Genomic DNA, 72,089 nt, shown 5'->3' with positions numbered 1-72,089 from the left:
AAGTTAGTAAGTTTCATTACAGTCCTGATTGTTAAAAAATTTGTTAAAAAATTTGTTGTGAATGGATGTTGAATTTTACTTAATATTTTTCCTTCATCAACTGAAAAGATTGTATGTTTTTCTTAGATTTGTTGTTAACACAATAAATTACATTAATTTACCTACTATTAAACCAACATGTGTCTTCAGTATAAATCCAATATGCTAACATTTCTAATACACTGTTTGGTTTGATTCGCTAATATTTTGTTTAGAATGAAAGTGTTAGTCACTAAGTTGGGTCCGACTCTGCAACCCCATGGACTTAGCGCCCCCAGGCTCCTCTGTCCATGGAATTCTCCAGGCAAGAACACTGGAGTGGATAGCCATGCCTTTCTCTAGGGGATCTTCCTGACCCAGGAATCGAACCTGGGTCTCCCACATTGCAGGCAGATTCTTTACCATCTGAGCCACCAGGGAAGCCCTTGTTTAGAATATTCACCTTATTTTATGAGTGCTAGTAGCCAGCAGTTTTCTTTTCTTGCTTTGTCCCTTTCTGATTTTAGTTATCAAGGACATGTTAGTCTGATTACCCATTTTACCGGTAGAAGAGAAATAGATACATCTGTAGATACAAATATTATTCCCCTGTAAATGGAGATTTATAAATTATGTCAAACATGAACCAGTTAAAGAATGCAGATAAGACATATCTATTCAAAGTAAATGCTTTTATTGATACTATCATTTCTTTTCATTTAATCTTCTTGCACTCCTACATAGAATATTTCTCTGGCTTTGTAGTATATAGAGCAGTGTAGCAAAAGGAACACAGTACTCCACCGATACCCAGCAGACTTAATTCTCATTCCAGCTCTGCCACATTCTAAGTTGCCTCAAATATAGATTGATGATAATAACATTTATTATTATCACTGTCAAGATCACATGAAATAACATATATGAAAGCCAATTTTATAGAAACATACTATGCAAGCTACAAAGAATCATTATTCTTTGCTAATTCTGGTATTCTTGACAACTCGATGTATGAGCATTTCATTTAAATTCTTTTCCAATTGAGTATATTTTTGGATAAAAATATACCTATTTTTGAAAATCTAAAGTTGCTAAATTTAGTTGCAGAGTTAATATGAAAAAAATTTCTGAAATAGAAATTATGAAGTTGAAAGATTGTTTCGCTCTCTTAAGACAGTAAGTGGAAATGATACGAATTTATAGTACTCATAACTTATATATGAAACTAAATAATTCTATGCACTAACAGTTAAAACAATATGAGAAAGAAGAAGAAAGCAACAGAGATCTGCTTCTGAAGTGATAGCCTATTTCTGGAGATACATATATAATATGTACATGAACTTGATGTTAAAAAAATGTTCTCAACACTTTATCTAGAGACTAAGGAAGATTTCATTCAAGACAAACTACTGCAATGAGGGTTCTTCATTTGAGGAGAGAGAGTGGGCTCAACTCTGAATACAATAAAGACAAGCAGAGATTTACAGTCAAGGAGCAAGATAGAGGTCAGTGGATAGAACATATTAGGGATAAAGGAGATTCCTGCTGAAGGCTGGCCCTAAAATATCAAGAATGCAGGATGAGGAATTTGATATGATACAAGGTGATCAGATACCAAAGGTGGAAGACTCATTAAACCAATTCAGCAGGATTCTTTGGAAAACTAGACTAAGTGGCCAAGGACTGAGCCCAAAGTCGATTTAGGCTTGGTCAAAGAGAGAGAGTCTTTGGCAGCAACTGGAATGTCTGTCTCTCGACTGGATGGTTGAAATATCAGCTTTCACTAGCCTCACATTGAGAAAATCTAAGGTTGCTTCATGTCAACTCACCTTGTTAACCTGAACCAGCAACAATTAAAACTACAGTGTTCAAATTACAGTTTTGAAGCCTAAGACCCAATGTTTGCACTTAATCTTTCAGCAATAATTTTAGTATCTGACAACCACTTCTGACTAGCCCAGGACATGAAAGTGTAATAAGAACAACTTTGGAAACAATGGAATGACTAAGTTCCAGATAAATTTCATAATACTGGAGTCTTTATCCTTTTATTAGATATGGGTGTGTTAGAATGAATGACAATGCCTAGGTCTTGCAATAAAACGCAAACAGGTTTGGGCTTGACATCCAAAGAATACTAACACTTATGTTTCTCAACAGAAATCTAAGTATAAAGTAATGCCTCAAGTAATGCCTTGAGAAAGCTGACCTTTATCTGAAGATTAAACAATTCCCTCACCCTTCTTCCCCAGAGGACTTAGATAAGATGCCTGCCTGGTTTGTCAATGACAGAGCCACACAGAAATATCCAATCGTTGCCTCACAAATGAAGAGCTGAACTGTTTTGTCCCCATTGATCAACAGGAAAAAATATTAACCACATTTTGGTTAAGTTTCTTTCCTTCCTCCAGCATCCTGTACCTGGGCCACCCTGAGTCCTGAAGCAGCACACAGCCCCTCCCGAAGGGCAGTTCCCTGAGAAGAGGTGGCCTTCGGGTGAAACACCCTTGACTTACTCTCCCATCACAGGAGGAACCTCTGGTGGCTCAGACAACAGTCAACAGTCGGCCTGAAGATCCCTGGGAGAAGGAAATGGTAACCCACTTCAGTATTCTTGCCTCTTGCCTGGAAAATGCCATAGATGGAGGAGCCTAGCAGGCTACAGTCCATGGGGCTGCAGTCAGACTGAATGACTATCACAACAGCCCATCACACCACCCTCGCATCCCACATCCCTTACCTGGTCCTTTCTATCTTTGTTCTCTCGTCTCTACAAAAGAAAACCCTTTTTTGCCCAACTCCTGACCAAGTCAAATTTTATTTGATTTCTCACGTGGCTAGCAAATTAATCTCTGCCAAGATCATGACTCCAGCCTCAGCATCTTTGCTCTCTTTTTGCTCTTTTTCTGTCTCTCTGCTGTCTGAGAATAAAGTCCAAATTCCTTAGTGTAGCTTTTAAGTCTTTCCAAGAGGTCTAACATCTCTTGTTTCTCTCACTGAACGCTTTCAGCAGTTTCTAAAACCTGCCTTGCTTTTTCTAGTCTCGTTGTGTTTAACCATTTTATTTCCTGTGCTTTGAATGTTTTCCTTCCAAAATTACCCCATTTTAATTTCTATGCAACACACATACTATTCCTTCCCTGTTTGGGAATTAATCTCTTCCACTATTATTTCCCTGACACTGTCTGTATCTCCATTAAAGTATTTAACACAATTGTCTTTTACTACAGTAGCTTGTCTACAGTTTATCTCTCCCTTCTAGAATATAAACTTCTTGAGGGCACAAATGTGCCCATTCCTCTGTGTATTTCCTCTGGCCTATAGCCTAATGCATTTTATTTGGTAAACATTCAATATTTGATCTTGTGATTAAAATGAATGCAGATAAAATGTGAGAATTCAGGACTTAGAAGTCAACTGAATATTATTTACAATAGGGCAGAAGACAGAATTTCCTAACTAATAATGGTCATAAGAGAATAGCAAAGATTGAGCTGGTTATTTTACGACCTCTTGGGAGGCAATGGAGGAGATGGTTGGATGGCATTATCGACTCAATGGACATGAGTTTGAGCGTGCTCTGGGAGTTGGTGATGGACAGGAAAGCCTGGCGTGCTGCAGTCCATGGGGTCACAAAGAGTCAGACATGAATGAGAGACTTAACTGAACTGAACTGGGAGGCAATATTACATAACGTGTTAAGACTGTGCACTCTGGGTATCAGGGGTCTGAAAGCAGGCTCTGCTGCTTCGCAACTCGGTGACCTTGAGCATTTTCTTTAATCTTTCTATACCTCAATTTTTCATATGTATAATGAAGATAGAAAAATGATTTACCTTACAGGGTTATTGTGAAGATTAAATTAGTTACTATCAGTAAAGCCTATCAAATAGTACACATCATGTAACAAGACTCAATAAACATTACTTTTATTATCAAAATTGGGTATCTAAAAAGGAAAAGCTTCACTTTCTTGTTGCCTCTTAGTGATTGTTTAATTAAATGATTCCAAGGAATTTGTTACCAAATAGCTACTGGTCACACTGGTTGGGCTTTCCTTGTGGCTCAGCTGGTAAAGAATGAGCTTGCAAAGCAGGAGACCTGAGTTCGATCCCTGGGCTGGAAAGATCCCCTGGAGAAGGGAAAGGCTGCCCACTCCAGTAGTCTGGCCTAGAGAATTCCATGGATTGTATAATCCATGGGGTCGCGAAGAGTCAGACACGACTAAGCGACTTTCACTTCACTCACACTGGTTGGAACAGACCTGAGGCATCGCTAAGGATTATTAGGTCTCTCAAAGATTTGTATAAGAAACAACTACAGGTATGCTGGGAATGAGCCAAAGCCAAATAATCAAGTTTATATACATTTTAACAATCTGTTTAGGCTTCAGAGTCTTTCTAGGGGAGTTCTGCAGGAATGGATTTGTAAAGCTCATTCACTCACATATTGTTGTTTAGTCGGACTCTTGGCAGAGTCCCCAGGGACTGTAGCCCACTAGGCTCCTCTGTCCATAGGATTTTCCATGCAGGAATACTGGAGTAGGTTGCCACTGCTCCAGGGGATCTTCCTGACTCAGGAATCAAACCTGCATCTCTTGCATTGGCAGGAGGTTTCTTTACTGCTAAGACACTAGGGAAGCCCATATATATATTGACTGACAACATTTAGGTGCTAGGTATACAGAAAGATATAGGTAATAATCAAGGATATTACTCCTGTCTTCAATTAATTTATGTTCTAGTGTAGGAGACCATCCTGCAGAACTCAGCCAGGTGAGAGACAGAAGGAAGTGAGTTCAAGACAGAAATAATACAAGCTGACACAGAGAATGGACACAGAGCATCGACACAGAGGCACAAGGGAGCATGAAATATTCAGAGCAATTCATTTCAGAATAACTAAATATAGAGTGAGGGTAAGAGGATAAGCGAGGCAGTAGTAAAGTAAGAGGGAGAGACAGGAACAGCATGATGATGACCTTGTCAACAAGGCCTGAACACCACCTGGCTTCTTTCACTGTGCCTGTTAAAGTTCCCCTAGTTTGCATACCTCATGGGAGGAGGGGAGAAGATAACAACAAGTCAGGTAGGAGCCAAATAGCCTATGTAAAAACCAAAGTGCTGAATTGACTAGACCTCAATCACCTGGTTTCTCCTCTTATATCCCGAGAGATCTACATTTAGTTCTTCAGGAATGACAAAGTAAAATTTGAATTTTTTATTCTGAAGGCAATGGGGAGACACTGAAGAGCTTTAAGCAGGATAGAAGTGTGATCCAGTTTGCCTTTAAAAAGCAGTTTTTAAAGCAAGGGAGAGTATTTGAGGGGGTGGTGAATAGGGGCAGAGGTATGAAGAAGACAATGCGTTGTATCTAAATACGTGGAGTTTGAGGTGATGATGGATATTTGTACGGTGATGTTAAAATGATAATATACCAAATTCAGACAGGGCTTTAAATAAAATTTCCAATGTATATCCTGCAGTTAACCCACTTTAGAGCTAAAAAATTTCTTACCTATATGATGTCATTTTTAGCCTTTCCATAATCCTACAAGGCTCTTGTTCCTTCCATTGTGCTGTGAAGATTTGTACCTTTGAGACTGTAAGTGATTTGCCGAGGATCTTACAGGAAGTCAGTGGCAGATCCATGCCCCAAATCTAGGTCTTCTGAATCAAGATAATGTTCTTTCCATAACTGTATACGTTTATAGTAACTCATCAACTCCGTATTCAGTGTCAGTTTTGCTCCCAGCATCTATTTAGTAGAAATAAAAACGAATTAGAAGCAAAGCACAGTCATTGCCTCTGGGGGCCAGCAACAGGTTTTGCAGCAACAAACACTGTTCATCACCAAAGCTGTAGGTGAGCAATCAGATCTGAATTCTAGTTCTAACTCTGCCTCTAACCACCTGTGTGATTTTATTTGGAAATTGCAAAACCTACCTCAAAACAAACCTTAAAGAAAAAAGGAGTTTATTGGCTTATGAAATCCAAGGAAGAACTGAACACAAGCATCAAGAAAGGCGGGGCAGGAACCTCCCTGGTGGTACAGGGGTTAGGAATCTGCTTGCCAATTCAGGGGTCTCGGGTTCAATCTCTGGTCCAGGAAGATTCGACATGCAGCGGAGCAGCTAAGCTCGTGTGCCAGAACTACTGAGCCCACGTGCCACAATTACTGAAGCCCGTGTGCCTAGAGCCTGTGCTCTGCAACGGGAGAAGCCACCACAATGAGAAACGTGTGCACCGCAATGAAGAGTGGCCCCCACTCCCTGCAACTAAAGAAAGCCTGCTTGCAGCAACAAAGCCCTAGCACAGCCAAAATAAATACATAAATTAAAAAGAGCACTACAGAGTTGGGATAAAATAAAACGGTATAACTGGTCTGTATGGTAAGGGAAAAAAATTCCATGGTGATCTCAGCCTATGTGGGCCAGAAGTAAAAGTGAGTGAGAGACCATTTATTTTGTTGACTGAGATACTCTCAGACTGTTTTTGTTCCTTAGAATATTCCTTTGGGAGAAAGTGACAGGCTAGGGCAGAGAAAATGTAGAAGATAAAAAAATTCAACTCTTACTTTTAAAATTTTATCATACATCTTCTTTACATTTGTGCTATGATAGGCATCTTATTGAGAAGTCAGAGAAAATCCTATTTTTGAGGAGTATAAAACTAATCAGAGATGCAGGATAAAATCACTAGGTTATATGTAAATATTTAATAAACATGGATTAATCATTCAAAAATATTCATAATGATGACTTATTAATGCCCTAAGTGCTATGTAATGACATCTACATTTCAGAAATATTTTAGTAATAGTAATAATTTATGGTGACTAGTTTACAACATATAAATTTTGCAGTTTAACAAATAAGAAATCAATTTGAAACAGAAGTAGGCTCACAGACATAGAATAAACTTATGGTTGCCAAAGGGGAATGGTAGGAGCTTGGGATTAACACATACACAATACTGTATATGAAGCAGATAAACAGCAAGGACCTATTGTATGGCACAAGGAACTAGACTCACTATCCTGTAATAATCTATAATGGAATAGAATCTGAAAAAGAATATATATGTATATAGACACACAAATACATGTATCTATGTATACCTAATCACTTTGTTGTACACTTAAAACTAACACAATATTATACATCAACTATACTTCAATAAAAAATTTAAAAATTCTAAACAAACAAAAAAATAAATTTAGTTGGATTCCAGGTAGGCAAAAGAAAATAGATTGATTATAATGAATATTCAGTTTAAAATGAATATTATCATTTTCTTATTAAGTAATATAGTTTCTCCATCCCCTGGAGGGGTTTAAGGAGATATACTTCACATTGAACATTGTATTAGTTTAAGGTGTATAACATAATGATTTAATATATTACTGTAATTTTAGTTAACATCCATCACCTCACATAGATAATTCTTTTTTTCTTGTGATGAGAACTTTTAAAATCTACAAAATATACAATACAGTATAACATAGTTTTGAACCTAAATTACTTAGACGGTGCATTTCTATGATAAAGTTCTTTGAACTCATTGCAAAAGTAGCTGAATCAATGATTTGCATGTGTGCTTAGTCGCTCAGTCATATGCAAATCTTTGTGATCCCATGGACTGTAGCTGGCCAGGCTCCTCGATTTATGCGATTCTCCAGGCAAGAATACCGGAGTGGGTGGCCATTTCCTTCTCCAGGGGATCTTCCTGACCCGGGGATTGAACCTGGGTCTCCTGCATTGCGGGCAGATTCTTTACCATCTGAACAACCAGAGAAGCCCAAATCAATGATTTACCACAATTCACTATGATAAATTACCTGTTGAAGGTAGAATGACCAAGGCCAAGACTGTGTATTATATTTCCCTTCTACTTTAAGGAAAGTTCCATTAGAAATGACAGCAACACTTTGCCTTTTATAGAACATGAGTCTTCAAAATGTTTTAATATTACATGAAGTGCAAAGAAGTATATCACAAAATTTAACATATCAATTGTAGGACATGGATTAAGACATTTGTTACAATGTAAGTAGCATGGAAACTTACATTACCATATGTAAACTAGACAGCCAATGGGAATTTGCTGTATGACTCAGGGAACTCAAAGCAGGGCTCTGTAGCAACATAGAGGAGTGGGATGGGGAGGGAGGTGGAGGAAGATTCGAGGGGGAAGGGACATAAGTGTATCTATGGCTGATTCATGTTGATGTTTGGCAGAAGCCAACAGTTCTGTAAAGAAATTGTCCTTCAATTAAAAAATAAATTAATTGAAAAAAAAGACATTTGACTTTGCAGGCAAGACACTGAATCACACCCAGAGAGTCATATCTTTACTTGGCAGAAATATTTTTTCTTTTAAAAAATGTTTATGCTTTATTTTAAAAATACTTGCCGCAGAATATTTAAATTTGAATTTTTATACAATTAAATTTCCATTAAGTCCTAAGATGTTCTGTTATGAAAAGATTGGAGTGAATGTGAATAGAATCCACCAAAACTACTATTTTTTTCACTGTGGTGCTTTGGTTTACAGCTAAGACCTTTTCCTTATCATTAACAGAATTATTGCACTAGTAGGAGAGTGCTAGCCCCTTCAAGTTTGGTCAACTTGCATTCTTTTTCCTCCTCAGTGCAGTCATAGGCCAAATTCCCATTCCCCCATCATCTCTGTTTCTATTACCTTTAAAGGGAATATTGCATTCTGACAAAATCTATCAGTGCTGAAGGAGTCATAACTTAGCCACAGGATATACAGACATTCCCTCGTTTGTGATGGTTCGATTGAAGATTGTTTGACTATGTGATGGTGCAAAGGTATTACACATTTAGTAGACACCATACCTCAAATTCTGAATTTAGACAGTTTCCAGAGCTAAGGATAAGCAGTACAAAAGGCTGGGCAGGGCAGGGGAGAGCAGGGAGCTGCAGCTCTCAGTCAGCTACTAGATGACAAGAGTAAATAACTGAGACACTTATAACCATTCTGTATCCACACGGCTATTCTTTTTTTCACTTTCACTGCCAGTATATAATAAATTACATGAGATGCTCAACACTTAATTAAAAAACAGGCTTTGTGTTAGGTGATTTTGCCAACTGTTGGCTAACGTAAGTGTTCTGAGCATGTTTAAGGTAGGCTAAGCTAAGCTATATTGATAGGTAGTTTAGGTGTATTAAATGCATTTTTGACTTAGGATGTTTTCAGTTTATGATGGGTTTATCAGGACCACCATTGTAAATTGAAGATCTGTAAAGATCACCTTCTACTTTGTTTTCTATATTTTCTTTTTTCCCTGCTATCTTTAGACTAATCCCCAGAATCAAAAATTTCTTGCATGTATCTGAATAATTCCCCTCTGAACAAATTATTTCATAGAAAAGCATGTGTAAACTGCCTCACAGACATTTCTCTCTACAAAGTTGCTCCTTGACTTTAAACACCAGCTAATCATCTGTTTGACAGAAGCAGTCAGAGCTATCCCAATGCCACCTTCCTGCCTCTCACTCCACATAGTGATTGCTTGTATCTCACTTCCTAGAACTGTTTATTATGCTTGGCTTTACATCTTTGAATATATTTGCATGTTTTCTCTTGTTATGTCTTCCTCATTAAATTAGAAATGTCTCAATATTAGACGCAATATTTTCCAATCAGGGATGGACTATTATTTGCCTGCAGAGTTATGAATTTAAATGTAGTGAGTAGCTAAAGTTGCTCAGTCCTGTCTGACTCTTTGCGACACCATGGACTATATAGCCCACCAGGCTCCTCTGTCCATGGAATTCTCTAGGCAAGAATACTGGAGTGGGTTGCAATACCCTTCTCCAGGGGATCTTCCCAACCCAGGGATCGAACCTGGGTCTCCTACATTGCAGGCAGATCCTTTCAAATCCCTTTCTTCCAATTCTCAGAATCTGATTCTAGTTGAGGCACTCATTCTCTCACTTGGTTACTGTAAACATCTTCTAATGATTTAACTGGCCTCTGGTCTCTGACCTGTGGCAATTCACCATTGATTTCCTTCCTAGTCCTCTTTCTAAGCACAGCTCTAATGGTGTTAGTGCCAAGCTTAAAGGCCTTTGATGGTCCCGCACTGCTTACAAGGGCTTCCCAGGTGGTGCTAGTGGTAAAGAACTCGCCTTCCAATGCAGGAGATGTAAGAGACACAGATTCCCTTCCTGGGTCAGGAAGATCCCCTGGAGGAGGGCATGGCAACCCACTCCAGTACTCTTACCAGGAGAATCCCATGGACAGAAGAGTCTGGTGGGCTTAAGCCCATAAGAGTCACAGAGTCAGACATGACTGAAGCAACTTAGCATGTATGCACTTCTTGCAAAATAAAATCCCCAGCCTTTACAATCTGGTCCTAGCTTCCCTTTCTAACCCCATTCCAGTCATTTACCCTTCCTACTCTGTATTTTATGAGCTATTAACTGTTTACCAAATATGTCTTTGCACATTTCCGTCCATCTTTATTCATTTTCTCTTTTCCAAAGATGGGATTCTCCAACTATTCATATCTCACTTTTCAATTATGATCTAGCTTAATAAGATCACCTCAACAACTTCTCTGCTGTTCCTAATCAACTTGTTTCTTCTCCTTTCCAGAGCATGTTGTTTATGATTCAGTTTTAGCACCTACCATCTGCTCTATACTCCAGAGGGGATCTATCTCTGTCTCCTATTTATCTTGTGAGCAACTTGAGGGCATGGATGATGGTTTATTCATCTTTCTAAGGTCACAGCCTGGCAAGTGGAGTTGGAGGAGAAGAATCATTCTCCCTGGGAAAGAAGAAAATACAATATTTCTAATTACATAAAGGAGGGGAATTTTCCAGCCTGTTTCTTGGAAGAAGTTCAAAATTTTAAATTTAGACATTCACTGTACCTGAAATAACTTCCTGGAACTAGAGTTCAGAACCCTTCTTATAAAAACCAGTCTTTCTAGAAGTCAAATTTGTAACTTGTGGGACATGAAAGTTAAGTTTCTAACCAGCCTTATCAAACTCAGAAATCTAACCCCTGAGTTCAGTTGCCAATTACGTATCTTCCGTGCAAACCTGCTAGCTCTTAGAATTTATCAAACGGAAATTCTACAGGTAGGTTAAGAATAACTGTGATCTGGTAACTTCGACAAAAATATTTGTTAAATTCAAAACCCAACGGAGACCAGTCTTAATCCCTTGGGCAGACGAAACCAATTTAGTCATTTCTTGCTTACGCCTTTGTAAATAATAAGCAAAATTTGAACTGCTTCTCAAGGCTAAAATGAGGTAACCGCTGAAAATTCTATTATAACCAATCACTATGAAGAAGAAAAAAATCACTACCTTATCACCATATAAGCTGCTTTATAACAACAATATACCCCGATGCCTCACTCCGTATCTTGGTTTGAGTGATCCTAGTTGACAAACTGTCTCTTTGGTGTGTGCACAATATCCATTTACCAATTACTACTTCAGCGATTTATTGGTTTTACTTCGTCTATTTCTGAGCTTTTGACAATCAATGACACACTACTGTCCTGGGATCTATATCTACTCTCGTCACCACCAGTCAACTGGCACGTGGCTTTAAAGACAGCTCCGTAATTACTTGTAATTCTTGGAGTGCGTGGCAGTTACTTCGCTTTCGTTCACCATTTGATTCTGTGCCAGCAGGCTGTCCGGGTGCTTGGCCGCTGGCACCGCCGAACCTGGCGCTAGGATCGTGGCCTTTCCCAGTCAACGCCGGACCGAGAGAAGTCGGCAACCCCAGCCAGCAGGGAGCTAGGGCTGAGGTTGAAGAGGGGCGCGCAAAGTCCGGCCCTCCGGGCGCCGCGACGCCTGGTGGGTATTAACAAGGAGAACCTCCAGGCCGCCGCCCTGCAGAGCCTCAGCGCCCTCACGCCGCCCGGGTGCGCTCGAGGCTGACCCGCGCCGCCGGGCCCCCTTCTAGAGCGGCCGCGGGGGCGGGGCCCGGCGGGGCGCGCGCCGGCGCGTGGAGGCCGGGGCGGGGGCGGAGCGCGCGCGGCGAGGGAGGGGCGAGCGGGGCGGGGGCGCGCGGCGGCCGCTGCGGCCTGTGGCGCCGTCACCCGGCAGAACCCAGCTGGTGGCGGGAGGCGCCGCTCGCCTTGCAGTTGCCGCTGCTGTAGGCGCGCGGAGACGGATCGGGGCTGCGCCAGGGACCGGCCCACCCTCGCCCCGCCGTCCTTCGGCCCGCGGGCCGCGCCGTTCCGTTATCATGTCGTTGGGGCAGTGGCTGGCCCAGCTGGTAAGCAGTTTGCAGGACCCGCAGAAAGTGGCCCGTTTCCAGCAGCTGTGCGGGGTGGAAGCGCCGGTGAGCTGCACAGCCGCGGCCGCCGCCGACCCGAGGGAGGATGAGAAGGCGGAGGCGCACCTCGCCGGAGAATCCCGGCGCAGAGAGCGGCAACCGGGGGCGGCCGGAGGCCCTCCGCCGCCCGGGAGCGACCGCAATCAGTGCCCGGCCAAGCTGGGCGGCGGCGGCGCCCCCAACGGCGTGCGGAACGGGCGGGCGACCGAGGTGGGCCCGGCCTCGCCGCGGCGCGCGGGGCTTCTGCGCCGCAACTCGCTGACGGGCGAGGAGGGCCAATTGGCCCACGTGAGTAACTGGCCTCTCCACTACCTGTTCTGCTTCGGCACGGAGCTGGGCAACGAACTCTTTTACATTCTGTTCTTCCCCTTCTGGATCTGGAACCTGGACGCCCTGGTGGGCCGGAGGCTCGTGGTCATCTGGGTGCTGGTCATGTACCTGGGCCAGTGCACCAAGGACATCATCCGCTGGCCGCGGCCCGCCTCGCCCCCCGTGGTCAAGTTGGAGGTTTTCTACAACTCTGAGTACAGCATGCCCTCCACCCATGCGATGTCCGGCACCGCCATCCCCGTCGCCATGATCCTCCTCACCTATGGCCGCTGGCAGGTAAGGGTCCCGGTCCTCGCCCCGCACAGCCTCCGAGCCCTCGTTGCCCTCCGCAGTCGTTTGATTTTGGCCATTCTCTTCCCAGACTTCTCTTCCCGCAGGTTTTCACAGTACCCCCCCCCCCCAAAAAAAACAGGCCCTTTCTAGCTTTAACAATAATAATAATGAAACGGTGGGGAAAACCTAAGACTTAGACATCAAACTCTATTTTACTAGTAATGCTTTTCTTGGAACCTGAAGAAATACCGTTCGTGGAGTAATACATTATCATCGGGCTTTAGTTGAGTTGATAAACGGTTTTTAATTCTTGTGATGCACAGACTGTCATTATGATTAAGTATATCGTGCTTATAATTAATCCTTGGGTGACTAAGATTCACCCGTTTTATACGGTGCCTTTCCCCAGACTGATTTCTGTTTCAGGCGTAGGTAAAAGTCATTGACTTTTGCTGGAGACAGTGTTTGTAAAATAAACGTGGTCATTCAGGCAATGAAGTAATGAATTTTAAACGAAAGCCACCCTGTGGAAGTTAATGGAGCACCGCCTGAATGCTCTTTTTAAGGGGTGTGGTTGCTAATTTGCTGATAGACACAATTTAATTAGCTTTTGGATCACTGATCTGTACTGTCAGTTGTTGAGCTACAGTATGTTGAATTAACTTTGCAAATACTTGGTTTTAGTTGGTCTTAAAAGTAGGGATCTTGGTCAGACCAGCGGGTTTGTAAAAATGGTAAATATGACAGCCTGACAGCCAGGGATGAGTGAGTTTTTAAACAGTAAACTTTTATATTTTGCGTACTGCTTCTGGCCTCCCACTTTTCAGTTTTTCGTGGTCTGTATATGCAGATTTTAAAGCTAGTTCTTTTTTATATAGAAGCAAAATTTATTTTTAGACTGATGTCTGTTTTATCTGTCACTTTAAAATTCTTATTGAAGTTCAGTTGGTTTACAATGTTGTGTTAGTTATCTGTCTTTTAAATTGTAAGGAGGTTTGTTCATTCTGCAGACCAGTCCCTTAATTTAAGAATAGAGTTAATAAGTATGAAGAATCTAAGGAATCAGACTTCTTGATTTTTTTTTTCCCCCATCACAGCACAAAATTATCTTCTACTGAGAAATACACATCCTGTGTAAACTGTTATGGTAAAGTTACCTATCTCAGACTTAATTTCAATATAGATAAACCCTTGTCCTTATAGACACTTCTGGTCAGTCCATCTCTTACGTACCGTGGAAAATGTGTAATGTGTATAATAAGAATGGCAGAATTATGAGGGAAGAGTACCATGAACTTTTTTCTTTTTCCCTATGCAACCTAAGGAGTTATACAATAATGTTCAGATTGTAAAGTAATGCTGCTTGTTTGCATAATAGGTAAATATCTCAAATGCACTTAATCTAAATACTTCAGAGTTTACTATTGTCATTGAGTTATGATCTTTACTGGTTAGCTCATGATGTTTCTCTTATTTTTGTGAGATTTTCAGGATTCCATAATGCTAGAGCCTTTTATAACTCCTCATTGAGTAGCTATGTTGCAAGCAATTAATTTTTAGCAGTCCAGGTAAGAGAAAGTAGTTTTGTTCCTCTTCATTCATCGAGAGCACATGCTAACAGGAAGTCTGAAAACAGTACCACCGGATTGTTTATGGGATGCATCTATCAGTATTTTAACACTTCAGGGTTATTTGAATTACCAGAATATACTTACAATATAGTTTTTCAACAACCTAGTATTTTTAATTCAAAGTTTGAGGGCTTTATATATCATGCAGTTTTAGAATTTGAGCTAGTCAGGACTTCAGACGTCTCCTGGTCTCAAAATGTCATTTTACAGATGTCGAAATTGACCAGTTACAGTAGAATTAATCTTATAAAATTTGTTTATTCTTTTACATGTCCATTACAGGTTTGAATAAACTTCCAAAATTTGAGTAATTATTTGTCTTTGATTAGTTGTTTTGAAAAAAAAGACTCCCCTCCATGAAAGTTCTGTATTTATAAATGGCTATAATAATTCAGTACAAGGGGAGTTCAGGATGGGAAACACATGTAAATCCATGGCTGATTCATGTCAATGTATGGCAGAAACCACTACAATATTGGAAAGTAATTAGCCTCCAACTAATGAAAATAAATGGGAAAAAAAAACTAAACAACCTTTTAAATTTTTTACTTTTTTTTTTAAATCTTGTTATGAATTGAAAACAAAAGTACCTTGCTTTGCTGTAAGGTTTTTAGGTCCCCTTCTCTGCCAGTTAGTATTGTAAGTACTTAGGAGGCTTGTATTTCCAGAGTGAGCAATGAAAAAATGTATGTATTGCGAAGTGGGATAGGAATTAAACCATGAAAGCCTAGTGTTTTTCTGAGTAACAGCAGTTTTGACTGACAGTCATTGCTGTCTGCTTGTGCTCCGGCTGCTTGTTCAGGACAGGTGTGTGTGTCTCTTATGTGCGTAGGACGCTGAAACTTCTTTGGAAACTTGAGTTATCTCCCTTTGGTGGGACATCTGCTTCACTCCTCCCTTCATGCAGCTTCATGTTCCTGCTTGAAATCTGGTCATGGTTCACTTACATGAAACCTTTTAAATGAAACCTTTGTGTTCCATATTCATGTGTTCTTAAAATAACAGTAAGCCAGAAAAATTATTAGGGGCTTGCATCAAGAACAGTTCCTATACTTTACTCCCAGAGATTCTGATCCATTAGATAAGTAAGGGGTATTGCATTTTATTGAAATTCCCTAAATATTTTTGAGGAAAAAAAGAATGTATGTTCTTAAGTCCCATCCAGTAAAATTAGTATATTTGATCCTTAGGCTGTATTTTATATTTCTCCAACATTGCTGTCACTGTTCTTTTGCAGTTCTTTTAAAGGTATGTTAATAATACAAAAAGAGAAATTGAAACAGTATGGCTCCAAACAATTATTGATATTCTGGAAGAATTTTTTCCAGTAATGCAGGATAGAAAGTGTTATGGTATTTGTCCAGGTATTAAATAGCTTGATCATATTATTTGTTGGAATTTTTTGTAGTTGAATTGAGAAAAAGTGAGAAATAAGGAACAATAGATATTAAAAACATAGTCTTTTGAAGAATAATATAAACAAGTAAAGCACTCCTTTTATATTTATTCCTGCATGTTCTTTCCAGAAATAAAAAGTCTTAATTTTTAAATAATATGGCATATAATGAGTTCAAATTTTATACTTAATAACATTAAACAATTTTTAGATGAGTTTCATTTTTTAAAAATTAGTGACATCGTATGCTTTATGGCCTACCCATTCCCAACTAGTCCATATGCTTTCACTACTTTAAAAATTATTATTAAAATAATAGTTATATTATTATCTTTATTAATATTTATTAAGGCCTTGCTATGGGTCAGACATTGTTTGAAATGTTTATTACCTCATTTAGTCTTCTCTTAATACATGCCAATGTTTGGCCCTACTTGTTAATACAAGTTTACAAATTATGAAACTGAGATAGGAGAAGAATAACTTACTCAAAGTTACATAACTAGTGAGGCACAGGCTGACTGTAAACTTATAGACAGACTCCAGAGCTTACAGAGAAAACTCTCTTCGCATCATGCTTTGTGAATTTTAAATTGACTTTGCAGTAATAAAATTTTGAAATAGATATGTGTCCTTAAAATACAAAAACAGCTTTGGTATGCCTTGAGATACAATACATGTACAATAGTCACAAATATTTCTTTTAAACATAAGTTGTTGACTGAAACTAAATGCTGATTTAATTACCCTTCCTTTCTTCTATTTTCCTAATATGAATTAAAAAAATTAAGCATAATGAAGGCTTTGGGAAAAAAATAAGGTATTTATCATGATATAGTTTATTGTAGATAATAAAGGAGACTATTTGTGAGATTATGAAATGATAAAAGGCAAAGAAGTAAGAGTTAGAAGTGTTAGAAAAGTAGGTCACAGATGACAAAGACCAGAAAAGGCTTTAGGAGCCACGGGGTAGTGACCATTATAGTAATTCTGGGAAGAAATACAGTTTATTAAAAAATGAAATTGGCTTGCTACTTTATTTCTTTTTAACTAGCTGATACTTGTGTTTGAAATGCACATTTTTCTGATTTTGTACATGCTTATTAATAAATCTCAATTTTAAATTAATTTATTTGAATGGATAATAGATTGTTGAAAATCCAATGTTTACATAAAAAATGTGAAGAGGAGAGTGGGACAAGCCCCGTGGCTCAGCAGTAAAGAATTCATCTGCAATGCAAGAGATGCAGAAGACTTGGGTTCGATCTCTGTGTCGGAAGATCCCCTGGAGACGGGCCTGGCAACCCAGTTCACTATTCTTGCCTGGAGCATTCCATGGACCGGGGAGCCTGATGGACTTATACAGTCCATGGGGTCGCAGGAAGTTGGACACGACTTTAAGCTACTGACCACATGAAGAGGAGAGTACAGTTTTCCTTTTTGTTGTCACAGCTAGGAGGCTCTCTTTTCCAGAAGGATTCATCATTAGAAATTTCTTATTTAATCTTCTGGAGATAGTCTACTTTGGTAGCGGTATATTTGTATAGTTTGTTCTTCCTACAGATGGCAACATACTATACTGTTCTGGACCTTGTTTTTTTCACTTAGAAATATATTGTGAAGGTTTTCCTCTTCTTTTACCCAACAGTTAATGAATACTAATTGTTTTAAATGCCTTGCATGACTTTCAATCCCCAGAAAATCCCATGAGTATTGTCACTTGTTTGCAGAAGAAACTGAGGCAGAGGAAGTTAAGTAACTTGCCCAGAATGACTCTGCAGGTACCTAACAGAGCCTCGATTTCAGATTCAGGCAGTCTGGCTCTGAAGTGACCCCACACTGCTGTGTTATACTGTGTCTCTGTATTAGCATTTTCCGTTGAGAGAGCTATCTGATTTTTGCACATGTGCGTGATGTTCCAGTACATTAACAGTATGATTTACTCAGAATTTGATTATTCCATTACTGCCAATTCAAAGACATTCTCTATTCTTTTCCTACCAGATTGTTGGTATTTTACTAATTTTTAAAAACTATATGTCTTTGGTTTTCTCTTTGGTTTTTTTTTCCAAGTCCTTGCTCTACCTTCAAATAATGTTATACCAGTTCAGGTACAGCTTTATTTTCCCCTTTTCCCTCCTTTGTATTATTGTTGTCATACATTTTACACCTATGTTATAATACTCAGAGTACATTGTTATATTTTTTGTATAGTGTTCCAGGATTATTTCTAGAAATATTTTTTTCTCCCCTCTTGCCTAACTTCCTCCCCTTCCGGAACTTGTCTCACATATGTTAGATTTGTTAAACACTGGTCATTTGTAGATCACTAGTGCTTTGATGATGACAATGATGATGACTGCAGTGCTTTTGCTCTCTGTGCTTCATTTTGGATAGTTTCTATTGCTGTGACTTCAAATTCACTGGTCTTCTGCAGTGTCTAATTTTCTGGTAAACATCATATAGAATGGGATATGATTTTAGATACTATAGACTTTTATATCTGGAAGTTCCTATTGGATCTTTGATCTAGTGTACAATTAAATTACTTGTCAATTTCCTTTTTTTAGGCTCACTGGAGTGAATCTGGAATAACCATAGTCTAGAGCTAAGTTAGCCTGACTGACTTACAGTGATAACCTTCTGAAGACTACCCAATTCCCTCAGCTCTCTGCCTGATGGGAAAGCATTTGTAGGCCTGTGTAAGCTCTGGGAATTATATGGTCTACTACCACTTTCCAGTAGTTTTCCCCCAGCCTGGTGGACTTTTGTCCCATGTGTGCTCAAGGTAGGACACGGCCAGCAATTTGCAGAGACCCCTTCACCTCCACGGAGTTCTTTCTCCACCGAGTCCTGTTTCCAGTACTCTTTTGAAAATTATTGCTACTATGGCCCCTGGGAACTTCTGTTTCTCTCCCCATAGCTCAGTAAGACCGTTAGACTTTGTTTTGGTTCCTCTTATGCTACAGCCTGGAAACTCCCTCTAGCAACCACCCAGGGCAATCAGAGGGCTCTTCGCATTTGTTTTCCCTTTTCTTATGAATCACAGTCCTGTGCTATTTGTTTTCCAATATCTGAAAACAGTTCTTTCATATAATTTGCCTAGGTTTTTGGTTGTTTCCAGTGCAACAGCTTTTCCTTTAACAGTTAATTGTTTATGGGCAGAAACAGATATCTTCTTACCTCTACTGTTTTGTGGGTTTTTTTTTAATGTATATAAAATACAACAGCTTCAGTTCAGTCACTCAGTTGTGTCCGATTCTTTGCGACCCCATGAACCACAGCACACCAGGCCTCCCTGTCCATCACCAACTCCCAGAGTTTGCCCAAACTCATGTCCGTTGAGTTGGTGATGCCATCCAACCATCTCATCTTCTGTCGTTCCCTTCTCCTCCTGCCCTCAATCTTTCCCAGCATCAGGATCTTTTCAAATGAGTCAGCTCTTTGCATCAGGTGGCCAAAGTATTGGAGTTTCAGCTTCAACATCAGTCCTTCCAATGGACACCCAGGACTGATCTCCTTTAGGATGGACTGGTTGGATCTCCTTGTAGTCCAAGGGACTCTCAAGAGTCATCTCCAACATAACAGCTTACTGAGATGTAATTCATGTACCATACAATTCACCCATTTAAAATATACAAGTCAGTGGCTTTCAGTATATTCATAGCATTGTGCAACCATCACCACAGTCAGCTTTGGAACATTTTCATCATCCCCCAAAGAAATCCCATCCCCATAGTCATTGCTCCCTATTTTCCCCCAATCTCTTGGCACCTCTAGACAATCACTAATCTACTCCATAGGTTTGCCTACTATTGTCATCTTGTATAAATGGAAGTATTCAGTATGTAGTCTGTTGCGAATAGCTTTTTTCACATGGCATAATATATTAAGATTCATGCATTTTGTAGCATGTATCAGTACTTCAGTTCCTTTTTATTGCTGAGTAATATGCCAGTGGTAAAGAGTTCACCTGCCAGTGTCGGAGACACAGGAGACGTGAGTTTAATCCCTCGGTCAGGAAGATCCCCTGGAGGAGGAAGTAGCAGCCCACTCCAGTGTACTTGCCTGGAAAACCCCATGGACAGAGGAGCCTGGTGGGCTGCAGTCCATGGGGTCACGAAGAGTTAGACACATCTTGGTAGCTAGCATGCATGCATGCATGCAGGCCAATGGATGAATATACTACTGTTTTATGTGTCTTTTCATCACGGACATTTGAGTTCACTTTTTGTGCTGTGGCGTGTGCTTACTTGCTCAGTCATGTCCGACCGACTCTTTGTGACCCTGTGGACTGTAGTCTGCCAGGCTTCCCTGTCCATGGGGATTCTCCAGGCAAGAATACTGGAGTGGGTTGCCATGCCCTCCTCCAGGGGATCTTCCCAACCCAGGGATCGAACCCGGGTCTCCTGCAATGCAGGCAGATTCTTCACAGCTGAGCTACCAGGGGTTCACTTTTTAGTTATTTTGAATAATGTTGCCTTGGATGTTTTTACATAAGTTTTTGTAGACATATTTTTTTGTTTGTTTTTTCTCTTGGGTTACTTACTAGTTTTTTAAGTCTTTTGTGTTATGGTGAAATTAGCCTTTTGATTGTGGTGTGATTTGGAAATATGTTTTCCTAATTTATTACTTCTCTTCTGACTTTTTTTCCAAGCAGAATTTTTTTCTTTTTACGTATCAAATTTTATTTCATAGTTTTGGAGTTTTGTGTAATGTTAGGATGTCTTCCTACCATGGTTTCCTATAGTACTTCTATAGTTTCATTTTTTTATGCTTAAATCTTTGAATCCGATCTCTTGTTTTGAGGGAGGAATCCAATTTGATATTTCCTGATGGCACCATTTATTGAATAATCCATTTTTCCCTGTTAACTTGAACTGTCACTTTTATCATATATTAAGTATAGGTATATATTTGGGGTCTGTGCCCATACCTTGAGTTAGAGTTGGTGTGTCTGATATTGTGTGCAAATGCGTGTGCGTAGTCACTCAGTTGTGTCCCACTCTTTGTGGCCCCACGGACTGCAGCCCACCAGGCTCCTCTGTCCGTGGGATTCTCCACGCAAGAGTACCGGAGTGGGTTGCCCTGCCCTCCTCCAGGATATCCTCCCTACCCAGGGCTCAAACCCAGGTCTCCCGCATTGCAGGTAGATTCTTTACAGCCTGAGCTACCGGAGAAGCCCAAGAATACTGGAGTGAGTATCTATCCCTTCTCCAGGGGAGCTTCCTGACCCAGGAATCTAACCAGGGTCTCCTGCATTGCAGGCGGATTCTTTACCAGCTGAGCCACCAGGGGAAGCCTGTGTTGCACCCAACAGTATTGTGTACAAATACTATACTGCTATACTTATTATAGTTTTATACATGTTTTTTCAGTATTCTCATTGGGGTTTTTTTGTTTATTTATTTATCTTTAATTGAAGGATGATTGCTTTACAATGCTGTGTTGGTTTCTGCCATACATCAGCATGAATCGGCCATAGGTATACCTATGTCCCGTCTTTCTCTTTTTTAAGTTTAATTAATTTATTTTTGGATGTGCTAGGTCTTTGTTGCTGTGTGGGCTTTTCTCGGGGCTGCTCTCTAGTTGCAGTGCACAGACGTATTAGCGCAGTGACCTTCCTTGTGGAGCGTGGGCTCCAGAGGTACATGGGGGCTTCGTTGCTCCACAGCATGCGGGATCCTCCCGGATCAGGGATCACACCCGTGTCTCCTGCACTGGCAGATAGACTCCTTACCACTGAGCCGCCAGGGAAGCCTGCCCTTCCCTCTTGAACCTTCCTCCCACCCCATCCCACCCATCTAGGTTGTCACAAAGCCCTGGTTTGAGTTCCCTGAATCATACATTTACTGTTTTTATCTTTCTTCATGTACTTTAGATTTTGTCTAATTCTAAAAGAAAAATCCTTTTGCAGTTCTTTGTATTGGAAAGATAAAGTTGTCGTTTCGCATTTAAGTCTTTGATCCATCTTCAGTTGGTTTGTATGTGTTGTGAGGTATGGATCTAATATAATTTTTATATAAACATTTCATTGACCTTGTACCATTTTCGGATAGTTTATCGTTTCCCACTGTAGTATTATTGTCTGTAACACCACTTACGTTACATATCAAGTTTCCGTATTTTCAGGTCTAATTCTGGGTTCTCTCTTCTGTTGCACTGTTTGTCTACTCTTTGGTGATATCATTGCCTTAAATGCTATAGTTGCTTTAAAATAAGTCTTGGTATCTGTTTATGAAAGTTCTGTTTTCATAGTCTTCAAGATTATGTTGGCTATTTTTGAATATTTCTTTTCAGTATACATTTTAGACTCACCTCTTTAATTTCCATGTAAAAGTCTGTCTGGACTTCTACTGAAATTGCAGTGAATTTATAAATTAATATGGAGAGCATCAATAGCCTTACAATATTGAATTTTCTTATGTTTGAATATGATAGATTTTACTTATTTAAATTCTTAAATATATTTCAGTGAAGTTTTATAATTTTCTCCATATGGATCAACTATATTTTTTGTTGGATTTATTTCTAGTTACTGTATTTTTTGTTACTGTTGTAAGATAACTTGTTAAAATTCAAATATTCTAACTTTTTGCAGCTGTAGTATAGAAATGCCCTTGGCTTTCGTACATTGATCACACATAAACTTTGTTCAACTCTCCAATTAATTTAATAATTTGTATGATAGTCTCATATGTTTTCTATGGGGAAAATCACATCAACTGAAAATAATGACAAATACATTTGTTCTGTTGTAATTATACATTTGTTTCTTATGACTGACCTAAAAGCTTTAATCAAGGTAATGACATTCAATACCACAAATATAATCTCTTCACATTTTTAATAAGTACTAGGCAATAATATAAGCCCTCCAGTTATCAGAGTGAATAAAACAAATAAGTTCTGTTTGCTCAAGGAGATTAGATTGGTATTTTAGAAATATTCTTGAATCTGTAGTATGGGAAATGGACTGGAAAGAAGCAAGGCAGGAGGCAGGTAAGCCAGACCTAGTAAGAAGTTGCTCTGCTAGTCCAGGGGAGAGTTGTTGGGGAGCTACATCAGGAGACTGCATCGTCAGCCTGCTGCTTGATTTTTTTATGGCCTGTGAACTGTGAATGGCTTTCACAGTTTTAAATAAAGTCAAAAGAAGAAGAATATTTTATGACACATGTAAATTACATTATTGAAAATTTTAGTGGCTCATACAGTAAAGCTTTATTGGAACACAGGCATGTCAGTTCATTTGTATATTGTCCCTTGTGCTTTTGTGTTACAACAGCACAAATGAGTAGTTGTGACATTGATTGTAGAGTCCACAAAGCCCAAGATAGTTACTTTCTGGCTTTTCATAGAAAAAGACTCTACTGGCCCCTGACCTGCATAGTGGCAGAAGAGAGAAATGTGTGAATTTGAGAGAGATTAAAGATACAGCATTGGCAAGGCTTGGCGATTAACTGGATGTGTCTGTAAAGAGAAAAAAATGGAGTAAAGGATTCTTCCCAGATTTCCAGATATTTGGAAAGAGGAGAAATAGTAGTTTGATTTCTAGAAATAGAAAATTACTGGAGTCAGGTCAGCTTTAGGGAAAGAAGTAGGAGCATGGTTGTTTTAGATATGTTGAGTTGGAGGTGTCTGTAAGACAGCCATTTGTAAACATCTGGGAGGCAGCTGTGTACATGAAAGAGACCTGGACAGGTTTGGTCATCAGCATGAATTTGCAGAACACAGTGATGAGAGTGAATGATATTGCTCTGAGAGAGTGCATAGAGTAAGAAGAACAGAGGGTCTAGTAGGAAAAAAAACTTTAAAGACATTAATATTTAAGTACTGTATGGAGTGAAAGAAACCTGGAACAGAATCTGATAAGTAGCAGTTTGAGAGGTAAGAAGATATCTTAGGGATTGTCTAACTAAGGCTGGGGGTGGGGAGGGGTGTACAGTGTTCTAGTAACCCATTAGAACTATCTTAAGCAAAAAAAAAAAAAAAAGTTATTGGAGGACTAGAGGCAGGAAACTCATGGAAGTCAAGGATGAAGTGCTACAAGTTCTCCTGAGGGACTGGAGCTAAGCTCTGGAATACTATCAGAAGTAAGGGCATGCCATCCATCTTTGTTTCTTGAGGCGGCGTGCTTTCTTCTCTATCTCTGCTTTGGCATCTGTCTGTCAGCCTCATCCCTAGTTCTACGTCGTTTCTGAATTCAAACATATAACAGAGACTGACTGACCTTCTCACTTTCTTTCAAACTACTATTAGGAAAAAGAACCAAATCAGCTTAGTTCAGCCAGTGGGTCTGTTTCTCTAGAGCCAGGTGTCTGATCCAGTAGCTGTGGTCCAGAGAACAGCATCACCCAGTGTGAACATGTCTCCAGGGTGACATTGCTGGGTCTAAGTGGGGTGTTCCCAGAAGAGAGAAGTATAGACTGGACAATATCATAAAAAGAATATACTATAAACTATAAGTTAAAGAAAAGGGAGTATTCTGGAGAAGAAAAGTAATTTGATATAAGTTGATATTATTAAAAGGATGACTACTGAACCTTATAGAAGATTTGGAAAATAGGAGAACGGGACAAAGCTAGTATTAACTTTATTCCTTACAATTTTAAAACAGTTGGGACCATGCTGTGTATGGACTTTATTCTTTATTTAATTAATGTGTGATGGTAAATTTTATGTGTCAACTTGGCTAGGTCACAGTACCCAGATATTTGGTCAAACACTATTCTAGATGTTTCTGTGAGGATATTTTTAGATGACAGAGAAAGAAGGTGACAGACCATAAAGAAGGCTGAGTGCCTAAGAATTGATGCTTTCTAATTGTGATGCTGGAAAAGACTCTTGAGAGTCCCTTGGACTGCAAAGAGATCAAACCAAGTCAGTCTTAAAGGAAGTCAACTGAATATTCACTGGAAGGACTAATGCTGAAGCTCCAATAATTGGCCACCTGATATGAAGAGCCACTAGATAACCTTCTGTAATGTAGGTGGGGCTTTATCCAATCAGTAGAAGACCTTTAGAGAAAAAAAGACTACCGTCCTCGAAAGAAAGCATCAGTTCTTTGGTGTTCAGCCTTCTTTATGGTCCAACTCTCGCATCTGTACATGATTACTGGAAAAATCATAGCTTTGACTATATGAACCTTTTGTCAGCAAAGTGATGTCTCTGCTTTTTGGTTTGTCATAGCTTTCCTTCCAAAGAGCAATTTTAATTTCATGGCTGCAGTCACCATCTGCAGTGATTTTGGAGCCCAAGAAAAGAAAGTCTGTCACTGCCTCCCCTTGTACCAAAGAACTGATCCTTTCCAATTGTGGTGCTGAAGAAGACTCTTGATAGTGCCTTGGACTGCAAGGAGATCAGAACAGTCAATCATAAAGGAAGTCAACCCTGAATATTCATTGGAAGGACTAGTGCTGAAGCTGAAGTACCAATACTTTGGCCACCTGATGCAAAGAGCTAACTTTTTGGAAGAGACCCTTATGTTGGGAAAGATTGAAGGCAGAAGGAGAAGGGGTGGCGGAGGATTAGATGGTTAGATAGCATCGCTGACTCAATATATTGACGTGAATTTGAGCAAACTTCAGAAGTTAGTGGGGAACAGAGGAGCCTGGGTACTGCAGTTCATAAGGTTGCAAAGAACTGGAAATGACAGCAACTGAAGAACACAACATCCCTCAAGGAAGAAGGGATTTGGTCAACAGACTGCCTTTGGATTTGAGCTAATCAGGTTCCCTGGGCCTCCACGCTGTGTGCCTGCCCTGCAGGTTTTGGATTTGCCAACCTCTGTAATGCTTAAAAAAATCCAATAATAAAGCCAATTCTTTACAGTAGTAAATCTCAATGTGTATGTGTACATAGACATCCTGTTGGTTCCTTTTCTCTAAAGCGTTCTGACTAATACATTTTGTCATAAACTTTCAATCAGTAAAAGTTCCTAGAAAACATTATTAGTGAATGAAATATTTTCATATTCCTGAAGACTACTTTTGTATGATAGGGTTGCCGTTCCTGTTGATACTATTTACAAATGAGGAAACTGCAGTCACAAAGAGACTATGAAACTTAGCCCATGGTCCCACACCTGAAGAAGGAAGCACCTCTCATGGGGTCTGTCTAGCTCCCAGCCCTCTAAAGGCTCCCTCACCTATAGGGCTCACGTATTTTCTCTACAAGATGTTGCCCCATCAGGAACTGAGAAGAGTACTATTTGGGCAGGTTTCCTGAGAGAAGAAGTAGTAAATTCAGAAACCTTCATCTACCCTGTGGACTGAAGAAGAGAGAAAATGGTCTGCAGGAAAAGAATGAAGTGGATATGTAAAGAGAAGAGATGGCCCTGTGACTGTCCGGTTTATAATCCCAGTTTCTTCTTGAAACTTAGCCTCATTCTGCCCTAGTGTTCTAAATCTTTCTAATGTATTTATTTTTTTCCCTCAAGATAATTAGATATATCTGTTATTTGCATTTTTAGAGTCCCAAAAATGTATGTAGTAAGTCACTAGATCCGGGTCTGTGTAATTTTATTTCGCATTGCTGTGGAGCTTGTGGTATCTTAGTTCCCTAACCAGGGATTGAACTGGGCTCTTGGCAGTGAATGCAGTGAGTTCTAACCACTGGAAAACCAGGGAATTCCCCAAGACTGATATTTTTAAACACTATGGGCAGTAAATACTGATTTATTCATTGTTGTGTATTATATATAATTTTATGGTAAACATATATAATCTTTGCCCTCATTCCTATTTTTTTAGTGAAAAGTTCTAGGAGAAAGGTTACTGATTCAATGTATATGAATATTTAGAGCTCTTTTATATATTGACAAAATGCTTTCCAGAAAGATTGCCTCAATTTTTACCCCACTAGCAGTGTATGAGAACAATATCATATATGATATATGAGTATATCATTAATGTTTTATTCTTGTCCTCTGTTGTTTACATAAATACTCTCCATTCCTTAAATTGAAAATATATAAATTTTTTGTTGCTTGCCTTTGTCCTATGTTTAAGTTACTTTAAAAATTTTTGAGTTCTACTGAAAAAGACAGTTTTCATAACTGCTTTTTAATTGTATTAATAAGTAATTATATTGACTTACCAACTTCAGTGAATGGGAATGGAAATATCCTAATATAAAAAATAATTCTGGTTATGTGTGATAAATATTTAAGGAAAGCATATCAATAAGAGTAAAACCATTTGGTAGAATAACTGAGGTGTTTAGATGAGTGTTCCATGATAGGGTTTACAGTGAAAAGATTAGATAGTGTTATGAAATGAGAAACATCTAGGAGATCATGTAATCTGTTTTGAGTTTAGTAAATTCTTATTAATTTGAAAATTTGAAGGATTTGTAAATTTTTCTGTCACATTTTGTTGTTTTGGATTTTCTTGGCTGTGCAACTTGCAAGGGATCTTAGTTGCCTGATCAGAGATCAAACCCACACTCTCTGCTGTGAAAGCTTAAAGTCTTAACCCCTGAACTGCCAGGGAATTCCCTCTTTTCGTCTTTTTTGATAAGCTCTAAAACGTTCTTTTTTTTAAATTGATGCTTTTGAACTGTGGTGTTGGAGAAGACTCTTGAGAGTCCCTTGGACTGCAAGGAGATCAAACCGATCAATCCTAAAGGAAATCAGTCCTAAATATTCATTGGAAGGACTGGTGCTGAAGATGAAACTCCAATACTTTGGCCATCTGATGTGAAGAACTGACTCATTGGAAAGGACCCTGATGCTGGGAAAGATTGAAGGCAGGAGAAGAAGGGGACGACAGAGGATGAGATGGTTGGATGGCATCACCGACTTGATGGACATGAGTTCGAGCAAGCTCCAGAGTTGGTGATGGACAGGGAAACCTGGCTTGCTGCAGTCCATGGGGTCGCAGAGACTGAGCGACTGAACTAACATTCTTTTTAGGGGAAATACTTAGATTTAGCAGATAAAGCTCAACATTCTCTAAGAAGAAAATGGAAACTAGGAACCCTTACCAAACTTGAAATTATAACCTATTTGTGTAGTGATAAAAGTATAAAGTAACATGGATGGTAAATTGCAAGAGGCATCAGAATAGGCTGCTAGACAAAGGATTAATCTCAAAAATATACAAGCAACTCCTGCAGCTCAATTCCAGAAAAATAAATGACCCAATCAAAAAACGGGCCAAAGAACTAAACAGACATTTCTCCAAAGAAGACATACAGATGGCTAACAAACACATGAAAAGATGCTCAACATCACTCATCATCAGAGAAATGGAAATCAAAACCACAATGAGGTACCGTTATACGCCAGTCAGGATGGCTGCTATCCAAAAGTCTACAAGCAATAAATGCTGGAGAGGGTGTGGAAAAAAGGGAACCCTCTTACACTGTTGGTGGGAATGCAAACTAGTACAGCCACTATGGAGAACAGTGTGGAGATTTCTTAAAAAACTGGAAATAGAACTGCCATATGACCCAGCAATCCCACTTCTGGGTATACACACCGAGGAAACCAGATATGAAAGACACACGGGCACCCCAATGTTCATCGCAGCACTGTTTATAATAGCCATGACATGGAAGCAACCTAGATGCCCATCAGCAGATGAATGGATAAGGAAGCTGTGGTACATATACACCATGCAATATTACTTAGCTGTTAAAAAGAATTCATTTGAATCAGTTCTAATGAGATGGATGAAACTGGAGCCCATTATACAGAGTGAAGTAAGCCAGAAAGATAAAGAACATTACAGCATACTAACACATATATATGGAATTTAGAAAGATGGTAATGATAACCCTATATGCAAAACAGAAAAAGAGACACAGATGTACAGAACAGAATTTTGGACTCTGTGGGAGAAGGCGAGGGTGGGATGTTTCGAGAGAACAGCATCGAAACATGTATATTATCTATAGTGAAACAGATCACCAGCCCAGGTTGGATGCATGAGACAAGTGCTCGGGCCTGGTGCACTGGGAAGACTCAGAGGGATCGGGTAGAGAGGGAGGTGGGAGTGGGGATCGGGATGGGGAATACATGTAAATCCATGGCTGATTCATGTCAATGTATGACAAGACCCACTGCGGTATTGTAAAGTGATTAGCCTCCAACTAATAAAAATAAATGAAAAAAAGAAAAAAAGAATGGGCTGCTAGAATGTAGTACTTACATGTTATGTAGCATCCCTGGCTCTGTTTCTTGTTTTGTAAAGAGAGGGGAATGAAATCAGTATAAGATATCCTTTCTACCTGTAATTAAGTGAAATTTAATTTTTCTCCATTCTAAGAAAAAACAAGTAAAATATATCCATGATATTTTTGATACTGGTGATACAAGGAATTAAACAACATACTTTGGGGAATTCTCTGGAGTTCCAATAGTTAGGACTCCACACTTCCACTGCTGGGTACCGGTGTTCAATCCCTCTTTGGGAAGTTAAGATCCCACATGCTGAGCAGCCAAGAAATAAACAAAAGAGTTGCTGGATACATTAAAAAATGACACACTTTATGCAGCATAGTATAGTGGTTAAGAGTTCAGACTTGGGAATCAGATTTCCATTGTCTGAGTCTCACACCTGTGACTTAACCCCTGTTTGATTTGGGGCCTCTCTGTGAGGTGTTCCATTTAAATCAGAACACTTACCCCTTAGGGTTGTTCTGATGCTCAAATGAACTACTATTTGTAAAGAAAGGGGAGTCGCTCAGTCGTGTCCGACTCTGCAATTCCATGGACTGTAGCCCACCAGGCTCCTCCCATCCATAAAATTTTCCAGGCAAGAGTACTGGAATGGGTTGCATTTCCTTCTCCAGGGGATCTTTCCGACCCAGGAATTGAACCCGTGTCTTCTGCATTGCAGGCAGACACTTTACCATCTGAGCCACCAGGGAAGCAATATTTTAAAGCTCTTACAATAGTTCCTGGTACAGAGTTAATTGTATGTTAAATTATTTATTAATATCTAAGTAAAGAACAAACCCACACGCATTTCTTCTAACATATGCCTAGAATGGAATTTAGGGTATACATTAGGGTATAAAAAATTAAGGGTAGAAAAATATCCAGTTTGAGTTTTCTATTACAATGCCTTTTGCATTTTGAAAATTGCTGTTGTTGTTCAGTCGCTCAGTAGTGTCTGACTCTGTGACCCCATGGACTGCAACATGCCAGGCTTCCCTGTCCTTCACCATCTCCTGGAGCTTGCTCAAACATATGTCAGTTGAGCCGTTGATGCCATCCAACCATCTCTTCCTCTGTCATCCCCTTCTCCTGTCCCCTTCTCTTCTTGCCTTTAGTCTTTCCTAGCATCAGGGACTTTTCCAATGAGTCGGCTCTTCCCATCAGGTGGCCAAAGTGTTGGAGCTTCAGCTTCACATCAGTCCTTCCATTGAATATTCAGGATTGATTTCCTTTAGGGTTGACTGGTTTGATCTCCTTGTAGTCCGAGAGACTCTCAAGAATTGAGAACACCACAGTTGAAAAGCATCAATTCTTCGGCGCTCAGCTTTCTTTATGGTCCACCTCTCACATCCATACATGACTACTGGAAACACCATAGCTTTCACTAGACGAGATTTTGTTTCTTTTAATTTCATGGCTGTAGTCACCATCCATAGTGATTTTGAAGCCAAGAAAATAAAGTCTGTCACTGTTTCCATTGTTTCTCCATCTGTTTTCCATGAAATGATGGGACCAGATGCCATGATCTTCATTTTTTGAATGTTGAGTTTTAAGCCAGCTGTTTCATTCTCCTCTTTCACCTTCATCAAGAGGCTCTTTAGTTCTTCTTTGCTTTCTGCCATTAGGGTGGTGTCATCATTCATATCTGAGGTTACTGATATTTCTCCCAGCAATCTTGATTCCAGATTGTGTTTCATCCAGCCTGGCATTTCACATGATATACTCTGTGTGTAAGTTAAATAAGCACAGTGACAGTAAACAGCCTTGACATACTCCTTTCCTAATTTTGAACCAGTCCATTGTTCTGTGTCCAGTTCTAACCATTACTTCTTGACCTGCATACAGGTTTCTCAGGAGGCAGGAAAGGTGGTCTGGTATTCCCATCTCTTGAATTTTCCAGTTTGTTGTGATCCACATAGTCAAAGGCTTTAGTGTAGTCAATGAAGCAGATGTTTTTCTGGAATTCTCTTGCTTTTTCTATGATCCAACGGATGTTGGCAATTTGGTCTCTGGTTCCTCTGCCTTTTCTAAATCCAGCTTGTACACCTGGAAATCTCAGTGAATGTGAAAGTGAAGTTGCTCAGTCGTGTCTGACTCTTTGCAACCCCATTGGCTGTAGCCTACCAGGCTCCTCTGTTCATGGAATTTTCCAGGCAAGAGTACTGAAGTGGGTTGCCATTTCCTTCTCCAGGAAATCTTCCCGACCCAGGGATTGAACCTGGGTCTCCCGCATTGCAGGCAGACAGTTTACCATCTGAGCCACCAGGGAAGTGTACACCTGGAAGTTCTCAGTACAAGTACTTAAATTCCGCTACTCCACTTACTCTCTCAAGTGCTGTTGTCATCCCAGACCGGATTTGTTCCCAACTGTGAAGATTTGAATTAGAAATTAAAAAATCTCAACAGAATCTGTAATATTAGGAGAAATTTAGGCACTGGAGAAATTTTCTGGCACCTTGTAAGCAAATAGGCTATATTAGATGAAAACTTATTTGATAGGTTAAAATCAGAATGAATTAATGAATTGGAAACTGCCTGCAACACTGGGCTTTTTTTTTCCTCTTTTGTTTCTACTCTGGTTTCTGCAGAGAGAATTAGTAATTTGTATTTCATTTTAACTATCTGCAAGACTGTGGTCTGCCTGTGATATGTAGCCCTTGTTTTTTTTCTTTTTTAATTTTTTAAATTTATTGCAGTATGATGACACATTTACAAGAGACTTGGAAAATATACCTCCACTATGTATAACAAGTTTTAAGTAGGTAAATTATTAGTTGGAGTTTCAATATCAAACTCTCAAAACTTAGTAGAATGAATAGACAGAAAAGTAGAAGGATATAGTAGACCTGAAAAGCCCTATGATCCAATCAGCATAATTAAGATTTATATAATTCTCACATGACAGCAGAATACAAATTCAAGTTCCCATAGACTGTAAGCCAGATTTCACATTGTATTTAGTTGCATTGAGCTCCATGCAAGAAATTCTGATAAATTTGCTTTCATTTTTATTGTTACAAATATTTTCTAATTTTCCTTGTTATAGCTTCTTAGATACACCCATCATTTAAAAGACATTTAATTTCCAAATACATGGAGTTTTTAAAGTATCTTTGATAATAGTTTCTCTTTTTGATATTAATTTATTATTTAAATGCTTTCTTCTCTGCAGTCACCCTCTGAGTGTTTTCAGTCTTTTAACTTTATTGAGGCTTTCAATGGCTACATCAAAGATCTCTGTTGGTAAATGTCACATTTCACTTGAAAATTCGTGGGTTTTTTCCAAGTATCTTATGATATTGATTTCTCCCATATTTCCACAGTGATCAGAGAACAGACTATGATTTTAGTACCTTTAGACCATGAAATTTTTGCACCTTGTTTTACGTCCCTGGATATGTTCCAGTATCTCCTGTTTTATAGCCTGTGTATGCTATGCTACGCTATACTAAGTTGCTTCAGTCATGTCCAACTATTTGTGACACTATGGACTGAAGCCCACGGGCTACTCTGCCGATGGCATTCTCTGGGCAAGAATACTGGAGTGGGTTGCCATGCCCTCATCCAGGAGATCTTCCCAACCCAGGGATCTAACCCAGGTCTCCTCACTGCAGATGGATTCTTTACCAGCTGAGCCACAAGAGAAGCCCAAGAACACTGGAGTGGGTAGCCTATCCCTTCTCCAGGGGAACTTCTGACCCAGGGATGGAACCGGGATCTGCTGCATTGCAGACAGTATTCTTTACCTGCTGAGTTACCAGGGACGACTACCTTCATTAGTCTACCGGTGGAAAGTACCATGAAGGAATACATGCTAATTTAATTACTTTTTTTGATTATTTGTTTTTCTTTTTAGTATAGAAAATGTAGTTTATAATGTGCTATTGAATGAAGAGGTTTTTATATTTCTGTGCAACTTGAATTGCTTTGTATTAAAAACTATATATTACTTTTAAAAGCCTAAGCTACAGAATCCTTACCTAATAATGTTTATTCTAAAACAAGTATCGGAAATTCCCTTTCCTGAGTTTAGTTAGTTAGTTCAGTTGCTCAGTCATGTCTGACTCTTTGTGACCCCAAGGACTGCAGCAGGCCAGGCTTCCCTGTCCATCACCAACTCCCGAAACTTGCTCAAACTCATGTCCACTGAGTCGGTGATGCCATCCAACCATATCATTCCCTGTCATCCTCGTCTCCTCCTGCCTTCAATCTTTCCCAGCATTAGGGTCTTTTCCAATGAGTCAGTTCTTCGCATCAGGTGGCCATACTATTGGAGGTTCATTTTCAGCATCAGTCCTTCCAATGAATATTCAGGACTGATTTCCTTTTGGATGGACTGGTTTGATCTCCTTGCAGTCCAGAGGACTCTCAAGAGTCTTCTTCAACACCACAGTTCAAAAGCATCAATTCTTCAGTGTTTAGCTTTCTTTATAGTCCAACTCTTACATCCATACATGACTACTGGAAAAACCATGGCTTTGACTAGATGGACCTTTGTTGGCAAAGTAATGTCTCTGCTTTTTAATATGCTGTCTAGGTTGGTCATAGCTTTTCTTCCAAGGAGTAAGCGTCTTTTAATTTCATGGCTGCAGTCACCATCTGCAGTGATTTTGGAGCCCAAGAAAATAAAGTCTTTCACTGTTTCCCCATCTGTTTGCCATGATTAATGGGACCAGATGCCATGATCTTCATTTTTTGAATGTTGAGTTTTAAGCCAGCTTTTTCACTCTCCTCTTTCACTTTCATCAAGATGATCTTTAGTTCTTTGCTTTCTGCCATAAGGCTGGTGTCACATGCGTATCTGAGGTTATTGATATTTCTCCTGGCAGTCTTGATTCCAGCTCTTGCTTCATCCAGCCTGCTATTTCACATGATATACTCTGCATATTAGTTAAGTAAGCAGGGTGACAGTATACAACCTTGACATACTCCTTTCCCTATTTGGAACCAGTAAACCAGTAAACCTGGGTTTACTTAACAGGATTTTCAGATTTCGGTTTATCATGGTGAATTCCAGAGATGCTCTCATTAGAAATAAAGTCTGACACAGCCCAGGTTTGAGGTCAGGAATTGAGTGATACCATGGCTTTTGACCCCAGGTTCAGTTCAGTTCACTGATGTGTAGAAATAGAACTCTTTTTTGTGCATTGATCTTGTTGTACCTGGCAACTTTGCTGAATTCATTTCTCATCTCCAGTAGTTTTTGTGGATTCTTTGAGATTTTCTGTTTTTAAGGTCCTGTCTTTGTGAGTAGAGATAGTTTTGAAGTGAAGCGAAGTCGCTCAGTCATGTCCGACTGTTTGCGACCCCATGGACTGTAGCATAGCACGTTCCTCCAGCCATGGGATTTTCCAGGCAAGAGGACTGGAGTGGGTTGCCATTTCCTTCTCCAGAGGATCTTCCCTATCCTGGAATTGAACCTGGTCTCTCACATTGTAGAGATAGTTTTACTTCCTCCTAATTTAGATATTTTAGAATTTCTTTTCCTTGCCTAACTGCTCTGGTTAGAACCTACAATACAATGTTAGATAGCAATGGTGAGAGGTAGACATCCTTGTCTCGTTCCTAATCTTAGCAGGTAAGCTGGGCGGGACCTTTCAGCCACTGAATGTAATAGTATCTGTGGATATTTCGTAAGTGCCCTATATCATGTTAAGGAAAGTCCCTCCTGTTCCTAGTTTTTGAGATCTTTTATTGTGAGAGAGTGTTGAATTTTGTCAAATGCTTTTTCTACATCCATTGAGATGATCATGTGTTCATTTTGCTTTGTTTTTACTTTCTTCTGTTAATGTGGTGTATGACACTGATTTTTTTGTTGAACCACCCTTGTATTTCTAAGATAAATAACCATTTGATCATGGTGTGTAATACTTTTAATGTGCTGTTAGATTTTTTTTGCTAATACTTTGTAGAAGATTTTTGCTTTAGTATTCACAAGGGCTAGTGGTCTGTAGTTTTCTTGTGCTGTCGTTTCTGGTTTTGGTATCAGGGTAATACAGGCCTCATAGCATGTGAAGAAGTATTCTCTATACTTCTGTTTTTTTTAAGAACTTGAGAAATATTGACATTGAATCTTCTTTAAATAAATGTTTGGTGGAATTCACCAGTGAAACTGTTTGGACTTAGGTTTGTCTTTGGAGGTTTTTGATTGCTGATTCAGTTTCTTTACTTGTTTAGATTATATTTCTTCTTGAGTCAGTTTTGGTAATTTGTGTTTCTCTAGGAATTTGTGAATTTCATCTAGGTTATCTTAATTTGTTAGCATATTAATTGTTCATAGTTTTCTCTTACAATCCTTTCTATTGCTGTAAGATCAGTAGTAATGTTTCCACTTTGATTTCTGGTTTTAGTTATTTGCATCTTCTTTTTTTTTGTCTGCCAGGCTGTAGTTTTGCCAGTCTTGTTCTTTTTAAAGAAACAACTTTCAGTTTTGTTGATTCTCTTGTTTTACTGCCCTGTATTTCATATTTTTCCACCCTTATAATTTTAGTACTTCCCTCTATTGCTCACTTTGCATTTAGTTAGCTCTTCTTTTTCTAGTACTCACTGTAGAGTTGTGATTAGTTTCTTTTGTTTTAATGCAGGACTCCACTGCTGTACATTTCCCCCTGAGTGCTGCTTTCATTGTATTACATAATTTGTATTATCTTGTGTTTAGTTTCTATTTGTCCCTATTTTATAATTTCCCTGTGATATCTTATTTGGCCTAGGGTTATTTAAGAGTAGTTGAATTTCTTCATATAGTTGATCTTCATTATTCATGGATTGTTTGTAAACTTAGCCCATGGAGTAAAATTTGTTACCCAAGGATCAGTACATTGAGACATGTGCAGAATGTGAAAAATTTGAGTCACCTGGCATACATGTTCCCAGGCGAGGATGAACAAGGCAACAACCTGCTTTCTTGTTTCAGCTATTATTTACTGCGGACAGTCCTTTTTGCTCTGTTCAGTGCAGTGTTTTTCAAGTTTTTGTGCTTTTTATTGATGGTTTTACTGTTTAAAGTCAAGTGAAAGTCACTTAGTCCTGTCCCACTCTTTGCTATTCCATGGACTGTAGCCTGTGCATGGGATTCTCCAGGCTAGAATACTGGAGTGGGTAGCTGTTCCCTTCTCCAGGGGATCTTCCCATTCCCAGGGATCAAACCCAGGTCTCCTGTACTGCAGGCAGATTCTTTACCAGTTGAGCCACCAGGGAATGGTCCCCAAACTACAGTGCTGTTTCAGTTCAGTTGCTCAGTCACGTCCGACTCTTTGCGACCCCATGGACTGCAGCAAGCCAGGCTTCCCTGTCCCATCAGAACTCCCGAAGCTTGCTCAAACTCATGTCCATCGAGTCGGTGATGCCATCCAACTATCTCATCCTCTGTCGTTCTCTTCTCTTCCTGCCTTCAGTCTTTCCCAGCATCAGGGTCTTTTCCAGTGAATCAGTTCTTCCCATCAGGTGGCCAAAGTAATGAAGTTTCAGCTTCAGCATCAGTCCTTCCAATGAATATTCAGGACTAATTTCCTTTAAGATTGACTGGTTTGATCTCCTTGCAGTCCAAGAGACTCTCAAGAGTCTTCTCCAACACCACAGTTCAAAAGCATCAATTCTTCAGTGCTCAGCTTTCTTTATAGTCCAACTCTCACATCCATACATGACTACTGGAAAAACCATAGCTTTCACTAGATGGAACTTTGTTGGCAAAGTTATGCCTTTGCTTTTTAATATGCTGTCTAGGTTTGTCATAGCTTTTCTCCCAAGGAGCAAGTGTCTTTTAAAATTTCATGGCTGCAGTCACCATCTACAGTGATTTTGGAGCCCAAGAAAATGAAGTCTGTCACTGTTTCCATTGTTTCCCCATCTATTTGCCATGAAGTGATGGGACCAGATGCCCATAATCTTCATTTTTTGAATGTTGAGTTTTAAGCCAGCTTTTTCACTCTTCTCTTTCACTTTCATCAAGAGGCTCTTTAGTTCTTTGCTTTCTGCCATAAGGCTGGTGTCATCTGTGTATCTGAGGTTATTGATATTTCTCCTGGCAGTCTTCATTCCAGCTTGTGCTTCATCCAGCCTGCCATTTCACATGATGTCCTCTGGATATAAGTTAAATAAGCAGGGTGAGAATATACAGCCTTGACGTACTCCTTTCCCAATTTATAACCAGTCTGTTGTTCCGTGTCTAGTTCCAACCATTGTTTCTTGACCTGCGTACAGATTTCTCAAGAGGGCAGGTAAGGTGATCTGGTATTCTGGTATAAAGTGCTATTTAGTGTCCCTAAACACGAGAAGGCTGTGATCTACTTTACAAAGAAAATATACATGTGTGAGATAAGATTCATTAAGGCGTCAGTTACAGTTCTTTTGGCTATGAGTTCAATGTTAATTTATCAATAATATAGTACATCCAGGAAAGAGAAGAGGAAATTCACCCATATGTGTGTAAGGCCACTCTGGAAATGCAAAAGTAGTATTTGTAGTGTCTGATGAAGTTATGGAAAACATGGGAAAGTGGCTGAATTTGTGGATTCATGAGATGATAACCAGTTTAAAAAAAGAAGAAACCATAGTGGACAGCATTGATGTGAGACTGAAAGCCAATGAAACCAGTTACACAGAGCAAGGAAAATATTAAATTCTTCTCTTATAGTGCTGACTGGTCTGCACATTTCAAAACACTACACAACATTAAAAATGTTAAACTTTCAGTAATCCTGAGTCAAGATCAAGAGGCTGTGGGCTGTTCTTTAAATTATCTGCCAAGTGTTAGGAAAGAGGCTATGTGGAAAAGTGGGTTTTCAATGCTGATGAGCCTGGCTTGTAGAACTAGTTCTCCAATTCTGTTAGTGTTTGCTTCAGTTGTTTTGGGGCTTTGGTGCAAATATGTTTATAATTGTTATATCTTCTTAACGAGTTGATCCTTTTATCAGTGCATGTTGTCCTTTGTCTTCGGTAACAATTTTGACTTGAAGTCTATCTTGTCTGATTTTAGTAGAGACACTTAGCTCGCCCTTGTGGATACTGTTTGTGTGAAAAGTTTTTCCATTTTTTCACTTTAAACCTATTTGTGTCTCAGATCCAAAGTGAGTCTCTTAGGCCACACAGAGTTGGAGCAATGTTTCCTACCAATCTCTGCCTTTCATTGGAGAGTTTATACCATTTCTATCTAAAGGAATTACCTGTAAGGAGTGACTTTTGGTATTTTGCTATTTGTTTTTGTGTGTCTTTTGCCTCTTTTTGCTTCTAATTTCCGACATTACTGTTTTCTTTTGCATTTGAGTTTTTTTACAGTGTACCATTTTTATTCCCTTCTTATTTTCTTATATGTATTTTTTTTTGATACTTTGTGGTTACAATGGGGATTATAATTAATAACTAGATATATTTTTGAAGGTATAACTGCCACTTTTAATGAGTTGTATGATAGATACAAATGGGGAAGCCAAGATTAACAATGTATTTGGCCTGAGGAATGAAACTGTGGGGAAGTCTTTTAGTGGGAAGGAGATAACCATAGGAATTTAAGCTGGTCAGAGGTGGAGATGGAATTGGGGATTTCAGATTTAGTCCTATTACATTTGAGATGCCTTTTAGACACTGATCACATAAGCAGTTGGATACAGAAGTCTGAGATTCAGTAGAAATGTCCCAGCTAGAGATGGAAATTTGAGTCATGAACGTATAGCTTGTATATAAATCCTTGGAACTGTATGATATCAATAAGGGAGTGAGCATAGATTGGGTTGGGCTCACTGATACTGACTTGTGAATTAAGGGGGGAACTAACAAAGATGCCTGAACAAGAGTGGTCTATGGATATTTTATATATTTCTAATAAATTCTGTCATTTTTTAGGAAAGTATAATTCCACATGAATCTGTTTTCTTTCCAGTTATATCTAATTGAGGACAGTAGTCCTAAAATATTAGTAGTCCTAATTTTAGAGACAGTTCAATATAAAATTAAAAGGTAGTTATAATTTGAATATTCTTAAATATTAAATAAATCTGCCAGATGAATTGGCTATTTGCATCATCTTCCTCCCCCAACACAATCCCACTTTAGGAGTATTACTTTTATCTAGTTTATCTAGTTTATTTTTTATTGTCATTAAGACCTGTGGTATTTTTTTATCTGGTTAAAAGATTACTTGATAAGATACTTCTTTGCTTTGATACTCTAATTATACTGAATTCTGTTATTCTCTGGGGAGTAAATGTGAAAGTCATGTAATCAAAACTGGATCAGGTCGTCCCAATATGTTTCTTTCCATAAAAGAAATCTAGGGAAATATTCTGAAGATGGAGACTAATGGCTAAAAAAACATCAGTCAATGAAAATAAAAATGACTTGTTCTTTTCCCAAGTTTTTGTCTTACCCTAAACGTACCTAAAGGTACACTGGAATGGGAGAAATGCCTCTGCATCGAGCTTGATTGCTTTCCTCACTCTCCCATTTAAATGCCTTGGAGATGGTAAGTCTGAATAAATGTGTATTCAGTTCAGTTCAGTCGCTCAGTCGTGTCCAACTCTTTGCGACCCCATGGGCTGCAGCACGCCAGGCTTCCCTGTCCATCACCAACTCCCAGAGCTTATTCAAACTCATGTCCATTGAGTCGGTGATACCATCCAACCATCTCATCCTTTGTCGTCCCCTTCTCCTCTCGCCTTCAATCATTCCCAGCATCAGGGTCTTTTCAAGTGAGTCAGTTCTATGCTTCAGGTGGCCAAAGTACTGGAGTCTCAGCTTCAGTATCAGTACTTCCAGTGAATATTCAGGACTGATTTCCTTCAAATGTGGATTGCTGCTGCTGCTGCTAAGTCACTTCAGTCATGTCCGACTCTGTGCGACCCCATAGACAGAAGTCCACCAGGCTTCTCTGTCCCTGGGATTCTCCAGGCAAGAACACTGGAGTGGGTTGCCATTTCCTTCTTCAATGCATGAAAGTGAAAAGTGAAAGGGAAGTCGCTCAGTCATGTCCGACTCTTAGTGGCCCCAGGGACTGCAGCCCACCAGGCTCCTCCATCCCTGGGATTTTCCAGGCAAGAGTACTGGAGTGAGGTGCCATTGCCTTCTCCAATGTACAAAAAGTTATTGATGGGAATTCTCTGTACATAACAGATAAAAGAAAATTTCATTTATTGATTCTCAAAAGCTAGGACTGAAGGTAGGGGATAAGGAACATTACTGAGCAGGAACAATGAAACTGAATTAAGTTAAATTCAGTAAGAATCAATAAATGAATTTTTCTTTTATCTGTTATGTACAGAGAATTCCCATCAATAACTTTGTACATTTTTTACTTCCTTATGGGGTCTAAGTAAAAAAAGAGAAAGAATCATAGGAGACTTGTATGGTTGTTGTGGTGATAATTTTTACTTCTTTGACCCTCCCTTGCTAGTGAAGAAAAAAAAATAAATTAATAAATAGTAAATTAATAATTAATTAATTAATAATAAATAAATAAATTATTATTAATTAATAATAAATAATTATTTATTAAAATAATTAATAAATTAAGTGCTACAGAGACTGAAGCCACTGCCATGGTCTCTCCCCTAGAATATAGCAACAGCCCCCTAACTGGTCTTCCTTTTTCCACCCTTGCTCCCTTACTGTCCAGTCTCAGGACACTGCTCTGCTCAGGACCCTGCAGCGTGGCTCCCCAAGGTCACATTTCCCACACAGGCCTCTCAGGCTCTGCTTGCTCTGGTTGCCAGGACCTCTCACCTCTCCTACCTGTTCCGGCCACACAAGCCTCCCTGCTGGTCATGTTTCCTCATTAGAGACTTGGTTCTTCCTGCTTCCACTCCCTCATGTATGTTCTTTCCTCAGATATCTGGTTGATCAATTCACTTCCATCCAGTCTTGCCTCAAATCTTAGTTTGTCAATATAAAGCCTACAGTGGCTATCTTCTAAAACTTTAACCTGCCCCCCATACACTCCCATAACTCCTTATGCTATCACTGTTTTAATTATGATAAGTATGGTTATTCTGTACTAATGATTTAACCATGAAAACAGATGAACAAAAGCGTCTTTCTCATCTGTGCTTCATATCCATTATGGGTCAGCATGCGACTCTGATCCATTAGAACCTCAGAGACCCGGGTGAGGGAAGTTTGCCCATCTGGTGATACGCCTCAGCGTACAGCCTCCAGTATCACATCTGTAGGAAAGAGAGCATTCATAGGATGATTAAAAGTGGTACACGTCACCTTTGTTCCTAGTTCATTGGTCAAAACCAGGCACATGGCCCCAGTCTCATTGCAAGAAGAACGCAAGGAATATTTGATGAACATTACTGTTTCAGCTCTGTGTGTGTGTGTGTGCATGCATGTGCGTGTGCACGCTCAGTTGCTCAGTTGTGTCTGACTCTGTGACCCTGTGGACTAGTGCCCACCAGACTCCTCTGTCCATGGAATTTTCCAGGCAAGAATACTGGAGTGAGTTGCCATTTCCTTCTCCAGAGGACTGTTTTAGCACCTTTTCCCTTTCTATTTCTCTATAGTACTTATTATTCTTTATTATGTAATTTGTATATTCTATATAAAGTATCATTTATATATTTACATATCATATAATTTGCATATTTTGTTTATTATTAAGTTGACTTTCCTGAGTAAGAATTTAAACTTATTCTCCTAGAAAACCTCACTACTTAAAACTTCTTGGACATAAACCTTTCTTCACTTGCTCCTACTGTTTGTAATGTCCTCTATCATTTTTACCCTGTGCTTCTCTTTCTTCTGTAAAGATTAAATCCTACTCATCTTTTGAGACAGTGTGAATCATACTTAGTTTGGGAACTTTAAAGATCCATTCCTTAGACTCCCCCTATCATGGCACTTACCCTCCTTACAGAATTACTTGTCTGACTGCGTCATTAACCAGGTTCCTCATGCATATCAGAAAACGTCTGAAGGAATACCTGGAGCCTAGAAAAGGATCTATAAGGATCTGAAAAAGACCGTATCAGTAGGGTGAAGAGATGACAGAATTAAGAAATATTCAGAAAGTAAAATCAGTAAGACTTCATTATTGGTTGAATGTGAGGGATAAGGAAGAAATCAAGGATAATACATATTTCTCATTTAGATTATGAGGCTTCCAAATGAAATAGGGAAAATGAGAGGAGGAACAAGTCTTGTTGGTAGGATGATGAGTAGGGTTTGAGGTATGATGGATTTAACTCCATAAGGATCTCAAGTTGGAGATATGTGCAGAGGCTGGCTAAATGGTTCTTAATCCAAGGACATGCATAGGTCTTCAGCATGCTGAGTAACAGAAGACAAGGTGAAACTGCCGGTAACTACTAAGGCCAGAACCCTTAGTTATACTAATGTTTAAGGAACAACGAGGAATGTTTTCTTGTGTGGAAAACAGAGAAAAAAAATAGATGGTGAAAGGGGAATGAGAGTGTGATGCTGTCAAAATCAAGGTATTTAGACATTCAAGAAAAAATATTTGGGCCATAGTAAATGCAGTGTGAGTGAGCTAAGTTGCTTCAGTTGTATCTGACTCTTTGTGACCTCATGGACTATAGCTTGCCATGCTCCTCTACCCATGGGATTCTCCAGGGAAGAACACTGGAAGTGGGTTGCCATGCCCTCTTCCAGTGGATCTTCCCGACCCAGGGATCGAACCTGAATCTCTTATGTCTCCTGTACGGGCAGGCAAGTTCTTTAGCACTAGCACCACCTGGGAAGCCCCTAGAGAAATCAAATCAAAACAACTGTGCACTAAATCTTGGCCACTCTTGCAGCATTATGTAACTCCTTTCTTTTAACCTCACTTCTTATTGAACCAGTTTGGATACTTAATGAACGGAACCATCTTGTCTTCAATTTCATTGGGAAATTTGAAGTAATCAGGCACAAACTGTCTCAAATGTGCCCTCTCTTCTTCATTTACAAACTTAAGACACGCCCAACCATCAGTCATTTCCTTCTTCCCTCTAGTATTAGGAGCTTCAAAGTCACCTCTAGTTAGTACTAGAGGTGTGCCATTGGTACTGAAGTGAAAGTGAAAGTCTCAGTCGTGTCCGCCTCTTTGTGACCCCATGGACTATACAATCCCTAGAATTCTCCAGGCCAGAATACTGGAGTGGGAAAGATCCCCCTTTCCACTTCTCTGGGGGATCTTCCCAAACCCAGGGATCGAACCCAGGTCTCCCACATTGCAGCCAGATTCTTTAACAACTGAGCCACAAGGGAAGCCCAAGAATACTGGAGTGGGTAACCTATCCCTTCTCCAGGGGATCTTCCCAACCTAGGAATTGAACCAGGGTCTCCTGCATTGCAGGCAGATTCTTTACCAACTGAGCTGTGAGGGAAGCCCAACTGATACTAAAAGTCATCTACATTTTAAGTTTTTTCCCTCTTTATGGTTTTCTGCTTCCAATATTCCACCAAAGTTTTTTGTAATATAGTTGCTATTTGAAATTATTAATGGACAAAAAATTACATGGTGTTTAACACTGAAAGGAAGATGGGGAAATGGCAAACGGCAGTCACTGATGGAAGAGAGAGGGAGATAACGCCTTCTCCCCAGGGAAGCGATGACACTAAGCTGGACCAGAGTCAGGTGCTTTTCCAGAGGCACTTTCATTGTGTAGTTATAGTAAAAGTATGTCTTTTATTTGTTTTTCTTCTGTAGCAGGCCAGTGATTGAGTCTTTACTGTAGAAGCAAAAATGAGCCAGTTCCCACAATGAAGACTGTAGAAACATTAGATTTATTTGTTCATTCATGCAAAAGTATTTCTTGAATGTCCACTATGTGCCATGCGTAGGCTTAGGTGCTGGAAATATAACAGAAAGTAAACACACATACTTCTTGTTCTCCTTGAGTTTTTATCTGCTTGTTTATATTTAGCCTGATTTACCTAACTAATTTTACTTTTTTTTTTTCCCTTCAGTATCCTCTCACATATGGACTGATTCTTATTCCCTGCTGGTGTTCTCTAGTTTGCATAAGTAGAATTTACATGGGAATGCACTCCATTCTGGTAAGGAAAACGTGTTCATATTGCTTTGTTTTTTCTAAAATCAACACGCAATTTTATAATATTTAATCATTTTTAAACTTACTGGAAGCTTAAGTGAGAAAATGTAGTTATTGTAAATTTTTTTTCTTGCAAAAATAGCAACAGGATGTTTTGCAAAGTTTTAAAGTAGTTATAATATATATATTTCACAGAAACAGTTCCCAGCAATCACAGGAACCAAGTATTATTCAGGATAACAGTTCTCTGTCCTTCCAGGTTCACTTTTATCTTCTTTTTCATTTTCTTCTATGCCTTTCCTACTGCTGAGTCAAAACTGACAATGTAAATACAGACACCAAGGAGTTCTACTTGTAAGTGAAAACCCAGTGAATAGAAATTAGATGAACAAAAACTGCCCTGGTGCCACTTGTTTTTGAATATTAAACTCTAGTTTTCTTCTTTCCCAACAGTATTTTAGGGCTTACATGAGATATTTTATTTTGAGAATGCAATTCAGTTTCAAAAGCAGTGGCACAGGAAGTCTATCTTTCAGCTATACCTGCTCACTTCCCTTCCTGTCCATCTGACTGACATTCCCTACTTCTGGCCTGCACCATCTCTAACTAGGGTACTGCAGCAGCTTCTTAATTAGTAGCTCCACTTCAAGTGTGACACTGCTCCATTCAGTGTTTAGCCTCCTATTGTAGTTTACTGTTCAAAACACAAATATGATGCCTATGTTTGCTCAAATGTGAAGGGTGCTTTTTATCTTCACATTGTTAGCAATGCCGTAACCTCCACATGGAATGCTGTTTTCTGTTTCTTTGTTTGCCTAACTATCAAACCCATTGTTCATGACTCACCAGAAAATATTATCTCCTAAAGCCTTGTTACCTTCTCCATCTTTCCTTTCTCAAGACTGGATAGGTGGCCTTTCTCCCAGAACATCTTGAGCATAATTCTGGCATAGCACTTATGCTGAATTTCAGTTGCTTTTTAATTTTTTTGTCATCCCCACTAGACAACAAGCAATATGAGAAAAATAACTCTACCCTCATGTACAGTGTGGTGTCTCTTAGAACACTTTGTGAAGGTATTATATATTATATTATAGATCATGTGCTCGCTTCGGCAGCACATATACTAAAATTGGAACGATAAAGAATCAGAAGGAAGATGGAGAGATAGGGATGAATTCATGGAATCCAAAAATTTATAAAGGGTTATATCAATTTTTTCTTGTCCTTAACAAATGAACACTTTTAGAATTTTCTCCTCATAAAAATATCTCATTTCATAGCTGAAAAATATTGAATTTCTGTTTCTTCCTCCAATTACTTACCTCCAGCAGCTGCCCCTTCACTAGTAAATTTACGAAAGTCCCAAATGCTAAGTTAGGAAGCAAACTATTTGTGTTTTATTTTTTATAATTATTTATATTAATGCAAATCATGAATTGACATATAATTTTATCTTTCTGACTAGTCTGTACTAATTTTATAATAGACCAGTTATCACCTTTTTATAGCAAATCTAATATTAGTCACAAGAAAATGTTTTCCATCTCTGTGCCTCATTACAGTTATTCCCTTCCACTCCCAATTAACAATATCTCACCTGAAAAACTATGAAAAGATTATGAACTAAGAATGATAATATTATCCCTAGATTCATTATCATCATAAAAGAGGAATTAGAATCTTCTTATACTGAATGTATAATCTCAAACATGCTGTTGTTCAAAGGAAATATATAGTGGATTGATTATTCAAACTGAGTTCAGTTCATGTTTTTGATACTGGATAACATCTGTTCTTCAATCAACTGAAGTAAAAACAATATTGATGTATTATTAAATTATAAGTCTGATAACCTGGTCATTTTTTTTTTGTTGTTGTTCTTTTGGCCATACTGCATGAGTTGCAGGATCTTAGTTCCCAGACCGGGGACTGAACCTGGGCCTGGGCAGTGAAAGCATGGAGTCCTCATCACTGGATCACCAGGGAATTCCCCAACCATAGTCATTTAATCATTCAAAAGCATCCTGTCCCATAGAATATGTTTATCAGTTTTATTCTGACTGGCTACTCAATTTTATTATGTGTATTAATACAAGTTGTTTTTCTTTTTCAAAAGTAAAATCACAGATGACTTGCAAGCATTGTAAATTATGTTCCTGTGTTACAACCTTTATTAACATTAAGAAGAAAGTTCCAGTAATGCAGTCGAAGTAATTTATAAGGAACAAACACTTCATTCAGTATTTCCCATATGCTTTGTTTTTATTATTACAACACAAAGAGCAACACTTAATTTATTTTCAATGCCTACTTTACTAAATGGCTTCCCAGATGGTGCAGTAGTAAAGAATCCTCCTGCCAATGCAGAAGATACGGGCTTAGTCCCGGGGCTGGGAAGATCCCCTGGAGAAGGAAGTGGCAACCTACTCCAGGGTTCTTGCCTGGAAAATTCCATGGACAGAGGAGCCTGGCAGGCTGTAGTCCATGGGGTCGAAAGACTTGGACATGACTGAGCAACTGAGCATGCACACACTTTCCTAAATAGATTTCCTTAATCTCCAGAAAAGTAGAGGAGTACTTCCTCCATTTTCCTTTATTTTCTATCAAACCTAGCTCTGAAAGTGTCTTAAAACACAAGCCATTTAAAAATTACCAAACGAAGTGCTTGTCAGATTACTAGTTTATTTCCACATTAGTAAAAGTATGAATATTTTATAATTACATTTACCTAAACTTGTACTAAAAGTTTATTTGTCTATATGTGGAAAGGTTTTTAGAAAAGTATTATGAGATCCTCAAGTAGCGTGTACCTCCATAACCCATTTTTATAACAAGGTATAAGAATCAAACTAATCAAACAACAGCAAAAGTCCTGAAAACATGTTAGAGAAAGATTCAGAACAGTAAACACTAAGAGTTTTAATGGTAGTTATCTCTGAGTAATAATTGCTTGTTTTTTTTTTTCCATTTATTTTTATTAGTTGGAGGCTAATTACTTTACATCATTGCAGTAGTTTTTGTCATACATTGAAATGAATTAGCCATGGATTTACATGTATTCCCCATCCTGGTCCCCCCTCCCACCTCCCTCTCCACCCGATCCCTCTGGGTCTTCCCAGTGCACCAGGCCCGAGCACTTGTCTCATGCACCCAACCTGGGCTGGTGATCTGTTTCACCCTAGATAATATACATGTTTCAATGCTGTTCTTTTGAAACATCCCACCCTAGACTTCTCCCAGAGTCCACAAGTCTGTTCTATACATCTGAGTCTCTTTTTCTGTTTTGCATATAGGGTTATCGTTACCATCTTGCTAAATTCCATATATATGTGTTAGTATACTGTAATGGTCTTTATCTTTCTGGCTTACTTCGCTCTGTATAATGGGCTCCATATGACCCAGCAATCCCACTTCTGGGCATACACACCAAGGAAACCAGATCTGAAAGAGACATGCACCCCAATGTTCATCGCAGCACTGTTTATAATAGCCAGGACATGGAAGCAACCTAGATGCCCATCAGCAGACGAATGGATGAGGAAGCTGTGGTACATATACACCATGGAATATTACTCAGCCATTAAAAAGAATTCATTTGAATCAGTTCTAATGAGATGGATGAAACTGCTTGTTATTTTTTATCCACATTTTCTAGTTTTTCTATACTGAACATGTATTAAATTTGAATTTTAAAGATAAAAATTTCAAAATACATCCTTACTAGTTGTTTATAATGAAGAATGATGCATTCCAGTAATATATTTTGTTGTTAGAAACCCTGTTGGCATCACTGACATGTTGAATTAGAATCAGGACACCTGAAATATGTTATAATTTTAAAAAAAAACAACACTAGGAGCTGACAGAAGTCTTGAATTCTAATCTCAGCCAATCACTAGCCTCTCTAGTTCTATATACTGATTCAGAGAAATGAAAAGAAGGCAATTCCAGATTTGATATGTAATAAATCTTTATTGAGTTTATGGTATTTGATATCCTCTACCATAAATTTGATAACTGTGAATATTCCATTCATATATGTAACTATTAACTTTTACAGCAGATTTGTTATCTATAATTAATTTGAGTATCTAAAGTTATTTGCTTTCTTTTTGGAAAACTTGCTACTTTGAGTTCTTTGTTACCTTTAACATCAACTTTTCTTTATCGCATATTTTGTGCTGTAACGCTTAAAATCACTTAGTTACACATTTTAATGTTGTACATTAAATTGATATCACAATGACAGCCACCATGTTTATGTCCTGAATTCAGTCATTCTTCTTTTTGGTTCTGTAGCATGGAAGTTAAATACGCCCTTTTTATCCAGGGTAATAGTGTAAATAATTAGTGATAATTAGAAAAGGAGGCAGATTTGTATAGAGTCTTATAGTAATTAAATTTAATATTCATAGAGCTATACAAAAAAAGTAGAGGACAGCAAGATTGGATGTTTTATGTCACACTGAAATATACTTCCAAAAATATAACTGCTATCATATATATCTAAAGAAATCATGTTAATCAACAAGAAAAAGAAAATCCAAAGTAACAGTTGCCCTAAAGACACAAATATATCTTGCATATAAAAGGAACAGCCCATGGACTTATGAAATAATGCTTAATTAATAATCACATAAATGCAAATTAAACATCAAGAAATACCAACTGATGGAAACTGAATTTCTGTAAACATTTTGGAGATTATTTTATTGGCTTATAAAATTGAACGTGCACATATACTTTGATTCCACCTTTCCATTCCTAGGCACGTGTCCTGGAGAAACTTTTTTTAGACCCATACAGGGAACATCAAAAGAAAGAACATAGTAACATTGTTTTAATTCCTGGTTGGTTTAAGAATATATACCAATTAAGAAAGCATTCAAGCTCAGCCTTAACCAATGAACTAATCCAAAACCTGGAAAACAACCTAAGTGACTATCAGTGGGAAAAATAGATAAATACATTATATAATCACACAAAATATTACATACTTGGGAAAGTGAATGACCTGTAAACTACATGTGATGAATGAATCTTAAGAGCTTAATGTTAAGTGTGAAAAGCAAATCAGAGGAGACTACATATTGCCTAACATTTTTATAAAGCTCAGAAAGAAGCAACACTTGGTAATGTTTTGTTTGGAGATAGGTGATAAAACAGTTTTTATTTATATTTTTAACTGGGGTGTAATTGTTTTACGCTGTTTTACAATGTGTGTTAGTTTCTGCGGTACAGCAAAGTAAATCAGCTGTAAGTGCACATAGATCCCCGCCTCTTGAGCTCCTTCCACCCCACCCACCAGCCCAGTGCTCGTAAGTCATCGCAGGGCGCTGAGCTGAGCTTGCTGTGCTCCACGGCAGCCTCCCACGAGCTGTCTGTCCTGCACGTGGTAATGTGTATACATCAGTCCTGCTCAGAGCAGGTATCTGTTTACATGGTAATGTGTATACGTCAGTCCTGCTCAGAGCAGGTATCTGTTTACATGGTAATGTGTATACATCAGTCCTGCTCAGAGCAGGTATCTGTTTATATGGTAATGTGTATACGTCAGTCCTGCTCAGAGCGGGTATCTGTTTACATGGTAATGTGTATACGTCAGTCCTGCTCAGAGCAGGTATCTGTTTACATGGTAATGTGTATACGTCAGTCCTGCTCAGAGCAGGTATCTGTTTACATGGTAATGTGTATACGTCAGTCCTGCTCAGAGCAGGTATCTGTTTACATGGTAATGTGTATATGTCAGTCCTGCTCAGAGCAGGTATCTGTTTACATGGTAATGTGTATATGTCAGTCCTGCTCAGAGCAGGTATCTGTTTACATGGTAATGTGTATACATCAGTCCTACTCAGAGCAGGTATCTGTTCAGTCAGTACTCAGGTTTATGCAGAGTGATAGAACTATTAACCAGCATGCCAATAGATTCAAAATACTTCTTATAATTTCAGGTACACTCTATGTATTTGATTTCTATGTACCAAATGTTACATTATAACAATAATAAAAAATCTTAGGACAGAAAAACATTAAGCCACTACTCTGTTGCTTAACTGTATTGAATGCTATTGAGAAGTAACCATTGTTTTTGGCAGCATAAAGGTCACTAGTATCTATGAAAAGAATGGTTTCAATACAGTGATGAGTTTAGGAAAAAATAAGGAAGTGAAGAAGTGGAGACAGTGAATGTGTGCGATTTTTGGATAAATTTTTCAGTGATAGTTAATCCCAGGGTTTGGTTTTGTTTTTTTTAAGGTGAAATTTTCAGAATAGTTTTGTTCATGTTAGGAATGACTTGGAAAGGAAGATTCTTTTAATAACAGCTTTATTTCCTCCAATATACCATCTTCTGTCATACATAAAACTAGATGTCATTTTTGATCCCCTTTGCTTCTCTTTCACATTCAGATCATCAGTAAGTTGAAGTTAGTCAACTCTAATTTTAAGATATTTTACTAAATCCATCTATGTATGTCTCTTTATATGGACCACGTCTAGAGTGAATCACTGTAGTAGCCTCTCACTTGTGTCTCTAGTGGTCTCCTGTCTTCCATACTTTACCCCTATAATCTATTCTCTACACAGTGGATGGAGTGTTTTCTTTTATAAACATCAATCAGATTTTATTACACTCCTACTTGGGGATCTTTCTTTCAGGCCTCCTGTCGCTTTTGAAATAAAATGTGAAGTTCTTACCTAACCTACAAGGGGACCTCTGTCTGTCTCTTGGATCTCATGTCACATCTCTCTTTCTTACTGTTTGAGGCACACTGGATTTCTCAGTTCCTTGAACTCACTAAGTTCTATTCTGCCTCAATACCTTGGTACTTGGTTATTTCTTCGACCTGGACACTTTTCCTTAGGGCTAAAGATAGGGCTGACTCTTTTTTTGGGATCAGATCTCTACTCAAGTGTCACCTCCTCAGACAGATTTCCCTAATTACTCTTAATTGGGCCTATCCCATTGTCTTATTTTAGTTGCTTTATAACAACCGGAAATGGTAATATTTATCTACTTTTTACTTACATGGTTATTGTCAGTCATCCCCACTAAAATGTAAGCTCTATAGGCAGTAGGTATCTTCTCAGTTTTTAAGCAATATATCCTTAGCCCCTAAAATAGTGTCAGGCACATGTAGGTACTCAATAAGTATTTGTTTAGTGAATTAAGAAAAAATAGGCTTTGTATCCTCTTTAGTCATGGAAATAATTATGTGTTTAGATGTGTAATTATTATATTAAATACATGAAGATGAAGTCTTAGAATAAGCCTGGTTGATCCTTGAACAACTTAGAGGTCAGTGTAGTGAAAAATCCACCAATAATTATAGTGTGCCCTTCATACACTTGGTTCCTTCATGTCCACAGTTTCTTCTATCAGAGCTTCTGCATCCTCAGATTAACCAACCAGGGATCATGTAGCACTGTACTGCTCTTTACTACTGCAAAGAATCAGCTCAGCGGATCCACACAGTTCAAATCCAGGTTGTTCAAGGGTCAGCTGTATATTGCTTTTCTCAGAAATCATAACTGCATACTTTAAGCTAGTTTATTGTTCAGGATTTGAATATAAAATTTGTGTATAGCATATCTATATTAACTTATAAAAGGGCAGAACTATAAAAACATAATCATTTTATTATTATCAATAAATCTTTTTAGTGTAATGGTTTTCGTACCTACTATATATTATATAAAGTTTAATAATGTGACATTTTAAAATGTATGTTAACATTTGAAGTGTGAAATATATACTATTCTTTAAATGCCAAACAAAAATATTATACTAAACAACTGTGCTTTTTTTCTTTTCTCAGGATGTTATTGCCGGATTCCTATATACCATTTTAATCTTGGTTATCTTCTATCCATTTGTGGACCTGATTGACAACTTCAACCAAACTCACAGATATGCTCCATTAATCATCATCGGGCTTCATTTAGCCTTGGGGATCTTTTCTTTCACTCTTGACACCTGGAGTACATCTCGGGGAGACACAGCTGAGATTTTGGGAAGTGGTGCAGGGATTGCATGTGGATCTCATTTTACCTATAAAATGGGTCTACTATTAGATCCTCCTCTGGATATATTACCTTTAGCTAGGCACCCCATTTCAGTGACTCTGTTTGGAAAAGCCATATTGCGGATATTCATAGGGATGTTATTTGTACTAGTGGTCAGAGATATAATGAAAAGGATCACTATTCCTTTAGCCTGTAAAATCTTCAATATACCTTGTGATGATATTCGAAAAGCAAGGCAGCACATGGAAGTTGAACTTCCTTATCGGTATATTACTTATGGAATGGTTGGTTTCTCTATCACATTTTTGGTTCCTTACATATTTTTCTTTATTGGTATCTCTTGATGGTGAAATACTGTTTATGATAAGAAAGGAGGGTATCAGTTACTGATATCTAAAAACCATATTCTAGTTAAAAGCCAAATCAGAGTTAGGCTTTTGCAGGAATTTAACTTAAATAATTATTTAAGTAAATTCTTAAGAGTCGGTGCATTTTATCACGGCACATCCAGTTATTGTTTTAGGTGAGCTGAGCTATTACAACATTGAGAAAATGATAAATACCATTTGGAATGTTCATGTAATATTTGGAGAGTTCTGTGCTGTTACAGATTCAAGTTATATAATATATATTAAGGAACATAATATAAAATTATGTATCTAATATATATTATATATAAAATAATATACCTAAGTTTTTTTGAACCACGGGGGTGTATTATAAAATCAATAATAATATGCAAACAGTTGTGCCTGTGTATTTGGACTTAATACAGGTATGTTATTAACTGATATATTTAATTTTTATTTACAATGGGAACCATTTCCTAATCAATTGTGTAATTACTAGACCAGAATTCATATGCTACCACATATTAATTTACTGCCTCTTTTTACACTCATCTTTCATGTTATCCATGATGTTGAACATAGGAGGCATTTTTAATGGACCAAATTTTCCAAAAAGTTAGTTTTTGAATTCCTTTTTTTGTTTGTTTTGTTTTCCAGTTCTGTGCACTGTGTTGAATGTATTTTATTTGCAGTTGTTCTGGACATTAGTTTAATAAGTCAGGTACTGAATTTTATTGCTTGCTAATTGTGCCTTTCTGTTGCTGAACTAAGAAATGCCATGTATACTGTGATATAAAAATAAGACTAACTTTATCTTAAGTTACATATAATCAGACAAATATTTAAAAAAATATCTATCAAGCAAACAGGGCTAGAAGTAAACCACCTTCAATTCTTTAGCCTTTGTTTAGAAAGAAACGTGGAACGGGCTAAATTTTCTCACTAGTTTATTGAGAACCTAAATGAATAAATATCTCCATTTTTATAGGTATTTTTCTGTGCATTGTAAGTTACAGGAACAAGATATATTTTTTGTACATTGTCTTGATCGTTTATACTACAGGTAGATAATTCCAATGAATGGAAATGTACTTGAACTTTATAGATGGGACAATGCACATGTTTCATATATAAATAAACCAATTTTCTAAATTATTTGGAAGGGATTGGATTTAGCAGTGTTAACTTTTAATACCCATTTAGTAGCTACTTAATGGTAAATTATAAAATTTAAAAGTATCAGAATTTTAGATCTTATTTTTTTCAACCTTTTATTATTTTCACAGTGGAAAATTTGAGTATAAATATTAAACTATTCTTTATTCTGTCCGTGCCTTTATATTTTGAAGTGTAATTGTAATTAGGTTAACATTAAATTTATTTGTATTAAGTTTTTCATAAAGAAGAGAATTAACTTTCCATGTAAATGAGCATTGGGTATGGAATTACTGACTTAGTGCAATATCTGTCTGATTATCCAGAGATATCAACTTAAGATGTTTCTATTTTGGGCAACATAACTATTTGAGCTCATATTTTTATAACTCTGAGAATTTAAAGACATGGTAATTTTTGACAATAGTGCATCTGATAATTGTAAGTAAAGTAACTCAATTTACAGCCTTTACTTATTAGTTAACAGAAAACCAAGGCACTTAGGAACATACTGGTACGTTGGAAAATGTGCAAAGAACTTTTCTTTCAAAATGTGTTTACTGAATTGAATTTTAGGGACTATTTCCTATAATTTGGGTCTCTGCTATCTTATTAATTTTTATATCTGCTTAAAAGTATTTGAAAATATTCCATTTCTTTGTGATTTATTATTTTCTGTCCTATGGTAGTTCCATGCTAAATGTATTTTAAAATAAAAGCCAAATTCAAGATTGGAGGGTGTTTTGTTTGCCTTCTATGCATTTGTTTCTGTATTTCCTGGTAGAAATTTATGAAATATATCTAGTATTTTCATTCTAGCAGTCTTTTCCTGTGAAGCATTTCATTCAATGTAAGTACTGTTTTTAGCAATAGAAGACAATGAAGAAATTCTTTATGGTTCATACTGACTTTGGGCTCTATATATGATCATTCTGACATTGAACTTTCAGTGAAAAGTTTCATAACTTTATTTTTAAAACTTATGCCTAAAACATGTTTCAATAAAATCCATGATTAAGTATTGCAGGTATTTGGTTGACTGCTAATCCATTAATTCAGGCTCATAATACTAGGAACAGGTACCTTTTCAAGCAGAATAAACATATGAACACTTCATTTTGTAATTATGAACTGTCATAACATGAATTGTAAAAACTAGGGCTGCCCATAGGTTTTTACAATCTTAATTTTAAAAACCTAATATAAAGTGGTACTACTATAGCAGATTTATATTAATTTAATTTTACTTATTAGCTTTCTTTATAAGTAATGTTTATTAAATGTATCTTTCAAAGAATATAAATATTAATTCAATGGAGTATAATTTAAAGCAAATTTTCATAAAATGTTTGATAAAGATGAATAAATACTAAAATGTTTTTGAGTGTTTTAGTAAATACTTATATGTTTTTATTTTTGTAATCACAGAATTTTATGTGGCAAAAACTTTTTATTACTAAAGCAATTTTATTCTTGTTAGCAAAGAATATTTACTCTTAAATTTAAAACCAGCTGTTTAATCTGAACATCAATAAGGGTCAATTTTAAAAATTCAACTTTATAGTTGAATTAGTTTTTCTGAAAGGAGCTTTTGTTGTTTGCTGTGGAGATTATTTTGAGAAAGGGCAGCAGCAATGGTTTGAGAAAGAGTAATTGAATGTACTGAATGTTACTGTGTTGATTATTTTGTTAAATTTTGGTCATGTTCTTCCAGTTTTTGCTTTTGTACATAAGTTAAAAAGACTTTTAAACTTGAATTTTAAATAACTTTTGCAGTTGAATTTTAATGGTGGTTACATAAGCCTAATCCTTCTCCGGGGAATCTTCCCAACCCAGGGATCGAACTGGGGTCTCCTACACTGCAGGCAGATTCTTTTAACAGCTGAGCTACCAGGAAAACCCTGAAACTATAAATAGCACAATAAAAAGAAGTTTCAACATGATAACTACAAAGGACACTTTAGAATGCTCTTCATTTTTAAGCATACCAGACCACTTCAAATTTTATAAACAAAGCATTCCACACCTTCCTTGTGAGACATACAGGAGGGAAAATTCAAAGAAAAATAAAAGAAATATTTCTTAAATAAAAATGTTTACAGAAGTAAACGCTAACTTTTTAACCTCAGCTAGCTGGCATTTCCTAATTTGTTCTTCTTTTTTCCTTTCACCATGTTTTGTCTTGGTGTATTTCCCATGGATGTCTAAAAAGTCCAACTCCTACTACTGTAATCGGATGTGACAGGAATCTAATGGGTAATTTTAGGAGTATTTTCCTGTCAGTTTCTTAAAGCCAAATAACTTTAAGATTGCTTTATGACCTATGCTAACAGACTGTATCATGATTGTCTACAGCATCACTGGGTTTATTTTCAGTCTCAAATGTCAAAGTTCATTATCTCAGCTTTTAAAAATTCATACAGTTACCTATTATGCTGTTTGCAATATTTGTTTTATTTAATAAATATTTTAAAAATTTCTTTTGTTACATAATGATATTTTCTTGTGAGATGTAAAATGGATTATCTTCTTAAAAAATAGTTACTGTAGTAATATTACCTCATGTTGCATGAATACCCAGTCTCTAGATAGGTATGTGCATTTTCCAGGCAAAAAATTTCATTAGTTTTCATCAACTTGTCAGAGAGACTGGTGATCTAAAAAAGTTTAAAAATATGTAACAGTCTACATTTTACTTCTTGTTCTGTTTTATTAAAAGTTTATGTTGTAAATAAATGCTTCCAATTCATCTAGTAAGAATTTTGTCACATTTCATGCAAATATTTAAAGGATAATGATTTAGAGTCTTGAAATGTTTTGCATGTAATTACTACAATACCCCATTGTATAGAATAGAATGTGATTTGTATCCAGATAAGTTTTAAGATGTATTTTCTTTCAAGTTAAAATAAAATCTGAGAAGAAATGATTCCGTATATGTGAGGATATAACTTTAGTTTCCAGTAATAAGCTATATAAATGTGTTCTTGAGCATGTCACTTTTTACAGTTTGATCTTTAATCTTCCACATAACCAACTAATTCACAGTCTGTATTTTTATAATTAAAGTGATATTTATAATCAAAATGTAGATGATACACAGTTGGGGCTTAAATGTAAATTTTTTCAACTTAAGCACCAAGACTCCCCTTGCAGAGTCCACAGGCCTTCATGTGTTCTGCAATAAGGACTGCCTGCCGGGGGATGCGCTGGGATTTCTAGACATGCTCTGGGAGGAACGTTGTGTTCTTCAATTTATTTCCTAAACTGCTATGCTTGAGACCGGACTTTCTTCTGTAGGTTGAAGTCAGAAACTATCACACATCCGAACAACCCCAGCTGCTTGACGTGGTTTGTAAGGGAGAGTGTACGAAGGGGTTTGCTAGTGGAATCAGAGTTCTTGTTCAGTTGCTAACTCGAGTCTGACACTTTGCAACCCCACAGACTGCAGCACAGCAAACCACTCCAGTATCCTTGCTGCAAGAACCCCATAAATAGTATAAAAGTATAAAAAGGCAAAAAGAATCAGAGAGACACAGTCAATAGGTTCTGGATCTGTCAGGTAATCCACAATACACCCATGAGCACCTAAGTTTTCTGATTCAACATTATTGTTCGAGAGAGCTCTTGGCTTCCAATTAGAACTATATATGTCTCTGTTACTTATTTTAAAAGGATGTAATATCTGTATTGTCTTATTTTTCCCTTACAATTAGCCCTCAAACATGTTACTAGACAGCACAGATCTGCAAGTGTAACCATTCCATATTATTCACTTGAAACTCATTAAAAGAAAACTTTGGTGATTTTCCATGAGATGGTTTGTAGATAGAATGGAACAGTTAGAGAATTCTGCTTACGGAGCTTTAAGGTGTTCCATGTCACAGCCTGTTCAGTTCAGTCGCTCAGTCGTGCCTGACTCTTTGCGACCCCATGGACTGTAGCACGCCAGGCCTCCTTCCATCACCAACTCCCGGAGTTGACTCAAACTCTTGTCCATTAAATCAGTGATGCCACCCAACCATCTCATCTTCTGTCGTCCCCTTCTCCTCTCGCCTTCAATCTTGCCCAGCATCAGGGTCTTTTCCAATGAGTCACTTCTTTGCATCAGGTGGCCAAAGTACTGGAGTTTCAGCTTCAGCATCAGTCCTTCCAATGAATACCCAGGATTGATCTCCTTGGACTGGTTGGATCTCCCTGCAGTCCAAGGGACTCTCAAGAGTCTTCTCCAACACCACAGTTCAAAAGCATCAAATCTTCGGCGCTCAGCTTTCTTTATAGTCCAACTCTCACATCCATACATGACTACTAGAAAAACCATAGCCTTGACTAGATGGACCTTTGTTGGCAAAGGAATGTCTCTGCTTTTTAATATGCTCTAGGTTGGTCATAACTTATCTTCCAAGGAGTAAGCATCTTTTAATTTCATGGCTGCAGTCACCACCTGCAGTGATTCTGGAGCCCAAAAAAAGTCAGCCACTCTTTCCACTGTTTCTCCATCTATTTGCCATGAAGTGATGGGACCATATGCCATGATCTTAACTTTCTGAATGTTCAGCTTTAAGCCAACTTTTTCACTCTCCTCTTTCACTTTAATCAAGAGGCTCTGTAGTTCTTCACTTTCTGTCATAATGGCAGTGTCATCTGCATATCTGAGGTTATTGATATTTCTCTGCATATAAGTTAAAAAGCACTGTGACAATATACAGCCTTGATGTACTTCTTTTCCTATTTGGAACCAGTCTGTTGTTCCATGTCCAGTTCTAACTGGTGCTTCCTGATCTGCATGTAGGTTTCTCAAGAGGCAGGTCAGGTGGTCTGGTATTCCCATCTCTTTCAGAATTTTCCACAGTTTACTGTGATCCACAAAGTCAAAGGCTTTGGCATAGTCAATAAAGAAGAAATAGATGTTTTTCTGAAACTCTCTTGGTTTTTCAATGTCCAGCAGATGTTGGCAATTTGATCTCTGATTCCTCTGCCTTTTCTAAAACCAGCTTGAACATCTGGAATTTTCAAGGTTCACATACTGCTGAAGCCTGGCTTGGAGAATTTTGAGCATTACTTTCTAGCATGTGAGACAAGTGCAGTCTTGCGGTAGTTTGAGCATTCTTTGGCATTGGAATGAAAACTGACCTTTTCCAGTCCTGTGGCCACTGAGTTTTCCAAATTTGCTGGCATACTGAGTGCAGCACTTTCACAGCATCATCTTTTAGGATTTGAAATAGCTCAACTGGAATTCCATCACCTCCACTAGCTGTTTGTAGTGATGCCTCCTAAGGCCCACCTGACTTCACATTCCCGGATGTCTGGCTCTAGTTGAGTGTGAGTGATCACACCTTTATGACTATCTGGGGCGTGAAGATCTTTTTTGTACAGTTCTTCTTGTGTATTCTTGCCACCTCTTCTTAATACCTCCTGCTTCTGTTAGGTCCATACCATTTCTGTCCACTATTGAGTCCATCTTTGCATGAAATGTTCCCTTGGTATCTCTCATTTTCTTGAAGAGATCTCTAGTCTTTCCCATTCTATTGTTTCCTCTATTTCTTTGCACTGAAGACTTTCTTATCTCTCCTTGCTATTCTTTGGAACTCTGCATTCAAATGGGTATATCTTTCTTTTCTCCTTTGCTTTTGGCTTCTCTTCTTTTCACAAGGTATTTGTAAGTCCTCCTCAGACAACCATTTTGCTTTTTTGCATTTCTTTTTCTTGGGGATAGTCTTGATCCCTGTCTCCTGTACAATGTCACGAACCTCCGTCCATAGTTCATCAGGCACTCTGTCTATCAGATCTAGTTCCTTAAATCTAATTCTCACTTCCACTGTATAATCATTAGTGATTTGATTTAGGTCATACCTGAATGGTCTAGTGGTTTTCCCTACTTTCTTCAATTTAAGTCTGAATTTGGCAATAAGGAGTTCATGATCTGAGCCACAGTCAGCTCCCGGTCTTGTTTTTGCTGACTGTATAGAGCTTCTCCATCTTTGGCTGCAAAGAATATAATTAATCTGATTTCAGTGTTGACCATCTGGTGATGTCCATGTGTAGAGTCTTCTCTTGTGTTGTTGGAAGAGGGCCAAATTTGCCTGTTACTCCAGGTATTTCTTAACTTCCTACTTTTGCATTCCAGTCCCCTATAATGAAAAGGACATATTTTTGGGGTGTTAATTCTAGAAGGTCTTGTAGGTCTTCATAGAACTGTTCAGCTTCATTGTTACTGGTTGGGGCATAGACTTGGATTACTGTGATATTGAATGGTTTGCCTTGGAGACAAACAGATCATTCTGTCTTTTTGAGACTGCATCCAAGTACTGCATTTCAGACTCTTGTTGATTATGATGGCTACTCCATTTCTTCTAAGGGATTCTTGCCCACAGTAGTAGATATAATGGTCATCTGAGTTCAGTTCACCCATTCCTGTCCATTTTAGTACTCTGATTCCTAAAATGTCAATGTTCACTCTTGCCATCTCCTGTTTGACCACTTCCAGTTTGCCTTGATTCATGGACCTAACATTCCAGGTCCCTATGCTATATTGCTCTTTACAGCATCGGACCTTGCTACCATCACCAGTCACATCCACAACTGGGTGCTTTTTTTTGCTTTAGCTCCATCTCTTCATTCCTTCTGGAGTTATTTTGCCACTGTTCTCCAGTAGTATATTGGCCACCTACTGACCTGGGGAGTTCATCTTTCAGTGTCCTATCTTTTTGCCTTTTCATACTATTCATGGGGTTCTCAAGGCAGGAATACTGAAGTGGTTTGCCATTCCCTTCTCCAGTGGACCACATTTTGTCAGAACTCTCCACCATGACCCGTCCGTCTTGGGTGGCCCTACACGGCATGGCTCATTGTTTAACTGAGTTAGACAAGGCTGTGGTCCATGTGCTTAAATTGGTTAGTTTTCTGTGATGATGGTTTTCAGTCTGTCTGCCTTCTGATGGAGAAGGATTAAGTGAAGTCTCTCAGTCATGTCCAACTCTTCGCAACCCCATGGACTGTACCTGCTAGGTTCCTCCACCTGTGGGATTTTCCAGGCAAGAGGACTGGAGTGGGTTGCCATTTCCTTCTCCAGAGGATTGTCCCAACTCAGGGATCAAACCCGGGTATCCTGCATTGCAGGCAGACTCCTTACCCTCTGAGCCACAAGAGGACCACAAGAGAAGGATAGGAGGCTTATGAAAGCTTCCTGATGGGAGAGACTGACTGAGGGGGGATACTTGGTCTTGTTCTGATGGGCGGGGCCATGTAAATCTTTAATCCAATTTTCTGTTGATGGGTGGAGCTGTGTTCCCTCCCTGCTATTTACCTGGGGCCAAACTATGGTGGAATCAAGACTGATAGGATAAATATCAATAACCTCAGATTTGCACCACCCTTATGGCACAAAGTGAAGAGGAACTAAAAAGCCTCTTGAAGAAAGTGAAAGAGGAGAGTGAAAAAGTTGGCTTAAAGCTCAACATTCAGAAAACTAATAAGATCATGGCATCTGGTCCCATAACTTCATGGGAAATAGATGGGGAAACAGTAGAAACAGTGTCAGACTTTATTTTTTTGGGCTACAAAACCACTGCAGATGGTGACTGCAGCCATGAAATTAAAAGACGCTTACTCCTTGGAAGGAAAGTTATGACCAACCTGGATAGCATATTTGAAAGCAGAGACATCACTTTGCCAACAAAGGTCCATCTAGTCAAGGCTATGGTTTTTACAGTAGTCATGTATGGATGTGAGAGTTGGATGGTGAAGGAAGCTGAGCGCCGAAGAACTGATGCTTTTGAACTGTGGTGTTGGAGAAGACTCTTGAGAGTCCCTTGGACTGCAAGAAGATCCAACCAGTCCATCCTAAAGGAGATCAGTCCTGGGTGTTCACTGGAAGGACTGATGCTGAAGCTGAAACTCCAATACTTTGGCCACCTGATGCGAAGAGCTGACTCATTGGAAAAGACCCTGATGCTGGGAAGGATTGGGGGCAGGAGGAGAAGGGGACGACAGAGGATGAGATGGCTGGATGGCATCACCAACTTGATGGACATGGGTTTGGGTGGACTCCGGGAGCTGATGGATAGGGAGGCCTGGAGTGCTGCGATTCATGGGGTCACAAAGAGTTGGACACAACTGAGCGACTAAACTGAACTGAAACTATGGTAGAGGTAATGAAGATAATGGTGACCTCCTGCAAAAGATCCCAGGCATGTACTGCTACAGTCTGTGCCTGCAACCCTGCAGCAGGCCACCACCGACCCACGCCTTCACCGGAGACTCACGGACACCCACAAGGAAGTCTCCTGTGGGGTCACTGTTCCTTTCTCCTGGGTCCTGTTGCACAAGTTTCATTTTGGGGCCATGCTCAGTAAATCTTTAATCCAATTTTCTGTTGAGGGCGGGGCTGTGTAGACCTCCTTCATAAAGGCTTATGCCAGTCTATCATGAAGTTGGTTTCAGATTCCCAGGTTGCAAACAGTTATTTTTCTCAAATCCTGACCTTGATACAGAGCGCCTCGTTTTTTTTACAGAACTCTTGTTCAGTCTTGTGAAAATTTTTGTGTATGAATTCCGTACTGTGTGAAGATGCTAGTGTCAAACTGGAATTGACTTTTGTGTTCCCGTTCTGTGTTTTCTCCAATAAATATAGTGATAAAACAAGTGTGTTGAATAAAAGATTCAAGCCAGTATGTTATGAACGATGCCAGAAGAGCAGAATTTTTGTTTTGACTTTGTTTTGTCTTTGACTATAATTTGCTATATACCTTTAGGCACTAGCTCCATCTTCCATGAGACACTATGTCCTCACATAAAATGAAGAGGTTGGACTTGATGTTTTCTAGGATCACTTTCAACACTAAAATTTATTAAACTGTACTAGACCAAGCATGCAAAAACAAAGGGAATAGTTCTATTGTTTTTATTAGGGTACTGGAATTTAACAGAAGAAAAATTAACCCCTTTTGACTGAGGGAATAGAGTTGAAGGAGCCTATCTTGTCCTGTCTGTAAATGGTTTGTAGACACCCCTCTGATAAAGTTTCAAGTTTCTTCAAAGAGAAACAATGAGTTAAAAGCTTTAGAAGTGCCATAATAGGAGGTTGTAAGTCTCAGGTCATAATTTTTGTTTGAATCACAAGGTTTAAAGTGACTGCTAGGTGTTACCCAATTCAACCTACTATCCAAATAGTTCTAAACTGAAATCACCTGAAAGAGATAGTTCTTTGTTTAAAAAATAAAGTGGGGTGGGGTGGAGGAAGGGACAGGGTAGACACCAAATTACCTACGTAGTTCCATAATTCATTCAACATATTTTGCTAGCTATCAAGATATATAAATGAAAAAGAGAAGAAGAAGAAAATTCCCTCTGATGCTCAATCAGAACTAAAACAAAAAATGAGAATACTTTAAAAAAAATGTAAAACCACCTCATTACAAGCATAGACCTCATGTGAACCTTGAAGATTCATGTTGTATTTTAGAAAATAAGACCCTTGTAATAAATTCAAGCCATTTAAAAATTGTGGAGTACATTATCAATTTAAATTTTTAAAAAATAGAGTAAGCAGAACATAAAACACTACCTTTGTTCATTAGAACATTTCTAAAATTTAACAGTGCTCACTGCAGTAAGGCATTTTAAAAAATATTTCAAAAGTTCTGTTAGAAAACAAGATTAACAAACAGCTGTCAGCTGTTCCCTTACAGTGAAATTTTTTCACAGAAATGAGAAGTGACTTGCCACAAAAAAATTACAAGATATATATAGATACATTCGTGTTTTAAAAAAAAAAACCTCAAATACAAGAAAAGCAGAAGCCCTATTTTGACCATTATAATGTGATGCAATGTAATGTGCTCACTCATGTCCAATTCTTTGTGACCTTATAGACTAGCCCACGAGGTTCCTCGTGGAAAATCCAAGGGATTTTTTCCAGGCAAGAATACTGGAGTGGGTTGCCATTTCCTTCTTAAGGGGATCTTCCCTAGGGGTCAAACTAGCATCTCATGCATTATAGGCGGATTCCTTATCATTAGCATCACCTTAACAACTGGATTCTCCTCCCAGAAATAATCACTGTTGCCATTTGGAGGATTTTTTCCCTTTGTACGTATATATTCACATACATTGAAATATAAAGTTGTGTGGGGTTTTTTTCATAATAGCATTTTATAAAGGTTGGATTTTCTAAGAAAAACAAGATGTTATACATGTTGTTATGCAAATTGCTCCCCTCTTTTCCTTCCAATTAATGACATATATTGGAGTTCATATATAATTTATTGCCTAGAGTTATCTTTTTTATCCTGAAACACGAACCTTTTTCTGACTACTACTAAATCTCTGCCAAGAGCAACATGCTGTCCCATGTCTCTATTCTCTACTTCTTAAGAATTGACTGTGTATTCTGTCTCTACTTTTTCACCACCTATGCCCTGTTTTACTTTAGAATTTAAGAGTTACAGAAAAGTTAAAAGAATATAACATCTGTATTCCCATTATATTAGTTTTGTGTGTACACTTGATTTGATATATGTATATATTATGGAAGGATCACCCCAATACGCCTAGTTAACATCCATCACTACATAGTCACAATTTTTTTCTTATGATAATATCTTTTAAGATTTACTCTATACAGTATTATTAACCATTGTCACTATACGGCACATTACGTCCCATGACCTATTTATTTTATAACTGGAAGTTTGTATCTTTTGTCCCCTTCACCCATTTTGCTCACTCTTCACTCTCCACCTCTGGCAACCACCAATCTGTTCTCTGTACTTGAGGTTTTTGTTTGTCTGTTTTTTAGATTCCACATATAAGTGAGATCATATGGTAGTCACCCTTCTCTGTCTGACTTATTTCATTTAGCATAATGCCTTTTAGCTCTAACCATGTTGTTGCAACTGGCAACATTTCTTTTATATGGGTAATATTGATAATATTTCATTGTGTGTGTATATATAGAGAGAGAGGGAGAGAGACACCTTTTCAGTAAATGTTTTTGTTTTCTTCAGATAAATATCCAGACACAGAACTGCTAGATATAGTAGTCCTTTTTAAAACTTTTGAACAATCGGAACAAAGAACTTTTTTTTTTTAGAACTTTTGAACAAAGTTCCTTCTCCAGGGGATCTTTCTGACCCAGGGATTGAACCTGGGTCTCCCACTGTGCAGGCAGATTCTTTACCATCTGAGCCACAAGGGAAGCCCTCTGTACAACTAAGATACTTTTTTTTCTGTAGTGGCTACTACAATTTACAAATTACTACAATGTAAATTTACCCAATTTACATTTCCACCGCCACTGTACACCGCCATTGTACAAAGATCCCCTTTTCTGCACATCTTTGTCTTTTGGATGACAGCGATTCTAACAGGCACGAGGTGATGTATTAGTCTCTCAGTTGTGTCGGACTCTGCTACCCCATGGATTGGGGCCCACCAGGCTCTTCCATCCATGTGATTTTCCAGGCAAGAATACTGGAGTGTGTTGCCATTCCCTTCACCAGGAGATCTTCTCCAACCAAGGAATCAAACCAGGGTCTCCTGTGTTGCAGGCAGACTCTTTCCCGTCTGAGCCTCTAGGGAAGACTTCTGAGTCACTGTTTGTGAGATGGTACTTCATTGTAATTTTGATTTGCATTTCACTGACTGAACTGAATTGAACTGATGATTAGTAATTCAGTCTATTTTTAAAGAAGTAAAACGTTACAGATGAAGCTAAAACATCTTTTAATTATTGCCATATTCCCATCTCATGATTTGCAGAGGCAACTATTGTAATGAGTCCTTCCAGTTCATTTTTTTTACTTTTATGCACTTACTTGTACATCTGTAACCAAATGTACAATATTTTATGTGTTATTTTAAATGTACATCAATGGTATCATTCAACAATTGCTTTTCTTTAATTCAGCATTACATTTTTGAAATATATCCACGTTTATAATTTATAGATTTTATTCATTTGTTATCTACTGTATGGTATTTAGGGGCTTCCCTGATAGCTCAGTTGGTAAAGAATCTGCCTGCAATGCAGGAGACCCTGGTTTGATTTCTGGGTCAAGAAGATGAGCTGGAGAAGGGACTGGCTACCCACTCCAGTATTCTTAATTATACCACAGTTGATGTATTTATTCCTCTAGAATGGATAGTTAACATTATCAATGTTTCATTAAAAATATAATAGACTTCTTAAGGGCAGTTTTAATTTCATAGTAAAATTGAGCGAAAAGTATAGAGTTCTGACATTCTACCACCTGCATTTCACAGCCTCCACCACCATCAACGTCCTGCACCTGTGCAGTACATTTGTTACAATAGAGGAACCAACACTGATACATCATTATTAACCAAAGCCCATAGTTTACATTAGGGTTCACTCTTTGTGTTGTATACTCTATGGACTTGATGTATATCCACAATTAGAGCATCATACAAAATAATTTATTACCCTAAAAATCCCCTTGCTCCACCTATACCTCCCCCTAAGCTTTGGCAACCACTGATCTTTTCACTTTCCCCACAGTTTTGTCTTCTCCAGAATGTCATATAGTTGGAATCATACAATAATAGACTTTTCAGATTAGCTCTTTCACATATCAATATGCAATCTTATATTAAAATAATGTGCTTTGATGTACAACACAAAGAGTGGGCCCTAATGTAAACTATGGACTTTTTGTTCATAATAAGGTATTAGTGTTGGCTTGTCAACTGTAACAAATAGATCACACTGATGCAAAAATTAAAAGGAGAAGTTGGGTAGGGGACTAGGGGGCATATGGATATTTTTCCTCCAATTTTTCTGTAAATCCAAAGTTGCTCAAAAAAAAAAAAATCTCAAGTGAAAAAAGTAGGCTTATAAATATTAACTCAAAATGAATCAAATTAAGAGTTAAAACTATAAACTTCTTAGAAGGAAACAGAAATAAAAAATAAATATTCATGACTTTGGATTAGGCAATAATTTTTTTTTAATTGGAGGATAATTGCTTTACAGAATTGCCCTAGTTTCAGCCAAACATCAACATGAATCAGCCACAGGTACACGTATGTCCCCTCCCTCCTGAACCTCCTTCCCATCTCCCTCCCCGTCCCACCCTCTAGGTTGTTAGAGCCCTGATTTGAGTTCCCTGAGCCACACAGCAAATTCCCACTGGCTCTCTATTTTACAAATGGGAATATAAGTTTCTATGATACTCTGTCCACACATCCCACCATCTCCTTCCTCCCCCTACCCTGGGTCAATGTCTGTTCTCTATGTGTCTCTATTGCTGCCCTGCAAAATAATTTCATCAGTACCATAGATTCCGTATGTATGTGTTAGTATATGATGTTTTTCTCTTCCTGACTTACTTCACTCTGTATAATTGGTTCTAGGTTCATCCACCTCATTAGAACTGACTCAAATGCATTTCTTTTTATGGCTGAGTAATATTCCACTGTGTATATGTACCACAGTTTCTTTATCCATTCATCTGTCGATTGACATCTAGGTGGCTTCCATGTTCTAGCTATTGTAAACAGTGCTGCAATAAACACTGGGGTACGTGTCTTTTTCAATTTTGGTTTCCTCAAGGTATATGCCTAAAGGATTAGGCAATAATTTCTTATATATGACACCAAAAGCACAAACAATAAAAGAAAAAATAGATAAAATGGACTTCATCAAAATAAAAAACTTTTATGCCTCAAAGGATATACCATCAAAAAAGGAAAAAAGACAATCTGCAGAACGGAATGAAAATATGTGTCATATATCAGATAAGGATCAAGTATCTAGATTATGTAGAGACCCTGTAACTTAATAACAAAAGAGCCCAGCTTTTAAAATAGGCAAAGGATTTGAATGACATTTCCCTGAAGAACTTATACAACTGACCTAGACACACATGAAAAGATGCTCAACATCATCTGTCATTGGTAGCTCTTAATCTTTTGTTAGTAAGTTACATCTGTCATTAGAGAACAGCAAATCAAAACCATAATGAGCTATCACACATCATTCACACACCAGGATGACTATAATAAAAAAAGATGGACAGTAGCAAGTATTGGAGAGGATACGGAGAAATTAGAGTTCTCAAATATTGCTGATGGGAATGTAAAATGGTGCAGTGAGTGACTTTGGAAAGCAGTTTGGCACTCCTTCAAAATATAAGCAGAGTTATTATATGGTCAAATTATAGTGAGTTGGGGGAGGGATAAAGGAATGAGGCAGTAAGTATATTTCTGAGGTTTTTTGATTTGTGAAATTGGTAGGTACTACATGCTAGAACTGATTTTATTATATACAGTTTTAAAATCTACATTAAATCTAAGATTAGACTGCATCTGATTCAGAAAGAATATAAAGCCTAAAGCTAAGGATATCCATTAACTGACTTTGTAGCACCTGATTTAAGCAGTACGCTTTAGTAGCATTACTCTACCTTTTATCTCACATTTGTCAAGCAAAGAGACATCAGGGACCCCGTCAAGTGGATTAGCTCAACTGCCTGGAACAGATTTCTCGGTGTGCACTACCCTGACCAGTAGTTTCAACATCACCTGGCAACTTGTTAGAAATGCAAAGTCCCAGGCCCCATCTCAGACTTACCGAATCACAAAAGCTTGGGAGCCTGAACCCAGCCATTTGTTTAACAAGCTCAACAGGTAATTTGGTTGCACACTTGAGTTACTGTATTATAATGGCACTTTCTTCTTAAGTAAGACACACAGTTATTAACTTACTAATCTATTTGGTGAGCTTGACCTAGATTCTGTACTGCCAAACCCGTTCTAGGGGGTTAGAGTCAACTGGAAGTCTTCTAAGGATACTGTGGTCTATTGGCCAGCCGTGATATGTTAAGAAAGCTCAGAACTGAAGGAAAGATGATCACTCACATTGGGCACCAGCAATCCCACAAGTGAGAGAAGGGCCTCTCCTTAAACTCCCTGGAGCTTAAGCAGAAGTCTCAGGTACCCAGAGCCAATTCCTAACACCTCAAAATTACATACAGTCGTTTTTGCCCTATTTGTCTTGAAGAACATGTTCTTTATCGAATTTTTGCCTCATTACCCATTTGTAACATGTGCCCTGCAAAAATTCTCCCCACCTCCCCTCTTTCCCCGCCTTTTTTTAGTTTGATATGTTCTGTGCACAAGAGGATGTGGCAGGTTTTTGTTTCGTTTGTTTAGCTGCACCGAGTCTTACTTGCGGTGCACGGGATCTTTTGTTGCCGCGCACAAATCCCTAGCTGTGGCGTGTGGGTTAAGTAGCTGAGGTGCCTGAGCTTAGTTGCCCTGCAGCATGTGAGATCCCAGTCCCCTGCCAAAGGGGTTGAAGTAGGATCCTCGGCAGATTCTTAACCACTGGGCCACCAGTGAAGTCCCTCCCCTACCTTTTTTTTTTTAAACAACAGTTTATTTGTATATCTATTACATTGCCGTGTTACATATATTACATAAAAGTATATTAGACTGTACTTCAAAATAATTAGATCCTTTCAAAAGGTCCCTTCTTCTAGAAAGTGTGCTTCTCCTTCAAGTTCTGCCTTTTAGCCTTATAATTATTAAAGAAGATCTTTCCTCAGGTAATTAAAACCTGGCTTCTTTGTGAAATATCAACCCCCTGTCTGAAAATCGATTATCTAGCCAGTATTTATAGGCAGTGTTGACTCCGCTGAACTTGTGCTCACTACTCAAGGCCCTCTCTTACTTCCTCACTGTGGTTTGGTCCGGATTACCTCCACTGGTCAATCCGTACTATGGGCATGAGGCTTGAAATGGCAGCCTCACGTTTGCCAGCCCTATGTATGCCAGGGAAGGTCTAAGACCAAACCCCACCATATAGATCAATAATTGTGTGATTCATATTTGTAAAAACTGGCCAAGAACATTTATTTTGTGGGTTTTTTTAAATAAAAATTGTAAATGCCCTTTACTAATCTACACTTCATTTACAGCAAAAGTTGCCTTATGATTTTAATGGATATCTGCATCATCAGTTTCAAAGCATTTTTAAAATAATTTTATTTATTTTTGACTGTGCTGGGTCTTTGTTGCTGCTCGGGCTTTTCTCTGGTTGTGGCAGGCTACTCCCCAGTTGTGGTGCAGAGGCCTCTCATTGTGATGGCTTCTCGTTGCAGACATGGGCTCCAGGATGCTTGGGCTTCAGCAGTTGCAGTGTTTAGGTTCAATAGTTGCAGCTCCCGGGCTTTAGAGCACAGGCTCAATAGTTGTGGCGCACAGGCTTCGTCGCTCTGCAGCATGTGGGATCTTCCCAGACCAGGGATCGAACTGGTGTCTCTTGCATTGGCAGGCGGACCCTTAACCTCTGAGCCATCAGGGAAGCCCTCAAAGCATTTTTTACCAACAATCTTAAGAGTGACATCTTTGTTTCTCCTTCTGAACTTTGTCCTTTGTTTATCTCATAACTATACAAATCTCTAAACAATCTGTGCTTCAGAATTATCATGTAACCTTGAAATGACTGATCATGTTTATGATTGTTTTAAATTCATATATTCAGCATCTTTGTAATTCATTGAAATGTTGTCCAAATTTTGAATTCATTGCTACCAAACAAATGCAGGTGCACTGTTATCCTCTCTTAATCCACATTTCAATTAGTGCAATGAAAAATCTCATATCACTAAGGTTTATTAATAATCATGCAATAGCATTAACGACCATGTTTCAAATACCTTCGAAACATTTGTGAGCATTTAAATTGACAGTATTTCATTGAAAAACTGTTGAAATGAAAATAATTTCTCCTGCCTCAAAAATAATATTCCTTATAAATCATGCTTTGGTTTGAAAGGAAAAAGGAAGAACATTTAAGAAAGTTCATATAAAGATACATCTAGTACATTCTATAATGTGTATTTAGTAAACTCAGTTTCTTCAAGAGTAAGTTGAACTGAAATTTCTGACTACTGCCTTAAGTTTATTAATATTTTCAAATTAACATTTTATTTTCTGTTGTGCAAACTTTCCATAAAATCCTAAATTTGAAATATTTCACCTAAAGACAATTCTATTGCAGGGGAGAAAACCCATAAATTAGTACCATAATAATTATAAAAGTGTAAAACAGCTGGAAAGAAATCCATATTTCTTTTGCTATTGGAGTAGAGGTGAGGAATGTTTTTCCAAGTCTAAAGCAAATAAACAAGAAGGTTAAAAGTTCCCAGTTGGTAATAATTACCAATTCAAACTATAAAAGGCTAATATGTATTATTACCAGCTTGGAAATATTTATTGCCAAACTCACACAGATCTTCCTATGCATATTAAAAGGAGAGTAAGATAGTGATTTCCAATATTATATACCTATTAATGTTATCATTAATAATATCATCAGGAATATTATTAACCAACATATGCTACATTTTTCAAGGTTCTCAATATATAAATGTTTCAAGTAAGTTTTCAATATAAATTCTGACGATATAGGTTGGCATTTCTCAAAAAGATTCTATTCTATATGTGGTATTTCAAGAACAGTATTCACAGTATTTTTATGTTATAGAGAGTGCTCCCATTAGAATTAAAATTACATTTATATTTCAAAATTTAGTAATATGTAGAATCACAGAAAAGAGCAACAGTAGTTGTTTCTTCAAGAGAAAGAAGTTCCCTATTTCTTGTTGCTATTCAAAACAATATATTGGAGTTTTGCATAATCAGGAAGTTAACATTAACGACATACTTTCGCTGTCTTTGGTAAAGTCCTAAAACTAACCAGGCGAAAGTTGTAAATTTTAATATTATCTATAAAATGTATTATTTTACACCTAAATGTCAATTAAACAAAATTCACCCTAATACTTTCAGATGAACTAGTTTTTAAAAATTAGTTGGATGCTTAAAAGAAAGCCCTTGATGCAAGTTTTAAAATTTACACATAAATTACTTCTATGACTTTGTAACTACATTTTAATTTTCCTTTAACAATGCTGTAGGAGGCATAACTTCCTCCTACAGTCAATATCTGGAAGAGCAAGTTTTCCTGTGCTATTGCTGTCAATATAGACACCCTGTTCTTGGAGCTTCAGTTCAGTTCAGTTCAGTCACTCAGTTGTGTCTGACTCTTTGCGACCCAATGAATCGCAGCACGCCAGGCATCCCTGTCCATCACAAACTCCTGGAGTTTACTCAGACTCATGTCCATTGAGTCGGTGATGCCATCCAGCCATCTCATCCTCTGTCGTCCCCTTCTCCTCCTGCCCCCAATCCCTCCCAGCATTCTGCTTAGAGGCTGCTTTTTTCTAAAACAGGGATTGCAGCAAAGATTTCTAAATGGTACAAGACATTTTAATGTAGCCATTTTAAGTGGCCATTTTGGTACATTGATTTTTTTTTTAAGTCTTTTTTTTAAGTTTATCACAACTTAATAAAACTTACTCTTGGTTTCATAAAATATTAAAATATA

General features: G+C 38.2%; 1 protein-coding gene and 1 long non-coding RNA gene across 2 annotated transcripts in view; one reads left to right on the top strand and one right to left on the bottom strand.

Moving 5' to 3' along the window:
• Positions 1–12,089: 12,089 nt before the first annotated feature.
• Positions 12,090–54,408, top strand: SGPP1 (sphingosine-1-phosphate phosphatase 1). Its single transcript, XM_020914299.2, has 3 exons — positions 12,090–12,965; positions 44,056–44,145; positions 51,962–54,408. Exons 1-3 carry the CDS (start codon positions 12,270–12,272, stop codon positions 52,511–52,513), a joined length of 1,338 nt encoding a protein of 445 aa, XP_020769958.1. The 5' UTR covers positions 12,090–12,269; the 3' UTR covers positions 52,514–54,408.
• Positions 54,409–67,038: 12,630 nt separating this feature from the next.
• The window catches only part of LOC139035658 (uncharacterized), a 26,864-nt gene continuing 21,813 nt past the window's right edge, over positions 67,039–72,089 (bottom strand). Inside the window, exon 2 of the long non-coding RNA XR_011488339.1 lies at positions 67,039–72,089. This exon is cut by the window's right edge and continues 6,490 nt beyond it. This is a non-coding gene — a long non-coding RNA (uncharacterized lncRNA).

The sequence above is a fragment of the Odocoileus virginianus genome, chromosome 6 (genome assembly GCF_023699985.2).
Source record: "Odocoileus virginianus isolate 20LAN1187 ecotype Illinois chromosome 6, Ovbor_1.2, whole genome shotgun sequence".
NCBI classification, from domain to species: domain Eukaryota; kingdom Metazoa; phylum Chordata; class Mammalia; order Artiodactyla; family Cervidae; genus Odocoileus; species Odocoileus virginianus.
This window is presented reverse-complemented; position numbering and strand designations above follow the sequence as displayed.

Coding starts and splice junctions, on each gene's coding strand:
- SGPP1 (XM_020914299.2), top strand. CDS start 12,270: ATGTCGTTGGGGCAGTGGCTGGCCCAGCTGGTAAGCAGTTTGCAGGAC. Junction 12,966..44,055: donor TCACCTATGGCCGCTGGCAG/GTAAGGGTCCCG, acceptor TTTTCCCTTCAG/TATCCTCTCACATATGGACT. Junction 44,146..51,961: donor TGGGAATGCACTCCATTCTG/GTAAGGAAAACG, acceptor TTCTTTTCTCAG/GATGTTATTGCCGGATTCCT.